Here is a 72089-nt window from a genome sequence, read left to right as displayed (position 1 = left end):
AAAATTACAACCAGGTCTATAAACCACCAAGCGACGACTACAAGCATTGGAGCGAGCCGAAGGCGCGCCGCCATCATCGCCCCTCCTTCACCGGAGCTGGTCAAACCTTGTTGTAGTAGACAGTCGGGAAGTCGTCGTGCTAAGGCTACAAAAGACCAGCGCACCAGAACAGCAACCATCGCCGATGAAGAGAGTTGTAGATCGGAAAAATCAAACTTGTAACCACACGGACAAAAACGAACAAAAACATGATCCAAATAGAACAGTCTAAAAACTTGCATTCTTCGAACAATGTTGGAAGGTTGTTGAGCAGTCTGAAAACACTCCAACACCAATCGCTGCGTACGGGCTTCAAACTTTGATTACTTCATTTCACGCTTGCACAAGGTCTAAAGAATCCACGAGCGCCCCAACTTCACCAACAACTAGAAGCATATGCACGTCTTGCCGCACCATTGAGGCTTTACTTTAGTTAACAAAAAGACCAATGGAGTGACTAATTTTTTTCCTAAATATCCTTAAGGTTCATGAACTGATTTTCAACAACATGCATAGTCACAAGGGTGCCATTAGCATATTGGATGATCGGATATTTCTAACATGGAAATTATCAATAGGAAGCCTAAGACACCCAGTATATCAAGCTTCATTAATAACAGGGCAAAGAAGGTCAACAACAAGCATAAATAGGAGTTAGGATAGGGGATCACCTTGTCAGTCCTCTCTTTTGCAGTGAGTGACTTTTCGAGGTGCTCCATTGAGCGGGAAAGAGGTGGAGGCAGATTGAAGAACTTTGTTTACCATCCAATCCATTTAGGGCCAAATCCTTTTGCCTCAAGCGGAACAAGAATAGTGCAATATTCCACTTTATCAAAAGCTTTCTCAAAGTCAAGTTTGAGAATGATGATGGGTTTCTTGGAGTGGTGGCACAAGTGGAGATACTAAAAAACCCGACCAAGATAATCATGGATGGTTTACCTTTTAATAAATCCATATTGGCTTTGGTGAGGATTGGGATGCTTGGTGAAGAACTTCAAAGGGAGGCTAACCGGATAGATAGGCCTATAGCCATTCATTGTTTTAGAGGGCTATATTTTTAGGTATTAAAGTGATGTAAGCAATGTTGATATTGTGGACGTTAGAGCTCACTTCAAATAAATCATTAGTCATTTTGTATAAGTCCACTTTTGTAATGCATCGACATCTCTTGAGAAATAACCTGTGAGATCCATCCAGCTCAGGAGTTCTGCTAGCAGCGAATTATTTGGCCACAAGTTCAATTTCATCGATGTTAAGGGGGGGGGTCACGGCGAGCAATATCATGGGGTTGGATTAAGTACTCAAGGTTCAAAATCATGGTAGGTTTAATGGAAGTACCAAATATGTTCTTATACTAGGCATGTGCATGTGTGTTGCCATGGGGGGCAAATATTTATTAACACAATAAGAAGACCCTATGGGAGAAATTTTGATGCCAAATAAATAGATGAAATAAAATTATGTTTCGGTTATATAAAGTGTACTTTTTGTCATTTGTTAAACTGGCAAAATAGGTATGTGCTCGTAATTGATCTGCTTTATTGGGTTCCAAAGATAAGATATTGACTGATATTTATTTGTGGGAATTTATTCCTATTTATTTAGTTACCAAAAAATCGATGAAGGATGGGAGGTTGGACAAAGGGGTGGGGGGGAAAGTGCAAGATGGAACCATGTGTGTTAGGACCGAGAGTATATCGACCAAAGGGGGTGAATGGGAGATTCAAATTTTCTTTCGAAATCTTTGAAACTTATCCCACACACAGCAGCGGAATAGAGTATCGAAGGAAATAAACTGGACCAGTCTTCTTCGTCAGAGGCATATTCATTTAAGAATGCATTGATAACAGTACGAGTTTGGGAAATCACATGTTTAATTGCAATGAGTGTAACACAACATGCGAACAGATGAAGTACAATGAGACACAACATGGTACACGCATAAGATAAATACAATGGAATGATTACACAAGAGAGTCCGAGGGACAAGATGATAACGAATGAATACAGGCGATGAGAAAGAAACATGATGAACACAGATACATAGCTTGATAACACTCAGAAAGAAATGATCAAATGAACTATCGGCACAAAGCACGAATATGAACTTGAAGGAAATGCAGTAGAGAAGTTTAACCAGTGGTGCTTGATGGCAACAGAGAGATTTGGTAACCAGTTCACCCTTCTACCAAAGGGCTATGTCTGGTTGGAGGGGTTGTGACTTAACACGGAAGATAAACTCTCTTCACCCTATTCTCCTTCAACGCACAGCTGATTAGACTCAGGTTGATTTCACTCGTGGTAGATCCTTATCGGCGATTGATACGTCCATTTTGTATCATGTTTTCTTACTGTTATTTATAAATTTTTTATCCATAATAATGCTTTTTGGAGTAATTCTAATGCCTTTTCTCTCATAATTTGCAAGGTGCACCCAAGAGGGAGAATTCTGGCTGCTGGAAATCTGGACCTGAAAAAGCTACGTCAGGCTACCTATTCTGCACAACTCCAAACAAGCTGAAACTTCACGGGGATTTTTTATGGAATAAATAAGAACTACTGGAACAAATAACTACCAGAGGGGGCACCAGGGGGGCACAAACCACCTGGGTGCGCCAGGCCCACCTGGCGCGCCCTGGGGGCTTGTGGCCTCCCCGGCCCACCTCCGGTGCCCATCTTCTGGTATATAGGTCATTTTGACCGAGAAAAAATAAGGAGAGGACTTTTAGGACGAAGCGTCGCCGCCTCGAGGCGGAACTTGGGCAGGAGCACTTTTGCCCTCCGGCGGATCGATTTCGCCGGGGGAACTTCCCTCCCGGAGGGGGAAATCATCGTCATCATAATCACCAACAACTCTCCCATCTTGGGGAGGGAAATATCCATCAACTCTTCCACAACACCATCTCATCTCAAACCCTAGTTCATCTCTTGTGTTCAGTCTTGTTACCGGAACTATAGATTGGTGCTTGTGGGTGACTAGTAGTGTTGATTACATCTTGTACTTGATTACCATATGGTTTATTTGGTGGAAGATTATATGTTCAGCTCCAAGATGCTATTTAATACACCTATGATCATGAGCATGCTTATCATTTGTGAGTAGTCACTTTTGTTCTTGAGGTCACGGGAGAAATCATGTTGCAAGTAATCATGTGAACCTGATATGTGTTCGATATTTTGATAGTATGTATGTTGTGATTCCCTTAGTGGTGTCATGTGAACGTCGACTACATGACACTTCACCATATTTGGGCCTAAGGGAATGCATTGTGGAGTAGCAATTAGATGGTGGGTTGCGAGAGTGACAGAAACTTAAACCCTAGTTTATGCGTTATTCCGTAAGGGACCGATTGGACCTCAAAGTTTAATGCTATGGTTAGAATTTATTCTTAATACTTTTATCGTAGTTGCGGATGCTTGCGGGAGGGTTAATCATAAGTAGGAGGTTTGTTCAAGTAAGAACAACACCTAAGCATCGGTCCACCCACATATCAAATTATCAAAGTAGCGAACACAAATCAAACCAACATGATGAAAGTGACTAGATGAAATTCCCGTGTACCCTCAAGAACGCTTTGCTTATCATAAGAGACTGTTTTGGCCAGTCCTTTGCCTCAAAAGGATTGGGCTACCTTGCTGCACTTTTGTTACTACTATTGTTACTTGCTCGTTACAAATTATCTTGCTATCAAACTACTCCGTTACTTACAATTTCAGCACTCGCAGACATTACCTTACTAAAAACTACTTGTCATTTCCTTCTGCTCCTCGTTGGGTTCGACACTCTTACTTATCTAAAAGAGCTACAATTGATCCCCTATACTTGCGGGTCATCGGAGATCTCCAAACCTTCGGTCGACCTTTGCGAACCACAATCACTCTTGGTTGCTGAAGATCTAGTTCAGTGAAGACAATGACTCGTCAACACTCGAAGCCGAAACCTATATGTCTGAAGGAAATATGCCCTAGAGGCGATAATAAAGTTTTTATTTATATTTCCTTATATCATGATAAATGTTTATTATTCATGCTAGAATTGTATTAACCAGAAACTTGATACATGTGTGGATACATAGACAAAACACAGTGTCCCTAGTAAGCCTCTACTAGACTAGCTCGTTAATCAAAGATGGTTAAGTTTCCTAACCATAGACATGAGTTGTCATTTGATGAACGGGATCACATCATTAGAGAATGATGTGATGGACAAGACCCATCCGTTAGCTTAGCATAATGATCGTTAAGTTTTATTGCTATTGCTTTCTTCATGACTTATACATATTCCTTTGACTATGAGATTATGCAACTCCAGGATACCGGAGGAATACCTTGTGTGCTATAAAACATCACAAAGTAACTGGGTGATTATAAAGATGCTTTACAAGTATCTCCGAAGGTGTTTGTTGGGTTGGCATAGATCGAGATTAGGATTTGTCACTCCGAGTATCAGAGAGGTATCTCTGGGCACTCTCGGTAATACACATCATAATAAGCCTTGCAAGCAATGTGACTAATGAGTTAGTTGCAGGATGATGCATTACGGAACGAGTAAAGAGACTTGCCGGTAATGAGATTGAACTAGGTATGAAGATACCGACGATCGAATCTTGGGCAAGTAACATACCGATGACAAAGGGAATGATGTATGTTGTCATTACGGTTAGACCGATAAAGATCTTCATAGAATATGTAGGAACCAATATGAGCATCTAGGTTCCTCTATTGGTTATTGACCGAAGAGGTGTCTCGGTCATGTCTACATAGTTCTCGAACCCGTAGGGTCCGCACGCTTAACGTTCGATGATGATTTGTATTATATGAGTTATGTGATTTGGTGACCGAATGTTGTTCGGAGTCCCGGATGAGATCACGGACATGACGAGAAGTTTTGAAATGGTTGAGAGGTAAAGATTGATATATTGGATGATAGTATCCAAACACCAGAAGTGTTTCAGATTGTATCGGGTACATATCGGAGTACCGGGGGGATTATCGGAACCCCCCGGGGGAAGATATGTGCCATATGGGCCATAGGAGGGAGGCAAGCTAGTCCACAAGGGGTGGCGCCCCCCCCCCCCAAGGGAGGAGTCTGAATTGGACTAGGGGAGGGGGCGACGCCCCCTTTCCTTCTCCCTCTCTCTCTCTCCTTCCCCCCTTTCCCCCTCCGATAAAAGGAAGGGGGGCGAATCCTACTAGGAGCCCAAGTAGGACTCCTCCTACTTGGGGCGCGCCTAGGGCCGGCCTCCTCCCCTCTCCCTCCTTTATATACAGGGGTGGGGGCGCCTATAACACACATCAATTGTTCCAAGCCGTGTGCGGCGCCCCCCTCCACAGTTTACACCTCCGGTCATATTCACATAGTGCTTAGGCGAAGCCCTGTGCGGATCACTTCACCATCACCGTCACCATGCCGTCGTGCCGACGGAACTCTCCCTCGACACTTTGCTGGATCAAGAGTTAGAGGGACATCATCGAGCTGAACGTGTGCAGAACTCGGAGGTGACGTACATTTGGTGCTTGATCGGTTGAATCGAGAAGACGTTCGACTACATCAACCGCGTTAAGCTAACGCTTCTGCTTTCGGTCTACGAGGGTACGTGGACACACTCTTCCCCTCTCGTTGCTATGCATATCCTAGATAGATCTTGCATGAGCGTAGGATTTTTTTTGAAACTGCACGCTATGTTTCCCAACACTGTCTAGAGAGTGCGCATCTCTCAAGAGTAATAGGTACAAGAACTCTTACTCAGAACTACTGTGATGCTAAACAACTGTCTAAGTTTGGGCTCTTGGTTTTTCTCTCGGTGGATCTTAAACTCAAATCACTCGGAGAGGGGTTGCTCAAATAAATCTTCTCAGAAGTCTCAAGCGGAGCAGCCAACGGTCAAGGTTGGAGCGGGGTGGCTATTTATAGCCGCAACCTTCCCTGATGGGAAAAGACCAAATTATACATCGGGTTCAGCCAATGGTTGAACAACACGAGTCCAATGGTCGGATTTGAGCACAACGGTAATGATGACCCACAAGTATATGGGATCAATTGTAGCTCTTTTCGATTAGTAAGAGTGTCGAACCCAACGAGGAGCGGAAGGAAATGACAAGTGGTTTTCAGCAAGGTAATGTCTGCAAGTGCTGAAATTGTAAGTAACAAAGTAGTTTGATAGCAAGATAATTTGTAACGAGCAAGTAAAGATAATGGTGGAAAAAGTGCAGCAAGGTAGCCCAATCCTTTTGAGGCAAAGGACAGGCCAAAACGGTCTCTTATGATAAGCAAAGCGTTCTTGAGGGTACACGGGAATTTCATCTAGTCACTTTCACCATGTTGGTTCTATTCGTGTTCGCTACTTTGATAATTTGATATGTGGGTGGACCGGTGCTTAGGTGTTGTTCTTACTTAAACAGACCTCCTACTTATGATTAACCCTCCCGCAAGCATCCGCAACTATGAGAAAAGTATTAAGAATAAATTCTAACCACAGCATTAAACTTTTGGATCCAATCGGTCCCTTACGGAATAGCGTATAAACTGGGGTTTAAGCTTCTGTCACTCTCGCAACCCATCATCTAATTGCTACTCCACAATGCATTCCCTTAGGCCCAAATATGGTGAAGTGTCATGTAGTTGACGTTCACATGACACCACTAAGGGAATCACAACATACATACTATCAAAATATTGAACACGTATCAAATTCACATGATTACTTGCAACATGATTTCTCCCGTGACCTCAAGAACAAAAGTAACTACTCACAAATGATAATCATGATCAAGATCAAAGGGGTATTAAATAGCATATTCGATCTGAACATATAATCTTCCACCAAATAAACCATATAGTAATCAACTACAAGATGTAATCAACACTACTAGTCACCCACAAGCACCAATCTATAGTTCCGGTAACAACATTGAACACAAGAGATGAACTAGGGTTTGAGATGAGATGGTGTTGTTGAAGATGTTGATGGAGATTTCCCTCCCCAAGATGGGAGAGTTGTTGGTGATGATGATGATGATGATTTCCCCCTCCGGGAGGGAAGTTCCCCCGGCGGAATCACTCCGCCGGAGGGCAAAAGTGCTCCTGCCCAAGTTCCGTCTTGAGACGGTGGCGCACCGTCCCGAAAGTCCTCTCCTAATTTTTTCTAGGTCAAAATGAATTATATACCAGAAGATGGGCACCGGAGGTGGGCCTGGGTGAGCACAACCCACCAGGACACACCTGGGATTCCTGGCGCACCCAGGTGGGTTGTGCCCACCTGGTGGGCCTCCTCTGGTACTTATTTGCTCCAATATTCATCATATATTTCATAAAAATTCTCCATGAAGTTTCAGCAAGTTTGGGGTTGTGCAGAATAGGTAGCCTGACATAGCTTTTCTAGGTCCAGATTTCCAGCTGCCGGAATTCTCCCTCTTTGTGTGTACCTTGTAAGTTATGAGAGAAAAGGCATTAGAGTTACTCCAAAAAGCATTATTATGCATAAAAACATCATAAATAATAGTAGGAAAACATGATGCAAAATGGACGTATCAACTCCCCCAAGCTTAGACCTCGCTTGTCCTCAAGCGAAAACCGAAATCGAAAAACATGTCCACATTCTTAGAGAGAGAGGTGTCGATAAAAACAAAATACGGACATAGAAGCATCATGTTGATTATTATAACAGAAACAAACTTAAACATAAGACTTTTATCATAGAACTTTTATAATAGACTTCTCATGAATAAGTGACAATTCATCACACTATTGAAGTATAAAGCAAAAACTCTATTAGGAACCAACAAACTATGTTCTCAGTCAACTTTGCAACTACAATTCATCATCTTTTTTAGGAAGGGTCACGTATCGGAGCCTTTAGGCAAGTCCACATACTCAACTAGCAAATGGTCTTCTATGATTGCTAACACTCACCGCGTACACATGAGCAAAACGTTTCAACCGGACACAAAAGATAGGGGCTTATAGTTTCGCCTCCCAACGTATTCACCTCAAGGGTGATGTCAACAATAATAACTCATGCTACCCATATTCAACTGGACATATGTGCCTAGATCTTTCCTCACCACATGATGCTTGCCAAATGAGAAAAATAAAAAGGAATAGAGAGAAAACTTTGACTCTTTGCATAAAAGTAAATACATAAAAGTAAAAGATAGGCCCTTCGCAGAGGGAAGCAGAGGTTGCCATGCGCCTATTTGTTTGTATGCTCAACCCCTTAGTGCAAAAGAGCGTCACGTTGTATTGCCCCTTAAGATGACAACCTTTATTATGCAGTCTGTCGCTTTTATTCTTTGCCATCCAAGTTTTTACAACGCTCAATTTTCTCTTGCACTAAATGATCTCACACTTTTAGAAGCAATTTTTATTGCCTTATTGCACCGATGACAACTTACTTGAAGGATCTTGCTCAATCCTTAGGTAGGTATGGTGGACACTTGAAAATAAGATTTGGGTTTAAGGGTTTTTGGATGCACAAGTACTATCTCTACTTAGTGCGGAATTTTTGGCTAGCAAAGATAGGGGGCAAGCACCACATGTTAAAGGATCTATGACAATACGACTTCTATGTGAACATGAACAAACATAAATCATTAGGTTGTCTTCCTTGTCCGACGTCAACAATTTTGGCATATAATATTTTGATGGGGGCTCACAATCACAAAAGATTTCTAGGATAGTATATTTATATGTGAATCTTCTCTTCCCTTATTAATTCTTTCATGAGTTGCATCATTGCCCAATGCTATGTTTGTCAATCTCTAATAAAATTTCCTACTTATACTTTTCCTTATGTGGTGTCATCACCTACCATAAGATTAGTATATGATCTATTTCATTTATTTTATTTGTTTCTCTCCTTTTATTTATTTCCTTTCCTTTTATTGCAACATGAAAGTAAAGAAAGCAAAAACTCAAACTAAACTTTATTATATATCTTGCACACGATTACAAGGATAGATCACTAAGCAAACTCTCGAAAATAAAGGATCGAACTAAACTTTTATTCATCTAAAGCAAAAGATCGAACTAAAATAAGTAAAGGCAAAAGATAGTGGGGATGATACGATACCGGGGCACCTCCCCCAAGCTTGGCGGAAGCCAAGGGGAGTGCCCATACCCGATACTCAATTTTCTTTTGGCGATGAAGAAGAAGGTGGTGGTGATGAAGAAGATATCTTGTCCTCGGGTTTCCATGGCAGAGGTCCACCATCATAAGAGGAGGAGTAAGTCTCACGGGTCCTGCAATCGGCAGCCAAACTCATACCTTTAAACCTCACCTCATATTCAAAGACTTGGTTTTGGAGATCGTAGATCTGGCTCTGGAGGAAGTTGATTTGCTCGTTGAGGGTGAAGATGATGTCCTTCATGGGTTGCCATCCACCTTGAGATCACGGGAAAGGTCTGTGATCATGAGGTGATTGGCATTGAGTCCACGCTCTACCAACCCCTTGCACCGGAGGACCTCCTGCTCCATAGCTTCAAGCCTGGCCTCCAAGGTTCCCGTCCCCTTGGGACCTGGTACATCGCGGAGGTGAAGCACCCCCTCATGCATCTGGATGACCTGAGGGTGTTGCACCACTTCCCGCAAATATGGGTTCATGAAGTTCTTGAAGAACTTGTCCTTGGAGGAGCTTGAAGAGGCCATGGTAGATGGGATCTGCCAGAAAACAACAAGGAAAAGAAAATAGAAGATTTCTCCGCGATATGGTGGTCAACAGGTTCGGGGGGTATATAAAGATTTTTTTTATCTTGGGAAACAAGCAAAATGTAGAAAAATGGAGTCCGGAAGGTACCCCAGGTGGGCACAACCCACCTGGGCGCGCCTGGCAAGCCAGGTGCGCCCTGGTGTCTTGTGCCCACTAGGGTACGCTTCCCGGAAGTTTCTTATCTTCCTAATTTTCTAAATATTCCAAAACCGACAAAAAATATTTTTGCGGATTTTTCGGAGTCCGTTTACTTACCGTATCACGTACCTCCTTATTTTCACGATTCTGGGTTGTGTTCCGGAAGGACTCTTTTATGTGTTATTCCGGTGCCATAGTTTGGACAATATTACTTTCAACATTAATTGGCGTACCTGAGATATAATGTTTTATTCGTTGCCCGTTAACAACCTCCGGGTTAGTACCTTCAACATTATTTATTTTGATGGCTCGAGACCGATAAACCTCCTCGATAACATAGGGTCCTTCCCATTTTGAGAGGAGTTTTCCTACAATGAATCTAAAACGAGAGTTGTACAAAAGAACATATTCTCCGACTTTAAACTCACACTTTTGGATTCTCTTATCATGCCATCTTTTAACTTTTTCTTTAAATAACTTGGCATTTTCATAAGCTTGGGTTCTCCATTCATCTAATGAGCTAATATCAAAACACCTCTTTTCACCGGCAAGTTTGAAATCATAGTTGAGTTCTTTGATTGCCCAATATGCTTTATGTTCTAACCCAAGAGGCAAATGACAAGCTTTTCCATAAACCATTTTATAAGGAGACATACCCATAGAATTTTTATATGATGTTCTATAAGCCCAAAGTGCATCATCTAATTTCTTAGACCAATTCTTCTGGGACCTATTGACAGTCTTTCGCAAAATTAATTTTATTTCTCTATTACTAAGTTCAACTTGACCACTAGTCTGAGGATGATAAGGTGATGCAATTATATGGTTAACATCATACTTGGCAAGCATTTTACGGAAAGCACCATGAATAAAGTGTGAACCGCCATCAGTCATTAAATATCTAGGGACTCCAAACCTTGGGAAAATAACTTCCTTAAGCATTTTAATAGAGGTGTTGTGATCAGCACTACTGGTTGGAATAGCTTCTACCCATTTAGTAACATAATCAACAGCAACCAAAATATGTGTATACCCATTATAGGAAGGAAAAGGTCTCGTGTAATCAAATCCCCAAACATCAAATGGTTTAATAGCAAGTGAATAATTCATAGGCATTTCTTGACGCTTACCTAAAAGAACATGTGGTGCCCCCATGTTTGGTTTTGGTAATTGACGACAATCTGTATGGACTAATGGTTGCCTTGAGTTATATTTGAAGGCTTTGTCCATAGGCTTTTCTTGGAGTACATGTGTTGGTTTCAAGGAGAGTTTGTGTTGACCAAGGTGCTATTAAGGAATTATCCAAAGATTGGTCATGTGAGAGTTGAGCTTATTGCAAGCATGTCTTGAAGAAGAAGATTGTGTGATCATTCATGTTTACCTTCAAGACATCATCCAAATGAAGAGAGTTGGAAAGATTCTAGGTTGATCAAGACTAAGTCAAGAGTGAATCAAGTTGATCAACTCACAAAGCGTAGAAGATGTACCGAGAGGGATCAAGTGATCCCATGGTATGGTAAACATTGTCCATTGTGCTTTGTGTACTAACCCATGGTCTATGTGAGAGTTCTATGTGGGGTTAGGTACGTGTTCATGGGCTTGCGTCAAGAGGAAGATATCACTCAACCCATGGAGAGGATGACATCAAGTGGTGATCGTCATCAAGATTGCCGTGTGCAAGTTCAAGTGGAGCATCACGAAGAGATCAAGTGCTTGAAGCTTGCCGTCCATTGTGGTGACAATGGACTTGTGAAGATGTGCCGAAGAGTGGCTCACCCATAGTGGACTATGGGGGAGTAATCATCTAGTCTTCATCGAGCCAACGCAATCAAGAAAGGTGGTCCAACTTGAGGGAGTCAAGATCGTCATCATCTAGCTCAAGTGGACCATGTGCAAGGCAAAGGTTTGCCCTTGATAGGTTTTCTATTTTTCCGGTCTCATGGTGATAGTTGGGAGACCGGGTTATAGGATCGATAGCCGTACTATCAAGGGGGGCTCTCAAGTGAGTAGCTTGATCGTATCGTTCGTTGAGAGCTCAAACCATTGCATCCTTGCATCATGTTTCTTGGTTCTTGTTTGGTTCTCTTTGTGAGTCTTAGAGCTTATGGTCATCTTGATGACAAGCTTGAGTTCATCGAAAACGGAGTTTGCATGCGTCTTCTATGATGTTTTCGATGTTGGAGGTTTTATCGGTCTTATCCGAGGAAGGGTTCTCACCATTTTCTTTTGGGCCTTTTATCATTTGCTTCTTATTGGTATTTCTATCAAGATTTTGTTAGCCCTTGTCGCTAGCTTTCCAACAAACTTGGTTTCATCGAATTCGGAGTCCGTTTGCAGAAGTTGTGTCAGTTTTGGTGTTCTGAAAAGGCTGCAGCGGTACTACCGCGGACAGGAGCGGATGTAATTTTTTACTACCGCTCTTGGGAGCGGTACTACCACTTGGAGCAGTACTACCGTGGCTACTTCCGTGGCTACTTCCTCTCGGGACCAAAAACTCGTCAGAAGTCCAGCGGTGGTAGGCACGGATGTAATTTTTTAGTACCGCTCGCAAGCAGTAGTACCGCTACCCTTAGCAGTAGTACCGCTACCCCTAGCGGTAGTACCGTGAGGTCAAGCGGTACTACCACTCTGACGGTTCTTCTGGCTTTTTTGCCTCCTCGTTGTTGTGTTTCAAAGGGCTACTACCGCTCCTTGGAGCGGTAGTACCACTCCTTGGAGCGGTAGTACCACTCGGTGCGGGCTGTGACCATAACGGTTGGATTTTTTCCCACCTATAAAAGGGGGTCTTCTTCCCCAATGAACCTTATCCTTTGAGCTTGTGTTCTTCCCCCATTGTTGACCTTCTTCGAGCTTGCTAACTCTCAATCCCTCCATGGATTCTTGCTAGTTTTTGAGGGAAAAGGAGAGGAGATCTAGATCCACATTTCCACCAATCACTTTCTCCTCTATGTGAGGGGAACCCCTTGGATCTAGATCTTGGAGTTTTTGGTGTTCTCCTTCTTGTTCTTCCTCTCATTTTCCTCCCTAGCATTAGTTGCTTCGGTGGGATTTGAGAGAGAAGGACTTGGGCACTCCGTGTGCCCTTGCCATTGCATTTGGTGCATCGGTTTGAGTTCTCCACAATGATACGTGGAAGTTACAAGTTGAGAAGCTTATTACTCTTGGGTGCTTGGTACCCTTGAGCTTGTTCCTCTTGGGTGCTTGGGCGCCCTAGACGGTTGGTGGTGTTCGGAGCTCAATCATTGTGGTGTAAAGCTCCGGGCAAGCGTCGGGGTCTCCAATTAGGTTGTGGAGATCGCCCCGAGCAATTTGACGGGTTCCGGTGACCGCCCCCAAGGGTTGCCAAAGTGTACGGGTTCGGTGACCGCCCCCAACGGTTGCCATTTGTACGGGTTCGATGACCGCCCTCAAGGGTCCCTTAGTGGAATCACGGCATCTTGCATTGTGCGAGGGCGCGAGGAGATTACGGTGGCCCTAGTGGCTTCTTGGGGAGCATTGTGCCTCCACACCACTCCAAACGGAGATTAGGATCCGCAAGGGTGTGAACTTCGGGATACATCGTCGTCTCCGCGTGCCTCGGTTATCTCTTACCCGAGCCCTTTACTTATGCACTTTACTTTGTGATAGCCATATTGTTTCTTGTCATATATCTTGCTATCACCTAAGTAGTTTTTCTTGCTTAGCATAAGTTGTTGGTGCACATAGGTGAGCCTAGTTGTTGTAGGTTTTGTGCTTGACAAATTAACCACTAGGTTTATTCCGCATTTGTTCAAGCCTCAACCGTAATTATTTTAAAGCGCCTATTCACCCCCCCTCTAGGCGACATCCACGATCTTACATTACCGATATTACCTATTCTCTGATATTCATCACAAGATAAGGCGAACTTACGGGCATCATTGAAGAGAGTAGGCCAATAAAATCCAAATTGCAATACCTTGTGAGCAGTTCTATCTCCAGCATGGTGCCCTCCATAAGCTTCGGAGTGACATTTCCATAGGATTTGTCCATGTTCATGCTCAGGTACACAGCGTCTAATAATACCATCTACTCCTTCTTTATAAAGATGTGGGTCATTGATACGTCCATTTTGCATCATGCTTTTATATTGATATTTATTGCATTATGGGCTGTTATTACACGTTATGTCACAATACTTATGCCTTTTCTCTCTTTTTTACAAGGTTTACATGAAGAGGGAGAATGCCGGCAACTGGAATTCTGGGCTGGAAAAGGAGCAAATATTAGAGACCTATTCTACACAACTCCAAAAGTCCTGAAACTTCACGGATGTTACTTTTGGAATTAATAAAAAATACTGGCGAAAGAATCCACCAGAGGGGGCCCACACCCTGGCCACGAGGGTGGGGGGCGCGCCCTACCCCCTGGGCGTGCCCCCTGCCTCGTGGGCCCCCTAGCAGGCCTCCGGTGCCCATCTTCTGCTATATGAAGTATTTTACCCTGAAAAAATCATAAGCAAGCTTTCGGGAAGAAACTCCGCCGCCACGAGGTGGAACCTTGGTGGAACCAATCTAGGGCTCCGGAGGAGTGTTCTGCCGGGGAAACTTCCCTCCGGGAGGGGGAAATCATCGCCATCGTCATCACCAACGACCCTCTCATAGGGAGGGGGTCAATCTCCATCAACATCTTCACCGGCACCATCTCCTCTAAAACCGCAGTTCATCTCTTGTATCCAATCTTTGTGCCAAAACCTCAGATTGGTACCTGTGGGTTGCTAGTAGTGTTGATTACTCCTTGTAGTTGATGCTAGTTGGTTTATTTGGTGGAAGATCATATGTTCAGATCCTTTATGCATATTACCCCTCTGATTATGAACATGAATATGATTTGTGAGTAGTTACGTTTGTTTCTGAGGACATGGGAGAAGTCTTGCTATAAGTAGTCATGTGAATTTGGTATTCGTTCGATATTTTGATGAGATGTATGTTGTCTTTCCTCTAGTGGTATTATGTGAACGTCGACTACATGACACTTCACCATTGTTTGGGCCTAGAGGAAGGCATTGGGAAGTAATAAGTAGATGATGGGTTGCTAGAGTGACAGAAGCTTAAACCCTAGTTTATGAGTTGCTTCGTAAGGGGCTGATTTGGATCCATATGTTTCATGCTATGGTTAGGTTTACCTTAATACTTCTTTTGTAGTTGCGGATGCTTGCAATAGGGGTTAATCATAAGTGGGATGCTTGTCCAAGAAAGGACAGCACCCAAGCACCGGTCACCCACATACCAAATTATCAAAGTAACGAACACGAATCATATGAGCGTGATGAAAACTAGCTTGACGATAATTCCCATGTGTCCTCGGGAGCCCTTTTCTCTATATAAGAGTTTGTCCAGGCTTGTCCTTTGCTACAAAAAGGATTGGGCCATCTTGCTGCACCTTATTTACTTTCATTACTTGTTGCCCGTTACAAATTACCTTATCACAAAACTATCTGTTACCGATAATTTCAGTGCTTGCAGAGAATACCTTATTGAAAACCGCTTGTCATTTCCTTCTGCTCCTCGTTGGGTTCGACACTCTTACTTATCGAAAGGACTAAGATAGATCCCCTATACTTGTGGGTCATCAGTCATCCCAAAAGTAATGTCTTAAATCATAAAATAATTTTTTTTCTTTTGTTGATATGTAAAGCTAGGTGGTAAATATTTAGCAACAATGTAATTAGCATAGTCAGCATCCAAGGAGTGTTATGAACAACGTTTATTGCAGCTAACTGCTCATCAGGAAAACTATCGTCAATAGGTAGTGGGTCATCAAGCACATTTTCAAGCCTAGACAAGTAATTAGCTACGGGGTTCTCAGCTCCTTTTCTATCAGTGATATGTAAATCAAATTCTTGTAGCAAGAGAACCCATCGAATAAGTCTAGGTTTAGCATCTTTCTTTTCCGTAAGATATTTAATAGCAGCCTGATCGGTGTGAACAATTACTTTTGAATCAACAATGTAGGATCTAAATTTATCACAAGCAAACACCACTGCAAAGAATTCTTTTTCAGTAGTAGCATAATTTCGTTGAGCACTATCTAGAGCTTTACTAGCATAATGAATAACATTCAGTTTCTTATCAACTCTTTGTCCTAGAACAGCACCAACAGCATAATCACTAGCATCACACATAATTTCAAAAGGCAAGTTCCAATCAGGTGGTTGAACAATAGGTGAAGAAATTAAGGCTTTCTTGAGTGTTTCGAAGGCTTCTAAACAATCATCATCAAAAACAAAAGGAACATCCTTTTGCAAAAGATTCGTAAGAGGCCTAGAAATTTTAGAGAAGTCTTTGATAAATCTCCTATAGAAACCAGTATGACCTAGGAAACTACGAATACCTTTGATATCTTTAGGACATGACATTTTCTCAATTGCATCAACCTTAGCTTTGTCCACTTCAATACCTCTTTAAGAAATCTTATGACCCAAGACAATGCCTTCATTAACCATAAAGTGGAACTTCTCCCAATTCAAGACAAGATTTGTTTGTTCACATCTCTGCAAAACAAGATCAAGATTGCTTAAACAATCATCAAAAGACTTCCCATAAATAGAGAAGTCATCCATGAAAACCTCAACAATCTTTTCACAAAAGTCAGAGAATATAGCAGCCATACATCTTTGAAAGGTAGCAGGTGCATTGCATAAACCAAAGGGCATGCGTCCATAAGCATAAGTTCCAAAGGGACAAGTAAAAGTGGTTTTTTCTTGATCAGGTTGGGAAACAGGTATTTGCGAAAAACCAGAATATCCATCAAGGAAGCAAAAATGTGTGTGCTTAGATAGTCTTTCTAGCATTTGATCAATAAAAGGTAGAGGGTAATGATCTTTTCTAGTTGCTTTGTTTAATTTTTGAAAATCAATTACCATTCTATAGCCTGTAACAATTCTTTGTGGAATAAGTTCATTCTTCTCATTAGGAACAATAGTAACACCTCCTTTCTTAGGGACACAATGAACAGGACTTACCCATCTACTATCAGCTATATGATAGATTATACCTACTTCCAGAAGTTTTAAGATTTCCGTTCTTACCACTTCCTTCATTTTTGGATTTAACCGACGTTGGTGATCAACAATGGGTTTAGCATCAGGTTCCATATTGATCTTGTGCTGACATAGAGTGGGACTAATGCCCTTTAAATTATCAAGAGTATATCCAATAGCAGCTTTGTGCTTCCTTAGAACTTTCAATAATCTTTCTTCTTCATGTTCTGAAAGGTTAGCACTAATAATAACAGTATATATCTTCTTTTCATTAAGATAAGCATATTTTAAAGTGTCTGGCAATTGTTTTAATTCAAACATAGGATCGCCTTTAGGTGGAGGAGGACCTCCTAGAGTTTAAATAGACAAATTGTGTTTAAGCAGAGGACGTTGTTCAAAGAAAATCTTATCTATTTAATTTCTTTCATGCCTATCTAAATCATTTTCATGGTCTAGCAAATATTGTCCTAAGGGATCAGTAGGTGGTACAACAATAGAAGCAAGACCAGTTATTTCATCCTCACTAGGCAATTGTATTCATGAAGCTTTCTATTAAACGTGGAAAAATTAAACTCATGAGACTCATTACCAAAGCTAACACCAACAATTTGTTTTCACAGTCTATTTTGGCATTAACGGTGTTCAAGAAAGGTCTACCAAAGATAATGGGACAAAAGTCATCTTGTGGGGAACCAAGAACAAGAAAATCAGTAGGGTATTTTATTTTCCCACACAAGACTTCAACATCTCTAACCATCCCAATTGGTGATATAGTGTCTCTATTAGCAAGTTTAATAGTAACATCTATGTCTTCTATCACTGCGGGTGCTATGTCATTCATAATTTCATGATATAAGGAATAAGGAATGGCACTCACACTAGTGATACGTCTCCAACGTATCTATAATTTTTGATTGTTCCATGCTGTTATATTATCAATCTTGGATGTTTTATAATCATTTAATAGTCATTTTATATCATTTTTGGTACTAACCTATTGACATAGTGCCAAGTGCCAGTTGTTGTTTTCTGCATGTTTTTTACATCATAGGAAATCAATACCAGACGGAGTCCAAATGCAACGAAACTTTACGGAGATATTTTTTGGACCAGAAGACACCCAATGGGCCAAGGCAGCGCCTAGGGGGTGCTCCGAGGCGAGCACAACCCACCAGGGCGTGCCAGGAGGCCCAGACGCACCCTGGTGAGTTGTGCCCACCTTGGGTGCCCCCCCGGACCGCCTCTTTGCTCTATAAATACCCCAATATTCTAGAAACCCTAGGGGATTCGACCAAAATCAATTCTAGCCGCCGCAGAGTCAGAACCACCAGATCCAATCTAGACACCATTACGGAGGGGTTCACCACTCCATTGGTGCCTCTCCGATGACGCGTGAGTAGTTCTTTGTAGACCTTCGGGTTCGTAGTTAGTAGCTAGATGGCTTCCTCTCTCTCGTTTGATTCTCAATACAATGGTCTCTTTTGGAGATCCATGATGTAACTCTTTTTGCGGTGTGTTTGTTGGGATTAGATGAACTTTGAGTTTATGATCAGATCTATCTTTTTATATCCATGAAAGTTATTTGAGTTTCTTTGATCTCTTATATGCATGATTGCTTATAGCCTCGTATTTCTTCTCCGATATTTGGGTTTTGTTTGGCCAACTTGATCTATTTATCTTGCAATGGGAAGAGGTGCTTTGTAGTGGGTTCGATCTTACGGTGCTTGATCCCAGTGACAGAAGGGAAACCGACACATATGTATCGTTGCTACTAAGGATAAAACGATGGGGTATATCTCTACATAGATAGATCTTGTCTACATCATGTCATTGTTCTTATTGCATTACTCCGTTTCTCCATGAACTTAATACACTAGATGCATGCTGGATAGCGGTCGATGTGTGGAGTAATAGTAGTAGATGCAGGCAGGAGTCGGTCTACAAATCTTGGACGTGATGCCTATATAATGATCATTGCGTGGATATCGCCATGAGTATTTGAAGTTCTATCAATTGTCCAACAGTAATTTGTTTCCCCACCGTTTGCTATTTTTCTCGAGAGAAGCCACTAGTGAAACCTACGGCCCCCGGGTCTCTTTCTCATATTATTTGCCTTTGGGATCTACTTTTCCTTTGCTTTTATTTTCAGATCTATTAAACCAAAAATACCTTGCTGCGTTTTCTTCTTATTTATTTTATTTGGCGTTCGATCTATCAAGCTGTTACAATTTATTCACGTCTGTCGTGCTAATTTCTGGCGCTATTACCCGAAAGGGATTGACAACCCCTTTAACACGTCGGGTTGCGAGCAGTTGTTATTTGTGTGCAGGTGTGATGACCCAGAACTATAGGGGATCAATTGTAGCCTCTTTCGATAAGTAAGAGTGTCGAACCCAACGAGGAGCTAAAGGTAGAACAAATATTCCCTCAAGTTCTATCGACCACTGATACAACTCTACGCACGCTTAATGTTCGCTTTACCTAGAACAAGTATGAAACTATTAGTACTTTGTAGGTGTTGTAGGCTAGGTGCAAGATAATAAAGAGCACATTAATAAAACTAGGGGCTGTTTAGATAAAGACACAACTAAGTTAGTTTTAGTAGAGAGATTTTTGTCACAAGAAAGTTATTTGTCCCTAGACAATCGATAACTAGACCAGTAATCATTATTGCAATTTTATTTGAGGGAGAGGCATAAGCTAACATACTTTCTCTTCTTGGATCATATGCACTTATGATTGGAAATCTAGCAAGCATCCGCAACTACTAAAGATCATTAAGGTAAAACCCAACCATAGCATTATAAGGCATCAAGTCCTCTTTACTCCCATATGCAAACAACCTACTTACTCGGGTCAGTGCTTGTGTCACTCACGCCACCCACCATAAGCAAATCATGAACATATTGCAAACCCTACAAAGGGATCCCTCACGCTTGCGCGACACGGAGAGCACCATAGGACAACACCAATAATAAAACGTGCAACTCAAACCAATCACGATCATCAATTAACCCATAGGACAAAACGAATCTACTCAAACATCATAGGATAGCCATACATCATTGGGAAATAATATATAGCGTTGAGCACCATGTTTAAGTAGAGATTACAGAGGGTAAAAGAGGGGTTATGCTGCTGCATAGAGGGGGGAAGAGTTGGTGATGATGGCGGTGAATTGTTGGTGTAGATCGGTGTCGCGATGATGGCCCCGACGGCGTTCCGGTGCCACCGGGAGAGAGCCCCCCTTTTTTTTCTTCTTCTGCCTTGACCTTCCCCTATATGAGAGAAGGGTTTCCCCTCTGGTCCATGGCCTCCATGGCGGCGAAGGGGCGAGAGCCCCTCCGAGATTGGATCTCTCTCTCTCTCTCTCTCTCTCTCTCTCTCTCTCTCTCTCTGTTTCCTTCTGTTTCTGCGCTCTCTGATTCTGCCCTTTCACCGTTTCTTAAATTTCCGGAGATCCGTAACTCCGATTGGGCTGAAATTGTGACACGATTTTTATCCGGATATTGGCTTTCTTGCGGTGAAAGAAGGGCACCAACCGCCTTACGGAGTGGCCACGAGGGCCCAGGGCGCGCCCCTCACCCTCTTGGGCCCCTCGGGCATCGTCTCGCTTTGATTCCACTTCCCAAAATTCACATATATTCCAAAATAATCTCCGTAAGTTTTTATCCCGTTTGGAATCCGTTTGATATGGATTTTTTGTGAAACAAAAAATGCAACAAACAGGAACTGACACTGGGCACTGGATCAATATGTTAGTCCCAAAAATAGTATAAAAAGTTGCCAAAAGTATGTAAAAGTTGTAGAATATTGGCATGGAACAATCAAAAATTATAGATACGATGGAGACGTATCAGCATCCCCAAGCTTAATTCCTGCTCGTCCTCGAGTAGGTAAATGATAAAAAAGATAATTTTTCATGTGGAATGCTACCTAGCATAATCTTGATCATGTAATCTAATCATGGCATGAATATTAAGACACGAGTGATTCAAAGCAACAGTCTATCATTTGACATAAAAAATAATAATACTTCAAGCATGCTAATAAAGCAATCATGTCTTTTCAAAATAACATGGCTAAAGAGAGTTATCCCTTCAAAATCATATAGTCTGGCTATGCTCCATCTTCACCACACAAAATATTCAAATCACGCACAACCCCGATGGCAAGCCAAGCAATTGTTTCGTACTTTTGATGTTCTCAAACCTTTTCAACTTTCACGCAATACATGAGCATGAGCCATGGATATAGAACTATAGGAGGAATAGAATATGATGGTGGAGGTTGAGTGGAGAAGACAAAAAGGAAGAAAGTCTCACATCGACGCGACTAATCAACGGGCTATGGAGATGCCCATCAATTGATGTCAATGCGAGGAGTAGGGATTGCCATGCAACAGATGCACTAAGAGCTATAAGTGTATGAAAGCTCAAACTGAAAACTAAGTGGGTGTGCATCCAACTTGCTTGCTCATGAAGACCTAGGGCATTTGAGGAAGCCCATCATTAGAATATACAAGCCAAGTTCTATAATGAAAATTCCCACTAGTATATGAAAGTGATAACGCAAGAGACTCTCTATATGAAGAACATGGTGCTACTCTGAAGCACAAGTGTGGTAAAAGGATAGTAACATTGTTCCTTCTCTCTTTTCTCTTATTTTTTTATTTTTTCTCTTTTTTTCTTTTTTCTTTTTTTTTGTAGGCTTCTTTGGCCTCTCTCTCTTTTTTTGGGGGGGGGGGCTTCTTTGGCCACTTTTATTTTGATAACCTCACATGGGACAATGTTGTAATAATGATCATCACACTTTTTATTTACTTACAACTCAATATTACAACTCGATACTAGAACAAAGATATGACTCTATATGAATGCCTTCGGCGGTGTACCGGGATGTGCAATGATCTAGCGTAGCAATGAAATCAAAAAATGGACAAGCCATGAAAACATCATGCTAGCTATCTTACGATCATGCAAAGCAATATGACAATAAATGCTCAAGTCATGTATATGAAGATGATGGAAGTTGCATGGCAATATATCTCGGAATGGCTATGGAAATGCCATAATAGGTAGGTATGGTGGCTGTTTTGAGTAAGATATAAGGAGGCTTATGTGTGATAGAGCGTATCATGGGGTTTGGATGCACCGGCGAAGTTTGCACCAATTCTCGAGGTGAGAAAGGGCAACGCACGGTACCGAAGAGGCTAGCAATGATGGAAGGGTGAGAGTGCGTATAATCCATGGACTCAACATTAGTCATAAAGAACTCACATAATTATTGCAAAAGTCTATTAGCTATCGAAACAAAGTACTACGCGCATGCTCCTAGGGGGATAGTTTGGTAGGAAAAGACCATCGCTCGTCCCCGACCGACACTCATAAGGAAGACAATCAATAAATAAATCATGCTCCGACTTCATTACATAATGGTTCACCATACGTGCATGCTACGGGAATCACAAACTTCAAAACAAGTATTTCTACAATCCACAATTATCCACTAGCATGACTCTAATATCACCATCTTTATATTGCAAAACTATTGCAAGGAATCAAACATATCATATTCAGTGATCTACAAGTTTTATGTAGGATTTTATGACTAACCATGTGAATGACCAATTCCTGTCAACTCTCTAAAAAGATATAAGTGAAGCAAGAGAGTTTAATTCTTTCTACAAAAGATATGCCCACGCTCTAACAAATATAATTGAAGCAAAGAGCATTCTACAAATGGCGGTTTTCTATGTGTAGGGAAACAGGCAATCCAAACTTCAAAAGATATAAGTGAAGCACATGAAGCATTCTATAAAGCCATACTCAAAAGATATAAGTGAAGTGCAAAGAGCATTCTATAAATCAACCAAGGACTATCTCATACCAGGATGGTGCATCAAAGAGAAGTGAAAACTAAATGCAAAAGATGCTCCAAGATTTGCACATATCACATGAACGAAACGAAACCGAAAACATACCGATACTTGTTGAAGAAAGATGGGATGCCTTCCGGGGCATCCCCAAGCTTAGACGCTTGAGTCTCCTTGAATATTTACTTGGGGTGCCTTGGGCATCCCCAGGCTTTAGCTCTTGCCTCTCCTCCTTCTCATCATATCGAGACCTCCTCGATCCTTGATCACTTCATCCACACAAAACTCAACAGAAAGTTCGGTAAGATCCGTTAGTATAATAAAGCAAATCACTACTCTAAGTACTGTTACAAAACAATTAATATTTTGTTTTTGCATTGTAGCTACTGTAATATAACTTTTCCATGGCTTAATCCACTGATAGAAATCGATAGTTTCATCAAAACAAGCAAACAATGCATCAAAAACAGAATATGTCTTAAACATGACAGTCTGTAGTAATTTGAACATTCACCATACTTCTGGTACTCCAAAAATTCTGAACAAATGAGGAAAAAATAAACAATTTGTATAGAAAGACAGTGCAAAAAGCTTCAGAACCGTTTGACCTTCCAATAAAAAATGTAAAATCGCGTGCACCGCACAAACCAACAAGCAATGTAAACATCCTAAAGGCAAATCTTGGCACATTATTTTTATGATACAATGGAATTGTACAAGGGGATAATTATTTTTGTTGAAAAGTTCCTGTAATCAAGATTCACAAATTTTCCGTGAGCATGAACAAAGTTCAAGGAGTCCCTCACTTCAACAATGCTTGTCTCTCTCACTTTCACTTTCCTTTTTGAAAAGTTTTAGGTTCCCCTCTTTATTTTTTTGTTTTTAAACTCTATAAAAGCACTCAACAGAAATAAATGACTCTCTAAAACTTCTGGGTTGTCTCCCTGGCAGCGCTTTCTTTAAATCCATTAAGCTAGGCATAAGGTGCTCAAGTAATGAATCCACCCGGATCCCAAGGTATATCAAAGCCAATTTGAATTAGCAATGATTTGGCATTTAGTAGTGAGCATAAAGCAACATATATCAAGCAATGCCAAAGTCTAACTCTCTTCCTATGCATCGGCATGTCATACAAGAACAATTCATGCACGTCAAGTAAAGGCCAATGCATAGCATAAGAAGTTTCTTGCAATTTTATCGTGTTGGAAACATAGAGAGGCGGAGATGTAGTTCCTCTCTCATAATAATTGCAAGTAGGAGCAGCAAGCACATGCATATTATATTCATGAAAATTATCATGTGCAATGGTAAAAGGCCACCCATCAATATAATCCTTAATAAGTGCAAACTTCTCCGATATAGTGTAGTTTGGAGAATTCAAAAAGATAACAGGACTATCATGTGTGGGTGCAATAGCAACAATTTCATGTTTAACATAAGGAACAATAGCAAGTTCATCTCCATAAGCATAATTCATATTGGCATCTTGGCCACAAGAATAGCAAGCATCAAGTTCATCAAAAAGGGATATTTCAAATGAATCAACGAGATCATAGCAATTATCATGGCATTCATCCTTCGGTAGGAACGAAGGGAAATTAAATAATGTATGAGTTGTAGAGTTACTCTCATTAGAAGGTGGGCATGGGTAGCTAATCTGATCTTCCTCCTTTTGTTCTTCACACTCCTCATCATCTTTTTCATCCAATGAGCTCACAGTTTCATCAATTTCTTCTTCCATAGACTCCTGCAAAATATTAGTCTCTTCTCGGATAGCGGAGAATTTCTCAATAAATTCATCAATATCATAATTGTATTTATAATTCTCATAGCAATATTTAAGGATAGCTAAATTTTCAGGTCTATAAACTGAATCATCAAAATCTTCAAACTCTTTAAACAAAGATTCAATTTCACAAGCACCCTTAAAAGCAACAAATTCTTCTATTCGTTCAACATCATAGTAATCATATATACCATTAGCATAAGAAGCTAAGGTTTCATTATCATTAAATTTGCATGAAAAGGGAAAGTGGGGAGCCTTCATCCTAGAGCAACAAGTATAATCATATCTCAAGCATAGTTGCCGAGCATACCAATACAACATATGAATTTGATCCCATAATAGTTTCCCTTTTTGAGTCAAGCGATAATCTCTAAAGTATTCACGTTGATCCAACGTGTCTCCCATTATACAATTGAATGGGGATTTCTCAGCATTATTAAAGTAGTGCATAATATCTTTCACATAATGAGCATCGAGGGTTTTAGGAGGTTCCCCATCTCCATGAGTAGCAAGTAAACCTAATTTTTTGGTATTTCGTGTTCCATATCCATAACTAAAGATAGAGAACAACTTAGAACAGCAAATAAACTCCACTTAGTGATAAAGCAAACAAGCACACACGAGAATATTCACCCCACGCTATCTCTCCCCGGCAACGGCGCCAGAAAAAGGTCTTGATAACCCACAAATATAGGGGATCAATTGTAGCCTCTTTCGATAAGTAAGAGTGTCGAACCCAACGAGGAGCTAAAGGTAGAACAAATATTCCCTCAAGTTCTATCGACCATCGATACAACTCTACGCACGCTTAACGTTCGCTTTACCTAGAACAAGTATGAAACTAGAAGTACTTTGTAGGTGTTGTAGGCTAGGTGCAAGATAATAAAGAGCACGTAAATAAAAACTAGGGGCTGTTTAGATAAAGACACAACTAAGTTAGTTTTAGTAGAGAGCTTTTTGTCACAAGAAAGTTATTTGTCCCTAGACAATTGATAACTAGACCGGTAATCATTATTGCAATTTATTTGAGGGAGAGGCATAAGCTAACATACTTTCTCTTCTTGGATCATATGCACTTATGATTGGAACTCTAGCAAGCATCCTCAACTACTAAAGATCATTAAGGTAAAACCCAACCATAGCATTATAAGGCATCAAGTCCTCTTTACTCCCATACGCAAACAACCTACTTACTCGGGTCTGTGCTTCTGTTACTCACGCCACCCACCATAAGCAAATCATGAACATATTGCAAACCCTACAGCGGGGATCCCTCACGCTTGCGCGTCACGGAGAGCACCATAGGACAACACCAATAATAAAACATGCAACTCAAACCAATCACGATCGTCAATTAACCCATAGGACAAAACAGATCTACTCAAACATCATAGGATAGCCATACATCATTGGGAAATAATATATAGCGTTGAGCACCATGTTTAAGTAGAGATTACAGCGGGTAAAAGAGGGGTTACGCTGCTGCATAGAGGGGGAAGAGTTGGTGATGACGATGGTGAAGTTGTTGGTGTAGAGCGTTGTCGCGATGATGGCCCCGGCGGCGTTCCGGCGCCACCGGGAGAGAGGGGGACAGAGCCCCTCTTTCTTCTTCTTCTTCCTTGACTTTCCCCCCTAGATGGGAGAAGGGTTTACCCTCTGGTCCATGGCCTCCATGGCGGCGGAGGGGCGAGAGCCCCTCCGATATTGGATCTCTCTCTCTGTTTCCTTCTGTTTCTGCGCTCTCTGATTCTGCCCTTTCACCGTTTCTTAAATTCCTGGAGATCCGTAACTCCGATTGGGCTGAAATTTTGACACAATTTTTATCCAGATATTGGCTTTCTTGTAGCGGAAGAAGGGCACCAACCACCTTACGGAGTGGCCACGAGGGCCTAGGGAGCGCCCCTCACCCTCGTGGTCCCCTCGGGCATCGTCTCGCGTTGATTCCACTTCCCAAAATTCACATATATTTCAGAAAAAATCTTCGTAAGTTTTTATCCTGTTTGGACTCCGTTTGATATGGATTTTCTACGAAACAAAAAAAATGCAACAAATAGGAACTGGCACTGGGCACTGGATCAATATGTTAGTCCCAAAAATAGTATAAAAAGTTGCCAAAAGTATGTAAAAGTTGTAGAATATTGGCATGGAACAATAAAAAATTATAGATACGACGGAGACGTATCAAGGTGCTGGTTACGTTGTGTTGCTTGGTTCTCCTACTGGTTTGATAACCTTGGTCTCATAACTAAGGGAAATACCTACCGCCGATGTGCTGCATCATCCCTTCCTCTTTGGGGAAATACCGACGTAGCTTCAAGCTGCATCAAAAGGAATTTCTGGTGCCGTTGCCGGGGAGGATCTTCAACATATACCAGGTTCCTAATCACAAATCTCATCTCCTCGCAATTTACATTATTTGCCATTTGCCTCTCATTTTCCTCTCCCCCACTTCACAAAAATTTGCCGTTTTTATTCGCCCTCTTTTTCGTTCGCCGTTTTCTCATCGGATCTATCCTTTGCTTGCAATCATGATTTCGGTATGGCACCAATAGATTATGGCCTTACTCCTAAGATTGGACGTAGGGACAATCTGGATGCTAAAAATTTTATCTTGGGTCAAGGGAATGTTATGGGAAAAGAACGTATCCAAGAATTTTTCAATTGTGTTGGAAATTTAAGTCTTGATGATGCTCCTATACTTAAGACTACTAGATCTTATGCGGATCCTATTTCAGCGCTAGTTCTGAAACTTGAAAGCAAATTTATCCGTACTCATCCTACTTTGCAAAGATTGTTTTTTGAGCTCCCTGTTATAAAGAATCCTAAGGCTAAAAAGTTGGCCACTCTCGTTCTTATGAATGAGTTTGACTACATAATACGGGAAGCTAGGGAAATCTTTGATTTTTATGGTATGAATCGTGAAAAAACCATGATAGATGAAATCCTTTACAATAGTGATTATGCGCTAAGGCATTTGCTTGGGGATAATAAAATCTTTGATGAGAATCTTAAAAAAGAAGTCCCCGTTTTAGATATAATCCAACAAGTTTTCAATAATGTTAATCAACATCACTCTTGGATTGTTGCGGGAAATCAAAGGGGTTATGATAAAAACCAACTTAGGAATGCTAAGGTTTCTATGGATAATATGTTTTATGTTGTGTTTACAAAACCCCATGATGAAAACACCTCTAAGGAAACTAAGAACAAAGATGATAAAACTTAGATCCTTGCTTTATGCCTAGCTAAGGGCGTAAAACTAAAGCGCTTGTTGGGAGGCAACCCAATGAATAAAATTTATTTTTGCTTTTTTGCTTTCTGTTCTTGAGTGTTTGCACAATTATGCTACTGTTATGATTGTGTTTTTTGTGTTTTAATTAGTGTTTGTGCCAAGTAAAGCCTTTAGGATCTTCTTGGGTGATAGTTGTTTGATCTTGCTGAAAAACAGAAACTTTTGCGCTCACGAAAATAATTCTCATTTTTTACCAGAGCGTGATAAAATGACAATTCTTTTTGAAGAGGATTAATATACAAATTTCTCAGGTCGTCCTAATTTTTCAGAATTTTTGGAGTTTCATAAGTATTCGAAATATCCAGATTGCTACAGACTGTTCTGTTTTTGACAGATTCTGTTTTCTTTGCGTTGTGTGCTTGTTTTGATGGCTCTATGGTTTTCTTTGATGAGTTTTTGCCATAGAAAAGTTGGAATACAGCAGATATAATGCGGGAACAAAATATGAATTGGTTTGCTATAGTACTTATAGTAGTAATTTGCTTTCTTATACTAACAGATCTCACGAAGGTTTTCTTGAGTTTTGTGTGATTGAAGTTTTCAAGTTTTGGGTTATCTTACGATGGATGAAGGAATAAGGAGTAAGAAGAGCCTAAGCTTGGGGATGCCCCGGCATCCCAAGATATTATCCAAAAGAGAGCAAGCAACTAAGCTTGGGGATGCCCCCGAGTGGCATCCCCTCTTTCTTCTAACGACATCGGTATTTTACTCGAACCTATATTTTTATTCGTCACATACTATGTGTTTTGCTTGGAGCGTCTTGTATGATAAGAGTCTTTGCTTGTTTTATTTTGTGTTTTAAGTCTTGATTCCTTGCTGGACACACCTATTTGAGAGAGCCAAAATTATGTCATGACTTGTTAGAATTGCTCTCTATGCTTCACTTAAATTTTTATGAGCTATGGACTTGCTCTAGTGCTTCACTTATATCTTTCTGAGCACGGTGTGCTTTAGTACTTTTGAAGAAATGCTCTCTTGCTTCACTTAGATTTATTTGAGAGTTAGTAAAATTTTCAAGAAATTCTCTCTTGCTTCACTTAAATTAATTTGAGAGAAAGAAAAATTATGCTCATGATCTTGACTTATATTTGTTTGAGCTTATCAAAAGCAACATATGAAAATTAATTCCAAAGTGATAGATATCCAAGAAGGATATAATAAAAACTTTCATGAAGATCATTGGACAAAATAAACTTGATTCTTAGTAATAGTTTTGAGATATGGTGATGTGATATGTGAGTCATCTTGATGAGTAATTATGCTTTAGTAAGAATATTGGTGTTAAGGTTTGTGATTCCCTATGCAAGCACGAAAGTCAATAATTATGCAATGAAATTATATCCTAATTGTGGTGCATTATTCGGTGTTAATTATGCTTAATGCTCGCTAAGATTATTCATTTCTTGGTTGGTCGCTTCTCAATCTTTTGCTAGCCTTCATTTTGCACTAAGTATGATCACTACTTGTGCATCCAAAATCCTTTTAACCAGTTTTGCCACATGAGTCCACTATACCTACCTATATGCGGTATTCTTTTGCCGTTCTAAGCAAATTTGTATGTGCCATCTCTAATTTTCAAAATAAACTTCTCTTTTGTGTGTTCGTACCGCTCGCGGAGCGGTGAGGAGTGGCTAATATTTTGCATGCTAGATGTGTTATTCTCACGATGAGTGTTTATTCACTTGTCATTGCACGAGAGTAAGGCAAAGGTATTAGGGATGCACAGTCCCAAAATAAAAAATGAATTTAGTTTATGTTGTCAAATAATAAATTCCTTGGAAAGTGTTGGTATGGAAGGCAACCGTGGGTACGGCTAGCCATGGAAAGTGAAAGTAGGGTTGAAAAAGGAATAAACTTTATTTTCTGTTTGGGAACTGCCTATGATATATCTAGCATGGAAAGTGTTGGGAACTCTAAGTCATTTTCGTTGGTGGGAAAGGCACACCTCCCAAAATGTTTTTATCTCTAAGTTTTTTCGCTTTGAGCTTTGGCACCTCTACAAGTCCCTACTTCCCTCTGCGAAGGGCCCTTTCTTTTACTTTATGCAATTTTTTTGGATTTGAGTCTCCATCTTCTCTTATAAAAGCACCAACTAGGAGGCAATATGATCGTACTTGAGTATTGGGTGTAGCTAATATGTGAGTGTGTTTCATGAATGGATCAATGATTGAGCATGATGGGCTAGGGATAGCTTATTTTAGCGTTGATATTTTGAAAGACATGGTTGCTTGTTGATATGCTTGAGTATTTAAGTTATCATGTCAAAACTAGACTATTGCTTTGAACAATATAAAAGTCCAAATGTCCATGCCATAAAGAAAAGAATATGATAGGACATGTTTTTTTACCTGAATATGATATGACATGTTAGGCAACATTCCACATAAAAAATTCTGTTTTTATCACTTACCCACTCGAGGACGAGCATGAGTTAAGCTTGAGGATGCTGATATGTCTCCAACGTATCTATAATTTTTGATTGTTCCATGCTGTTATATTATCAATCTTGGATGTTTTATAATCATTTTATATCATTTTTTGGTACTAACCTATTGACATAGTGCCAAGTGTCAGTTGTTGTTTTCTGCATGTTTTTTACATCGCAGGAAATCAATACCAAACGGAGTCCAAATGCAACGAAACTTTTGCGGAGATTGTTTTGGACCAGAAGACACCCAATGGGCCAAGGCAGCGCCTGCGGGGTGCTCCGAGGGGAGCACAACCCACCAGGGCGCGCTAGGAGACCCAGGCACGCCCTGGTGGGTTGTGCCCACCCCGGGTGCCCCCCGGACCGCCTCTTTGCTCTATAAATACCCCAATATTCCAGAAACCCTAGGGGAGTCGACAAAAATCAATCCTAGCCGCCGTAGAGTCCGGAACCACCAGATCCAATCTAGACACCATCACGGAGGGGGTTCACCACTTCCATTGGTGCCTCTCCGATGATGCGTGAGTAGTTCTTTGTAGACCTTCGGGTCCGTAGTTAGTAGCTAGATGGCTTCATCTCTCTCATTTGATTCTCAATAGAATGGTCTATTGGAGATCCATATGATGTAACTCTTTTTGCGGTGTGTTTGTTGGGATCGGATGAACTTTGAGTTTATGATCAGATCTATCTTTTTTATATCCATGAAAGTTATTTGAGTTTCTTTGATCTCTTATATGCATGATTGCTTATAGCCTCGTATTTCTTCTCTGATATTTGGGTTTTGTTTGGCCAACTTGATCTATTTATCTTGCAATGGGAAGAGGTGCCTTGTAGTGGGTTCGTTATTACGGTGCTTGATCCCAGTGACAGAAGGGGAACCGACACGTATGTATCGTTGCTACTAAGGATAAAACGATGAGGTCTATCTCTACATAGATTGATCTTGTCTACATCATGTCATCGTTCTTATTGCATTACTCCGTTTCTTCATGAACTTAATACACTAGATGCATGCTGGATAATGGTCGATGTGTGGAGTAATAGTAGTAGATGCAAGCAGGAGTCGGTCTACTAATCTTGGACGTGATGCCTATATAATGATCATTGCCTGGATATCTTCATGAGTATTTGAAGTTCTATCAATTGCCCAACAGTAATTTGTTTACCCACCGTTTGCTATTTTTCTCGAGAGAAGCCACCAGTGAAACCTACGGCCCCTGGGTCTTTTTCTCATATTATTTCCTTTGCGATCTACTTTTCCTTTGCTGTTATTTCAGATCTATTAAACCAAAAATACAAAAATACCTTGCTGCGTTTTATTCTTATTTATTTTATTTGGCGTTCGATCTATCAATCTATTACAATTTATTCACGTCCGTCGTGCCAATTTCTGGCGCCGTTACCCGAAAGGGATTGACAACCCCTTTAACACATCGGGTTGTGAGTAGTTGTTATTTGTGTGCAGGTGATGTTTACATTGTGTTGCTTGGTTCTCTTACTGGTTCGATAACCTTGGTCTCATAACTGAGGGAAATACCTACCGCCGTTGTGCTGCATCATCCCTTCCTCTTTGGGGAAATACCGACGCAGCTTCAAGCCACATCAACTAGCACATATGTCACATAAACCATGATAACAGTGATCTCCTATTTTAACTGAGACAACGGGCATGCCAACAACTGGTCTATGTTTATCCTTTTTATCAGGTTTGGCAATTCTAGCAGCTTCTTCACAGAAGTAAATAACTTGCCCATCTACATTTTCTTCCAAGAGATCCTTAACCATAGCAATAATGGGTTCTACTTTGATTTGTCCACCAGGTTTAGGTGTTCTAATGTAACTTTTGTTGACCACGGTTGAAACTTTAGCATGTTCCTTTATCTTAATAGGGAAAGGTGGTTTCTCAATATAAGTAGTAGGAACAACTGGATCCACATATAAAGTATAGTTTCTTCTTTAGCTAGTACCGGTTCTTTTATAGGTGGGTGATATTTAAGCCACTTATCTTTAGGGAGATCAGCATGAGTAGCAAAGGATTCACAAAAGGAGGCTACTATCTCAGATCCAAGTCCATATTTAGTGCTAAACTTTTGAAAACCATCGGTATGTTGGGGAACGTAGTAATTCAAAAAAATTCCTACGATCACGCAAGATCTATCTAGGAGATGATAGCAACGAGAGGGGAGAGTGTGTCCACGTACCCTCGTAGACCGAAAGCGGAAGCGTGATGTTAACGCGGTTGATGTAGCCAAACGTCTTCAAGATCCAACCGATCCAAGTACCAAATGTACGACACCTCCGTGTTCAGCACACGTTCAGCTCGATGACGTCCCTCGAGCTCTTGATCCAGTAGAGGGTCGAGGGAGAGTTCGGTCAACACGACGGCGTGGCGGCTATTGGTGATGTGATCCGTGTAGGGCTTCGCCTAAGCACTACGACAATATGACCGAGGTGGTAAACTGTGGAGGGAGGCACCGCACACGGGTAAGAAACAACTGTTGTGTCTTTGGGGTGCCCCCTTGCCCACGTATATAAAAGAGGGAGGGAGGAGGAGGCCGGCCCAAGGGGGCGCGCCAAGAGGGGGGAGTCCTACTAGGACTCTGTTCCTAGTAGGATTCGCCCCCCTTCCTTCCAACAGAGAGGGGGAAAGGGGAAGGGAGAGAGAGGGAGAAGGAAAGAGGGGGGCGCCCCTCCCCTTGTTCAATTCGGATTGGGCAAGAGGGGGGCGCCTCCTCCCGTGGCCTGCCTCCTCTCCTCCACTATGGCCCATTAGGCCCATTAACTTTCCCGGGGGGTTCCGATAGCCTCCCGGTACTCCGATAAATCCCCGAACCTTATCGAAACCATTCCGATATCCGTATATAACCTTCCAATATATCAATCTTTACCTCTCGACCATTTCGAGACTCCACATCATGTTCGTGATCTCATCCAGGACTCCGAACAACCTTCGGTCTCCAAAACACATAACTCACAATACAAATCATCATCGAACTATGTAGACATGACCGAGTCACATCTCCGGTCAATAACCAATAGAGGAACCTGGATGCTCATATTGGCTCCTACATATTCTACGAAAATCTTTATCGGTCAAACCGCATAACAACATATGCTATTCCCTTTGTCATCGGTATGTTACTTGCCCGAGATTCGATCGTCGGTATCCTCATACCTAGTTCAATCTCATTACCGGCATGTCTCTTTACTCGTTTCGTAATGCATCATCCTGCAACTAACTCATTAGTCACATTGCTTGCAAGGCTTATAGTGATGTGCATTACCGAGAGGGCCCAGAGATACCTCTCCGATACACGGAGTGACAAATCCTAATCTCGATCTATGCCAACTCAACAAACACCATTGGAGACACCTGTAGAGCATCTTTATAATCACCCAGTTACGTTGTGACGTTTGATAGCACACAAAGTGTTCCTCCGGTATTCGGGAGTTGCATAATCTCATAGTCAGAGGAATATCTATAAGTCATGAAGAAAGCAATAGCAATAAAACTAAACGATCATTATGTTGGGGAATGTAGTAATTTCAAAAAAATTCCTACGCACACGCAAGATCATGGTGATGCATAGCAACGAGAGGGGAGAGTGTTGTCCACGTACCCTCGTAGACCGAAAGCGGAAGCGTTAGCACAACGCGGTTGATGTAGTCGTACGTCTTCACGATCCAACCGATCCAAGTACCGAACGTACGGCACCTCCATGTTTAGCACACGTTCAGCTCGATGACGTCCCGCGAACTCTGATCCAGAGAGCTTCACGGGTGAGTTCTGTCAGCACGACGGTGTGATGACGGTGATGATGTTGCTACCGACGCAGGGCTTCGCCTAAGCACCGCTACGATATGACCGAGGTGGAATATGGTGGAGGGGGGCACCGCACACGGCTGGGAGAGATCAATATATCAACTTGTGTGTCTAGAGGTGCCCCTGCCCCCGTATATAAAGGATCAAGGGGGGAGAGGCGGCCGGCCAAGGAGGGCGCGCCAAGGGGGGAGTCCTACTCCCATCGGGAGTAGGACTCCTCCTTTCCTTGTTGGAGTAGGAGAAGGGAAGGAAGGGAGAGAGGAGGAGAAGGAAAAAGGGGGGCGCCCCCTGCCCCCTCCTTGTCCAATTCAGACTAGAGGGGGAGGGGGCGCGCGGCTGCCCTGGCCGCCCCTCCTCTTCTCCCACTAAGGCCCATGAGGCCCAATTAACTCCCCGGCGAATTCCCGTAACTCTCCGGTACTCCGAAAAATACCCGAATCACTCGGAACCTTTCCGAAGTCCGAATATAGTCGTCCAATATATCGATCTTCATGTCCCGACCATTTTGAGACTCCTCATCATGTCCCCGATCTCATCCGGGACTCCAAACTACCTTTGGTACATCAAAACACATAAACTCATATTACCGATCGTCACCGAACGTTAAGCGTGCGGACCCTACGGGTTCGAGAACTATGTAGACATGACCGAGACTCGTCTCCGCTCAATAACCAATAGTGGAACCTGGATGCTCATATTGGCTCCTACATATTCTACGAAGATCTTTATCGGTCAAACCGCATAACAACATACGTTGTTCCCTTTGTCATCGGTATGCTACTTGCCCGAGATTCGATCGTCGGTATCTCAATACCTAGTTCAATCTCGTTACCGGCAAGTCTCTTTACTCGTTCCGTAATGCATCATCCCGCAACTAACTCATTAGTTACATTGCTTGCAAGGCTTATAGTGATGTGCATTATCGAGAGGGCCCAGAGATACCTCTCCGACAATCGGAGTGACAAATCCTAATCTCGATCTATGCCAACTCAACAAGTACCATCGGAGACACCTGTAGAGCACCTTTATAATCACCCAGTTACGTTGTGACGTTTGGTAGCACATAAAGTGTTCCTCCGGTATTCGGGAGTTGCACAATCTCATAGTCATAGGAACATGTATAAGTCATGAAGAAAGCAATAGCAATATACTAAACGATCAAATGCTAAGCTAACGGAATGGGTCAAGTCAATCACATCATTCTCTAATGATGTGATCCTGTTCATCAAATGACAACACATCTCTATGGTTAGGAAACTTAACCATCTTTGATTAACGAGCTAGTCAAGTAGAGGCATACTAGGGACACTCTGTTTTGTCTATGTATTCACACATGTACTAAGTTTCCGGTTAATACAATTCTAGCATGAATAATAAACAATTATCATGATATAAGGAAATAGAAATAACAACTTTATTATTCCTCTAGGGCATATTTCCTTCAGTCTCCCACTTGCATTAGAGTCAATAATCTAGATTACATAGTAATGATTCTAACACCCATGGAGTCTTGGTGCTGATCATGTTTTGCTCGTGGAAGAGGCTTAGTCAACGGGTCTGCAACATTCAGATCCGTATGTATTTTTCAAATCTCTATTTCTCCCTCCTTGACTTGATCGCGGGTGGAATTGAAGCATCTCTTGATGCATTTGGTTCTCTTGTGAAATCTGGATTCCTTCGCCAAGGCTATTGCTCAAGTATTGTCACAAAAGATTTTCATTGGACTTGATGCACTAGGTATTACACCTATATCGGATATGAACTCCTTCATTTGCTGCTTCCGAAGCAGTTATGTACTCCGCTTCACACGTAGATCCCGCCATGATGCTCTGCTTTGAACTGCACCAACTTACAGCTCCATCATTCAATATAAATACGTATCCGGTTTGTGACTTAGAGTCATCCGGATCAGTGTCAAAGCTTGCATTGATGTAACCATTTACGACAAGCTCTTTGTCACCTCCATAAATGAGAAACATATCCTTAGTCCTTTTCAGGTATTTCAGGTGTTCTTGACCATTGTCCAGTGATCCACTCCTGGATTACTTTGGTACCTCCCTGCTAAACTTATAGCAAGGCACACATCAGGTCTGGTACACATCATTGCATACATGATAGAACCTATGGCTGAGGCATAGGGAATGACCTTCATTTTCTCTCTATCTTCTGTAGTGGTCGGGCATTGAGTCTGATTCAACTTCACACCTTGTAACACAAGCAAGAACCCTTTCTTTGACTGATCCATTTTGAACTTCTTCAAAACTTTATCAAGGCATGTGCTTTGTGAAAGTCCAATTAAGCGTCTTGATCTTGATGCCCAATATATAAGCAGCTTCACCGAGGTCTTTCATTGAAAAATTCTTATTCAAGTATCCTTTTATGCTATCCAGAAATTCTATATCATTTCCAATCAACAATATGTCATCCACATATAATATTAGAAATGCTACAGAGCTCCCACTCACTTTCTTGTAAATACAGGCTTCTCCAAAAGTCTGTATAAAACCATATGCTTTGATCACACTATCAAAGCGTATATTCCAACTCCGAGAGCCTTGCACCAGTCCAGAAATGGATCGCTGGAGCTTGCACACTTTGTTAGCACCTTTAGGATCGACAAAACCTTCTTGTTGCATCATATACAACTCTTCTTTAAGATATCCATTAAGGAATGTAGTTTTGACATCTATTTGCAAAATTTCACAATCATAAAATGCGGCAATTGCTAACATAATTCGGACAGACTTAAGCATCGCTACGGGTGAGAAGGTCTCATCGTAGTCAACTCCTTGAACTTGTCGAAAAACTTTCGCAACAAGTCGAGCTTTGTAGACAGTAACATTACCGTCAACGTCAGTCTTCTTCTTGAAGCTCCATTTATTCTCTATGGCTTGCCGATCATCGGGCACGTCAACCAAAGTCCATACTTTGTTCTCATATTGGATCCTATCTCAGATTTCATGGCCTCAAGCCATTTCACGGAATCTGGGCTCATCATCGTTTCCTCATAGTTCGTAGATTCATCATGGTCAAGTAACATGACCTCCAGAACAGCAATACCGTACCACTCTGGTGCGGATCGTACTCTGGTTGACCTACGAGGTTCGGTAGTAACTTGATCTGAAGTTTCATGATCATCATCATTAGCTTCCTCACTAATTGGTGTTGGAATCACTGGAACTGATTTCTGTGATGTGCTACTTTCCAATTCCGGAGAAAGTACAATTACCTCATCAAGTTCTACTTTCCTCCCACTCACTTCTTTCGAGAGAAACTTCTTCTCTAGAAAGGATCCATTCTTAGCAATGAATATCTTGTCTTCGGATCTGTGATAGAAGGTGTAACCAACAGTCTCCTTTGGGTATCCTATGAAGACCCATTTCTCCGATTTGGGTTCGACCTTATCAGGTTGAAGCTTTTTCACATAAGCATCGCAGCCCCAAACTTTAAGAAACGACAGCTTAGGTTTCTTGCCAAACCACAGTTCATATGGTGTCGTCTCAACGGATTTAGATGGTGCCCTATTTAAAGTGAATGCAGCCGTCTCTAAAGCATAACCCCAAAACAATAGCGGTAAATCGGTAAGAGACATCATAGATCGCACCATATCTAATAAAGTACGATTACGACGTTCGGACACACCATTACGCTGTGGTGTTCCAGGTAGCGTGAGTTGCGAAACTATTCCACATTGTTTCAAATGAAGACCAAACTCATAACTCAAATATTCACCTCCACGATCAGATCGTAGAAACTTTATTTTCTTGTTATGGTGATTTTCCACTTCACTCTGAAAGTTCTTTGAACTTTTCAAATGTTTCAAACTTATGTTTCATTAAGTAGATATACCCATATCTGCTCAAATCATCTGTGAAGGTCAGAAAATAACGATACCCGCCGCGAGCCTCAACACTCATTGGACCGCATACATCAGTATGTGTTATTTCCAATAAGTCAGTTGCTCGCTCCATTGTTCCGGAGAACGGAGTCTTAGTCATCTTGCCCATGAGGCATGGTTCACAAGCATCAAGTGATTCCAAAAGCCCATCAGCATGGAGTTTCTTCATGCGCTCTACACCAATATGACCTAAACGGCAGTGCCACAAATAAGTTGCACTACCATTATTAATTTTGCATCTTTTGGTTTCAATATTATGAATATGTCTATCACTACAATCGAGATTCAACAAAAATAGACTACTCTTCAAGGGTGCATGACCATAAAAGATATTACTCGTATAAATAGAACAACCATTATTCTCTGATTTAAATGAATAACCATCTCGCATCAAACAAGATCCAGATATAATGTTCATGCTCTACGCTGGCACCAAATAACAATTATTCAGGTCTAAAACTGATCCCAACGGTATATGTAGAGGTAGCATGCCGACGGCGATCACATCAACCTTGAAACCATTTCCCACGCGCATCGTCACCTCGTCCTTAGCCAATCTTCGTTTAATCCGTAGCCCCTGTTTCAAGTTGCAAATAGGAGCAACAGAACCAGTATCAAATACCCAGGTGCTACTACGAGCTTTAGTAAGGTACACATCAATAACATGTATATCAAATATACCTTTCACTTTGCCATCCTTCTTAATTTCTACCTCTGCAGCCTTCAGCATCGCGAAGAGGTCGGTAATTGTCTTTTCCATCCCTTGCATATTATAGTTCATCACGAAGCCATTATAGCTTGGTGGCAGTGATTGAAGAACTCTGTCAATGACACTATCATCAGGAAGATTAACTCCCAGTTGAGTCAAGTGGTTGTGGTACCCAGACATTCTGAGTATGTGTTCACTGGCAGAACTATTCTACTCCATTCTACAGCTATAGAACTTGTTGGAGACTTCATATCTCTCAACTCGGGCATTTGCTTGAAATATTAACTTCAACTCCTGGAACATCTCATATCCTCCATGACATTCAAAACGTCTTTGAAGTCCCGATTCTAAGCCGTAAAGCACGGCACACTTAACTATCGAGTAGTCATCGGCTTTGCTCTGCCAGACGTTCATAACGTCCGGAGTTGTTCCTGCAGCGGGTCTTGCACCTAGCAGTGCTTCCAGGACGTAATTCTTCTGTGTAGCAATGAGGATAATCCTCAAGTTATGGACCCAGTTTGTGTTGTTGCTACCATCATCTTTCAACTTAGCTTTCTCTAGGAATGCATTAAAATTCAAGGGAACGGTAGCACGGGCCATTGATCAACAACAACATAGATATGCAAGAACTATCAGGTACTAAGATCATGATAAATTAAAGTTCAATTAATCATATTACTAAAGAACTCCCACTTAGATAGACATCCCTCTAGTCATGTAAATGATCACGTGATCCATATCAACTAAACCATGTCCGATCATCACGTGAGATGGAGTAGTTTTCAATGGTGAACATCACTATGTTGATCATATCTACTATATGGTTCACGTTCGACCTTTCGGTCTCAGTGCTCCGAGGCCATATCTGCATATGCTAGGCTCGTCAAGTTTAACCCGAGTATTCTGCACGTGCAAAACTGGCTTGCACCCGTTGTATGTGAACGTAGAGCTTATCACACCCGATCATCATGTGGTGTCTCGGCACGACGAACTGTAGCAACGGTGCATACTCAGGGAGACCCTTATACCTTGAAATTTAGTGAGGTATCTACTTATAATGCTACCTCCGTACTAAGCAAAATAAGATGCATAAAAGATAAACATCACATGCAATCAAAATATGTAACATGATATGGCCATCATCATCTTGTGCCTTTGATCTCCATCTCCAAAACACTGTCATGATCTCCATTGTCACCGGCTTGACACCTTGATATCCATCGTAGCATCATTGTCGTCTCGCCAACTATTGCTTCTAAGACTATCGCTACCGCTTAGTGATAAAGTAAAGCAATTACATGGCAATTGCATTTCATACAATAAAGCGACAACCATAAGGCTCCTGCCAGTTGCCGATAACTTTTACAAAACATGATCATATCATAAAACAATTTATATCTCATCACGTCTTGACCATATCACATCACAACATGCCCTGCAAAAACAAGTTAGACGTCCTCTACTTCGTTGTTGCAAGTTTTACATGGCTGCTACGGGATTCTAGCAAGAACTGTTCTTACCTACGCATCAAGACCACAACGATTTTTCGTCAAGTGTGCTGTTTTAACCTTCAACAAGGACCGTCCATAGTCAAACTCGATTCAACTAAAGTTGGAGAAACACACTCCCGCTAGACACCTGTGTGCGAAGCACGTCGGTAGAACCAGTCTCATGAACGCGGTCATGCAATGTCGGTCCGGGCCGCTTCATCCAACGATACCGCCGAATCAAAGTAAGACGTTGGTGGTAAGAAGTATGACTATTATCGCCCACAACTCTTTGTGTTCTACTCGTGCATATCATCTATGCATAGACCTGGCTCGGATGCCACTGTTGGGGAACATAGTAATTCAAAAAAATTCCTTCGATCACGCAAGATATATCTAGGAGATGTATAGCAACGAGAGGGGAGAGTGTGTCCACGTACCCTCATAGACCGAAAGCGGAAGCATTGTGTTAACGCGGTTGATGTAGTCAAACATCTTCACGATCCAACCGATCCAAGTGCCGAACGTACAGCACCGTCGTGTTTAGCACACGTTCAGCTCGATGACGTCCCTCGAGCTCTTGATCCAGTAGAGGGTCAAGGGAGAGTTCTGTCAGCACGACGGCATGGCGACGGTGTTGGTGATGTGATCCGTGCAGGGCTTCGCCTAAGCACTATGACAATATGACCGAGGTGGTATACTATGGAGGGGGGTGTCGGTGTCAAAACCGGCGGATCTCGGGTAGGGGGTCCCGAACTGTGCGTCTAAGGTCGATGGTAACAGGAGACAGGGGACACGATGTTTACCCAGGTTTAGGCCCTCTCTATGGAGGTAATACCCTACTTCCTGCTTGATTGATCTTGATGAATATGAGTATTACAAGAGTTGATCTACCATGAGATCGTAATGGCTAAAACCCTAGAAGTCTAGCCTGTATGGTTATGATTGTGCCCATGGACTAAACCTTCTCCGGTTTATATAGACACCAGAGAATACTAGGGTTGTACAAAGTCGGTTACAGAGAAAGGAATCTTCATATCCGGACGCCAAGGAGAGTCCCATCCGGACACGGGTGAGAGTCTTCGGTCTTGTATCTTCACAGCCCATCAGTCCGGCCCATGTCCAATAGTCCGGACGCCCGAGGTCCCCTTAGTCCAGGACTCCCTCAGGGGGCACCTGATACGTCTCCAGCGTATCTATAATGTACTAAGTATTCATGCTATTATATTATCTATTTTGGATGTTTATGGGCTTTATTAAACACTTTTATATGATTTTCGGGACAAACCTATTAACCTAGAGCCTAGTGCCAGTTTCTGTTTTTTTTCTTGTTTTTTGAGTTTTGCAGAAAAGGAAAACCAAACGGAGTCCAATTGACGTGCCAATTTTTGATGATTTTTTCTGCACCAAAAGAAGCCCGGAGTAAAAGAGTTGGGCCAGGAGAGTCCCGGGCTGCCCATGAGGGTGGGGGCGCGCCCACCCCCCCTAGGCGTGGGCCCCTGCCTTGTGGACAACCTGGAGACCCCCTTGACGTGAGACCTATACCAAAAAATCCTATAAATACTAAAACCTCCAGAAAATAACCTAGACCAGGAGTTCCGCCGCTGCAAGCCTCTGTAGCCACCGAAAACCAATCGGGACCCTGTTTCGGCACCCTGCCGGAGGGGGGATCCCTCACCGGTGGCCATCTTCATCATCCCGGCGCTCTCCATGACGAGGAGGGAGTAGTTCACCCTCGGGGCTAAGGGTATGTACCAGTAGCTATGTGTTTGATCTCTCTCTCTCTCTCTATCTCTCGTGTTCTTGAGGTGGTACGATCTTGATGTATCGCAAGCTTTGCTATTATAGTTGGATCTTATGATGTTCTCCCCCTCTACTCTCTTGTAATGGATTGAGTTTTCCCTTTGAAGTTATCTTATCGGATTGAGTCTTTAAGGATTTGAGAACACTTGATGTATGTCTTGCATGTGCTTATCTGTGGTGACAATGGGATATTCACGTGATCTACTTGATGTATGTTTTGGTGATCAACTAGCGGGTTCCGTGACCTCGTGAACTTATGCATAGGGGTTGGCACACGTTTTCGTCTTGACTCTCCGGTAGAAACTCGGGGGCACTCTTTGAAGTACTTTGTGTTGGTTTGAATAGATGAATCTGAGATTGTGTGATGAATATAGTATAATCATACCCACGGATACTTGAGGTGACATTGGAGTATCTAGGTGACATTAGGGTTTTGGTTGATTTGTGTCTTAAGGTGTTATTCTAGTACGAACTCTATGATAGATCGAACGGAAAGAATAGCTTCGTGTTATTTTACTACGGACTCATGAATACATCGATCAGAAAGGATAACTTCGAGATGGTTTCGTACCCTACAATAATCTCTTCGTTTGTTCTCCGCTATTAGTGACTTTGGAGTGACTCTTTGTTGCATGTTGAGGGATAGTTATATGATCCAATTATGTTATTATTGTTGAGAGAACTTGCACTAGTGAAAGTATGAACCCTAGGCCTTGTTTCCTAGCATTGCAATACTATTTGTGCTCACTTTTATCATTAGTTCCCTTGCTGTTTTTATATTTTCAGATTACAAAAAACTATATCTACCATCCATATTGCACTTGTATCACCATCTCTTCGCTGAACTAGTGCACCTATACAATTTACCATTGTATTGGGTGTGTTGGGGACACAAGAGACTCTTTGTTATTTGGTTGCAGAGTTGTTTGAGAGAGACCATCTTCATCCAACACCTCCCACGGATTGATAAACCTTAGGTCATCCACTTGAGGGAAATTTGCTACTATCCTACAAACCTCTACACTTGGAGGCCCAACAACGTCTACAAGAAGAAGGTTGTGTAGTAGACATCAAGCTCTTTTCTGGCGCCGTTGCCGGGGAGGTTAGTGCTTGAAGGTATATCTTTAGATCTTGCAATCGAATCTTTTAGTTTCTTGTTTTATCACTAGTTTAGCTTATAAAATAAAACTACAAAAAAGGGAATTAAGGTTGCCTCATATGCTTCATCATTTTAATATCTTTCATGAAAATAAGGATTCCGATAATTGTGCTCAATTGCTAGAGGAAGAATGCATTAGAATGTTTGGCACTAAATATTTGAATGATGAGCATGATTGCAAAGTTGTTAGTATGAATTCTGTGAATATCCATGATGCTAATGATATGCAAAGCCACAAGCTTGGGGAAGCTATGTTTGATGAAGATGATATTTTTTGTCCCCCAAGTTTTGATGAGCAAATTTATTATGATGAAAGCATGCCTCCTATTTATGATGATTATTGCGATGACACATCTGCTATAAGGAATAAAGATAACCATGAAACTTGTCATCATGATTTTAATTTTCAATTGGATTATGCTTCACATGATAGTTATTTTGTTGAGTTTGCTCCCACTACTATTGATGAGAAGAATTTTGCTTATGTGGAGAGTAATAAAATTTCTATGCTTGTAGATCATGAAAAGAATGCTTTATGTGATGGTTATATTGTTGAATTCATTCATAATGCTACTGAAAATTATTATGAGGGAGGAATACATGCTTGTAGGAATTGCAATAATATCAAATTTCCTCTCTATGTGCTTAAAGTTTTGAAGTTATCCTTGTCTTGCCTTCCTATGCTAGTTGATTATTGTTCCCATAAGTTGTTTGCTCACAAAATCCCTATGCATAGGAAGTGGGTTAGACTTGAATTTGCTAGTCATATTCTTCATGATGCTCTCTTTATGTTTCAATTCTTATGTCTTATGTGAGCATCATTGAAATCATCATGCCTAGCTAGCGGCGTTAAACGTTAGCGCTTGTTGGGAGGCAACCCAATTTTATTTTTGTTCTTTGCTTTTTGCTCCTGTTTAGTAATAAATAATCTATCTAACCTCTGGTTAGATGTGGTTTTATGTTTAATTAGTGTTTGTGCCAAGTAGAACCTTTGGGAAGACTTGGGTGAAGTCTTTATGATCATGCTGTAAAAAACAGAAACTTTAGCGCTCACGAGATTAGCTTCCATTTTTTACTGGAGAGTGCTTTTAGGTTGATTCTTTTTGCAGATGATTAATATATAAATTCCTCAGGTCCACCAATTTATTTTAGAATTTTTGAAGTTCCAGAAGTATACGTTTGATACAGATTACTACAGACTGTTCTGTTTTTGATAGATTCTGTTTTCTATGTGTTGTTTGCTTATTTTCATGAATCTCTGAGTAGTATCGGAGGGTATGAACCATAGAGAAGTTGGAATACAGTAGATATTACACCAATATAAATAAATAATGAGTTCACAACAGTACCTAAGTGGTGGTTTTATTTTCTTATACTAACGGAGCTTACAAGTTTTCTGTTAAGTTTTGTGTTGTGAAATTTTCAAGTTTTGGGTAAAGATTCGATGGACTATGGAATAAGGAGTGGAAAGAGCCTAAGATTGGGAATTCCCAAGGAACCCCAAGGTAATATTCAAGGACAACCAAGAGCCTAAGCTTGGGGATGCCCCGGATGGCATCCCCTCTTTCGTCTTCGTTCATCGGTAACTTTACTTGGAGCTATATTTTTATTCACCACATGATATGTGTTTTGCTTGGAGCATCAATTTATTTTGTTAGAATTTGCTTGCTGTTATTTAGAACAATTTTTTGCATCTTTTATTTCAATAAAAGTGGCATTGATAGCCTTTACTATACCTATTTTACAAGTCTTCATGTTGCTGTTTGAAAACAGAAAGTTTACCGTTGTTGCAAAAATTCCCTAGAAAAGTCAGAATGTGATAAAATGTTTAAACCTTTTGTATAATAAGCTCTGATAATTACTACAGTGCGAATTTTCTTTCATAATTTTTGGATCTAGGGAAGCATGGATCTTGCTGCATTCTTTACAGACTGTCCTGTTTAGGCAGATTGATGTTATGTTTGCATTGTTTGCATATGTTTGCTTGTTTAATGATTCTATTTGAGGATAGGAGTATTAAATTTGCAGAGGCATTTAGTATGCAATGTTGAATAATAATTTTAGTGATTTGCTACAGTAGAGTATGATAAGGTTTTTGCATTGGTTTATACTAACTTATCTCACGAGTCCTTGTTGAGTTTTGTGTGGATGAAGCTCTTGAGATTTAGGGAGACCGTGATATGAGAGGAATTAAGGAGACACAAAAGTTCAAGATTGGGGATGCCCAAGGCATCCCAAGATAATATTTCAAGAAGTCTCAAGCGTCTAAGCTTGGGGATGCCCCGGTTGGCATCCCACCTTTCTTCTTCAACAACTATCGGTTAGTATCGGTTCATCCTAAGTTTTTGCTTCTTCACATGATGTTTGCTATTCTTAGATGTCATTTTATTTTGTTTTGCTTGCTTTTGAATAAAGTATCAAGATCTGAAATTCTTAAAATGGGAGAGAGTCTTCACATAGCTACATAATCATTTAACTACTCATTAATCTTCACTTATATCTTTTTGGAGTAGTTTGTCATTTACTCGTGTGCTTCACTTATATCCTATGAGTAAATGGTTGAATGAATTGAATATCATAAATCTGAAATTATATATGTTTCATATGCTTATCCCATGGGGAGTAATGACTTTACATATAAGAAGTAGAGGTGGTAAATTTATTGAAGGTTAACAAACATTGTATTGGTCACTTGAACAATTCATGAAAGAATATTGAAGGAAGAGAGATTTCACATATAATACACTATCTTGGACATCTTTTGTAATTGTGAGCACTCATTAAAATATGACATGCTAAAAGGTTGATGTTGGACAAGGAAGACAACGTAATGGGTTATGTTTTCTTATATCTGAAATAAAGTATATTGTCATGGATCGCCCAACACGTTGAGCTTGCCTTTCCCCCTCATGCTAGCCAAATTCTTTGCACCAAGTAGAGATACTACTTGTGCTTCCAAACATCCCTTAAACCAGTATTGCCATGAGAGTCCACCATACCTACCTATGGATTGAGTAAGATCCTTCAAGTAAGTTGTCATCGGTGCATGCAATAAAAATTGCTCTCTAAATATGTATGATCTTTTAGTGTGGAGAAAATAAGCTTTATACGATCTTGTGATATGGAAGCAATAAAAGCGACGGACTGCATAATAAAGGTCCCTATCACAAGTGGCAATATAAAGTGACGTTCCCTCGCATTAAGATTTTGTGCATCCAACTATAAAAGCGCATGGCAACCTCTGCTTCCCTCTGCGAAGGGCCTATCTTTTATTCTTGTCTTTTACCTTATGCAAGAGTCATGGTGATCTTCACCTTTCCTTTTTACATTTTATCCTTTGGCAAGCACATTGTGTTGGAAAGATTCTGATATATATATCCAATTGGATGTAAGGCATCATGAGCTATTATTGTTGACATTACCCTTGAGGTAAAAGGTTGGGAGGCGAATCTATAAGCCCCTATCTTTCTCTGTGTCTGATTAAAACTTTGAACCCATAAATATCGCGTGAGTGTTAGCAATTGTGAAAGACTAAATGATAGTTGAGTATGTGGAGTTTGCTAAATCAAATCTCTGACATAGACTCTTCCTGAAAATAAGATGAATTGTAATTGTTTGATGACTAATAACACGGTTTGTTAGTTTTCAAGAAAGTTTATGATCTATACTTTAACATGTGAATAGTTTGTTACTTGATCATGAGAAGCTTTATGAGATGAGCTACTGTTATGATATATAATGATGCTAGAAAAGGTGATTGAAATTATCATTGATCAAACTTGTGCACCTGCTAGCATTCCCACTTCATAAATTATTTCTTTTATCATTTACCTACTTGAGGACAAGTAGGAATTAAGCTTGGGGATGCTGATACGTCTCCAACGTATCTATAATTTATGAAGTATTCATGCTATTATATTATCTGTTTTCGATGTTTATGGGCTTTATTAAGCACTTATATATGATTTTTGGGACTAACCTATTAACCCAGAGCCCAGTGCCAGTTTCTGTTTTTTCCTTGTTTTCAGTGTTTGCAGAAAAGGAAAATCAAACGGAGTCCAATTGACGTGCCAATTTTTGATGATTTTTTCTGGACCAAAAGAAGCCCCCAGAGTAAAAGAGTTGGGCCAGGAGAGTCCCGGGCTGCCCACGAGGGTGGGGGGCGCGCCCACCCCCTAGGCATGGGCCCCTGCCTCGTGGACAACCCGGAGACCCCCTTGACGTGAGACCTATGCCAAAAAATCCTATAAATACTGAAACCTCCAGAAAATAACCTAGATCGGGAGTTCCGCCGCCGCAAGCCTCTATAGCCACCGAAAACCAATCGGGACCCTGTTCCGGCACCCTGCCGGAGGGGGGATCCCTCACCGGTGGCCATCTTCATCATCCCGGCGCTCTCCATGACGAGGAGGGAGTAGTTCACCCTCGGGGCTGAGGGTATGTACTAGTAGCTATGTGTTTGATCTCTCTCTCTCTCTCGTGTTCTTGAGGTGGTACGATCTTGATGTATCACGAGCTTTGCTATTATAGTTGGATCTTATGATGTTCTCCCCCTCTACTCTCTTGTAATGGATTGAATTTTCCCTTTGAAGTTATCTTATCGGATTGAGTCTTTAAGGATTTGAGAACACTTGATGTATGTCTTGCATGTGCTTATCTGTGGTGGCAATGGGATATTCACGTGATCTACTTGATGTATGTTTTGGTGATCAACTAGCGGGTTCTGTGACCTCGTGAACTTATGCATAGGGGTTGGCACACGTTTTCATCTTGACTCTCCGGTAGAAACTTGGGGGCACTCTTTGAAGTACTTTGTGTTGGTTTGAATAGATGAATCTGAGATTGTGTGATGCATATCGTATAATTATACCCACGGATACTTGAGGTGACATTGGAGTATCTAGGTGACATTAGGGTTTTGGTTGATTTGTGTCTTAAGGTGTTATTCTAGTACGAACTCTATGATAGATCGAACGGAAAGAATAGCTTTGTGTTATTTTACTATGGACTCATGAAAAGATCGATCAGAAAGGATAACTTTGAGTGGGTTTCGTACCCTACAATAATCTCTTCGTTTGTTCTCCGCTATTAGTGACTTTGGAGTGACTCTTTGTTGCATGTTGAGGGATAGTTATATGATCCAATTATGTTATTATTGTTGAGAGAACTTGCACTAGTGAAAGTATGAACCCTAGGCCTTGTTTCCTAGCATTGCAATACCATTTGTGCTCACTTTTATCATTAGTTCCCTTGCTGTTTTTATATTTTCAGATTACAAAAACCTATATATACCATCCATATTGCACTTGTATCACCATCTCTTCGCTGAACTAGTGCACCTATACAATTTACCATTGTATTGGGTGTGTTGGGGACACAAGAGACTCTTTGTTATTTGGTTGCAGGGTTGTTTGAGAGAGACCATCTTTATGCTACACCTCCCATGGATTGATAAACCTTAGGTCATCCACTTGAGGGAAATTTGCTACTGTCCTACAAACGTCTGCACTTGGAGGCCCAACAACGTCTACAAGAAGAAGGTTGTGTAGTAGACATCACCACCGCACACGGCTAAGAAACAACTGTTGTTTCTTTGGGGTGCCCCCTTGCCCACGTATATAAAGGAGGGAGGGAGGAGGAGGCCGGCCCAAGGGGCTTGGAACTGGACCAACTGACAGCTCCACCATTCAGTATAAATACGTATCCGGTTTGTGACTTAGAGTCATCCGGATCAGTGTCAAAGCTAGCATCGAGGTAACCATTTACGACGAGCTCTTTGTCACCTCCATAAACGAGAAGCATATCCTTAGTCCTTTTCAGGTACTTCAGGATGTTCTTGACCGCTGTCCTATGATCCACTCCTGGATTACTTTGGTACCTCCCTGCTAGACTTATAGTAAGGCACACATCAGGTTTGGTACACAGCATAGCATACATGATAGAACCTATGGCTGAGGCATAGGGAATGACTTCCATTTTCTCTCTATCTTCTGCAGTGGTCGGGCATAGAGTCCGACTCAACTTCGCACCTTGTAACACAGGCAAGAACCCTTTTCTTTGACTGATCCATTTTGAACTTCTTCAAAACTTTATCAAGGTATGTGCTTTGTGAATGTCCAATTAAGCGTCTTGATCTATCTCTATATATCTTGATGCCCAATATATAAGCAGCTTCACCGAGGTCTTTCACTGAAAAATTCTTATTCAAGTATCCTTTTATGCTATCCAGAAATTCTATATCATTTCCAATCAACAATATGTCATCCACATATAATATTAGAAATGCTACAGAGCTCCCACTCACTTTCTTGTAAATACAACCTTCTCCAAAAGCATGTATAAAACCATATGCTTTGATCACCTCATCAAAGCGTATATTCCAACTCTGAGATGCTTGCACCAGTCCATAAATGGATCGCTAGAGCTTGCACACTTTGTTAGCACCTTTAGGATCGACAAAACCTTCTGGTTGCATCATATACAATTCTTCTTTAAGAAATCCATTAAGGAATGCAGTTTTGACGTCCATTTGCCAGATTTCATAATCATAAAATGCAGCAATAGCTAACATGATTCGGACAGACTTAAGCATCGCTATGGGTGAGGGAGGGAGTCCTGGATTAGGGGGTCCTCGGGTGTCCGGGCTATTGATACGGGCCGGACTGATGGGCCGCGAAGATACAAGAAGGAGACTTTACCCCGTGTCCGGGTAGCACTCCCCTATGCGTGGATGGCAAGATTGGTGTCCAGATATGTTATTTCCTTCCCTTACAAACTGACTCTGTACCACCCTAGGTCCCTCTAGTGTGTATATAAACCGGAGGGTTTAGTCCATAGAGGCTATCAGAATTCTCATAGGCTAGACAGCTAGGGTTTAGCCATTACGATCTCGAGGTAGATCAACTCTTGTAACCCCTATACTCATCAAATACAATCAAGGAGGACGTAGGGATTTACCTCCATTAAGAGGGCCTGAACCTGGGTAAACATTGTGTCCCACTTGTCCCTTGTTACCCTCGATCTTCAGACGCATAGTTCGGGATCCCCTACCCGAGATCGGCCGGTTTTCACACCGGCATTGGTGCTTTCATTGAGAGTTCCACTATGTCGTCAACAGAAGGATCGATGGCTCATCTTGTCATCAGCGATGATGCTGTTTCCGGGAAGGCCTTTCTCCCTGGTCAACTTTTCGTGTTTGGCGGCTTCGCTCATGCCAATTCAACTGGTCACCTTGAACAAATTGACAGCTACGCCCCTGGTCACCAGATCAGATTTGGAAGCCTGAATTACATCGCTGATATCCGAGGAGATTTGACCTACGAAGGGTTCTCGGCCTCGGCCGCCGCTCCTCATCTACATGAAGGAAGCCCCGCGGATTCTCCATCAAACTCCGTTCAAGGATCAACTCTCGTTCCTGCCCTGGCCTTAGATCCAGAGCGGACCACTCTGTCCGTAAATGGGAGGTTAAGCCCCGCCAGATTCTCTCCTGTTATGGAGCTCCCTACCAGAGACCCAGAGGTGACCACGTCAACAAGCCTGGAGTCAAACAGGACTCTCTCTGTCATCAGGAAACCGGACTCATCTCTGGAGGCCAACTCCGAACTCTCGAGTTCTGCATCTATGGAGCACGGTCAGGTGGCACCAAGCCTAGCTCCGCAGATCCTCAGTCACCCGTCCAATTTTTGCTTCTAAATAAGGCTCTGGACTTAATGCGATCTCTCACCATCACGGAAGCGTAACTTCCGAACTACGCCCAACCCGAACTAGGGGCTGAGAGCGGGGAATTTTGCGTCCCACCCACTACCCACTTAATAGCCACTATCGAGGACCTAACCGACGTGCTGGACTACGCCTCCAAAGACATCGACGGTATGGACGACGATGCCGGAGCCGAACAAGGCCAAAACCCGCCCATCACCGGGCGTTACCACTTCTACTTACGACTTGTACATGGTGGATACACCCGAAAAGAAGGACGACGATGGCACTCAAGATCCGATTAAGTACAAGCCCGTCGAGGCGCCACCTAAGCATCGACATTAGTGGCGCCGCTCACGATCTCGTCATGAAAAAGGATAGCAATACTGGCACCTAAGATAACAACACTCCGGATCATGCAGAAGACCCCGAAGACCCCGTCGAGCCCGCGTCCGAGCAGGATGAATGGGAGGAGGGAAAAGTTAACCCCGACAAACTCGTTGATCATGAGGATTCGGGAGATAGTAATTATCTACCGGCCTCCAAGGAGGACGTTAGCCTCGGCAACGAAGATTTCATCGTGCCAGAGGAACCCCTCGAACAAGAATGCTTCAAGCGACAACTTATCGCCACTACAAGGAGCCTGAAAAAGAAACAACAACAGCTTCAAGCCGAACAGGATACGCTCAACGACAGATGGACCAAGGTCCTGGCTGCCGGAGAATACGGTCTTGAGCGCCCAACAAAGAGCTACCCAAAACGCAGGCTACTACCACAATTTGCCGACGAGGCCCTTGAGCCAAATCCGTCAAGATACCATCATGCTGATGAACCAAACCAACCACCACGTGGACGGGACAAAACGGCTCACTATGCCGAATACCAGCCCGCGCCACCCCGCCGTAGAGGCAAAGAGGCATCGGCTCCGGGTTACACAAATGACTTACGTCAGGACCTGGACAATAGAGCCGGCCATACCAGATCAATCTACGGATCAAGGGGACATGCTCCAACACGAGATGACGGCCATCAAGCCTGGCGCGACAATCATAACCAAGTTCGGGCCGAGAACCGAATACAGACATCATCCAAACTCCGTCGTAATGTGGCCCGATATAGAGGCTCCGCACACCCCATGTGCTTTACCGATGAGGTAATGCAACACCAATTTCTAGAAGGGTTTAAACCCGTAAATATCGAGGCATATGATGGAACTACAGATCCCGCTGTATGGATTGAAATTTTCTTCTCCACATTCATATGGCTCGTGGCGATGATCTCCACGCCATTAAATACCTTCCCCTAAAGCTAAAAGGACCAGCACGGCACTGGCTGAATAGCCTCCTAGAGAACTCCTTTGGTAGTTGGGAGGACTTGGAGGATGCTTTTCGAGATAACTTTCAAGGCACATATGTCCGGCCACCGGACATTGACGACCTCAGTCATATAGTCCAGCATCCCGGAGAGTCAGCCCGCAAACTCTGGACTCGGTCCATCCAACTTGGACAAAATACTAGATAGGACTTGCCAGATTCATGGCACCCCTGACAAGCCTGCCAACCACTCCAACAGAAACTGCTGGGTTTTTAAATAGGCCAGTAAATTAAATACCAAACACAAGGGGAAAGGACCTCAAAGCGAGGACGATGATGAGCCCCATCCTCCGAACACAGGGGGGCAGAAGAAGTTTCCCCCCGAGGTGAAAATAGTGAACATGATATATGTGACACATATCCCAAAGAGGGAGGGCAAAGCACGCACTAAGGGACATCTATGCCGTAGAGCATGTCACCCCAAAATCCAACCCATGGTCGGCTTGCCCGATCACCTTCGATCGCAGGGACCACCCAACCAATATTTGTCATGGTGGTTCGGCGGCCCTGGTACTCGATCCCATCATCGATGGATACCATCTCACTAGAGTCCTTATGGACGGCGGCAGCAGTCTGAACCTAATCTATCAGGACACTGTCCGTAAGATAGGCATTGACCCGTTAAGAATTAATCCTAGCAATACAACTTTTAAAGGAGTAATACCCGACGTGGAGGCCCGTTGTACGGGCTCCTTAACATTGGAGGTAGTCTCCGATTCTCTGGAAAACTTCTGAAGCGAAGACTTGATCTTCGATATCGTCCCTTTCCGCAGTGGTTATCACGCGTTGCTCGGACGGACTACCTTCACATCGCTTCAATGCAGTCCCACATTATACCTACCTAAAGCTCAAAATGCCCGGACCGCGCGGCATCATCACAGTTAATGCAAATACGGAGCGCTCCTCCATACTGAGGAGCACACCGTGGCCCTAGCAGCTGAGGTACAGAACGGCCGCATCAAGCCGAACAACTCGTCGGCCATTAAAGCCCCTGACACTGCCAAGCGAGTCCGGTCCACATTACAGCATAACAGCTCAGCACATCCGGAGATTGATTAGCAGTTCAGTCTCCGCCGATCGCCCCATAAGGTTGCGGCATATGTACCATGCATGCACAATTACGCACTTAAAATACCTTGGGCAACGTCAGAGGCATACTGCGGAAAAAGGTCTATAGTACGGCTTGACCCTATTTGGACCTAACACTTCTTTCTCTCTTCCTTTTTTTCTCTTTCATTACAGGTTCATTAAAACCTACCTACTTTACAGCTGCATAGGGGCTCCCTTCCGAGCTCCCACTTCTTATAGACGACCACCAACTTCTCCTTTCAAGGGATTTCTAGCCAAGGAGAAACGGCGCAGACGTGCAACAGGGCAACATTAGGATCTTTAAGCCGCTACTTTTTCCAACAGCCCTGTGTAAAACTTTCCCTTGTGCAAACTCTCGGCATGTAAAATAGCCTTACTACTCATGGCATTATCTGTAATAACACGTCTCGACGTATTATACAGGATATACAGGAAACAACTGATTACCACTTTTGTTTGGTACTGATTTCTTTTGTCATATGTATCCCTTCCTCACTTCAGATTGCCACACGTGCCTTAATCCGGCCTTAAACACCAGGGGCTCTATTCGGCTCCGCATGTTCTCAAGTCCGAACACCTATAGGGTACTCTTCGGCGTCACGAATATTGCACTATATGCATCGGCTCCGAATCATGTCTTTGGTCTATAGTTGGGTTGCATGGTTCCTATGCTTACCACCTTACGTTCCGCTCGTTCGGCTAAGGTCGTAAAGGGAGAACTACTGCGATTGTGTGTAACATCCCAATTTTCAATTTGGATGTTATACATAGGTCATCATATGCATACCATATTTTATTTGCATTTTGGTTGTGATCCTAGAAATCTTAAGCAACTCAAGGACCCAAGGAGAGAGTTGGAGGTTTCATTCATTTTTCATATTTGAATTTATTTTCAAATTTGAAGAAAGGATCAATTTGATTTTTAGATATTTTTCTCTCTAATTATTTCCAATAATAAAATAAATGTGAGAAGATAAAATGACTTCTTCAAAAGAGAGGAATATTGGAGAAGAAATTCTAAAACTCAAATTAATATTTTATTTGCTATTTTATTTGAATTAGAAAAATATGCATTTTTGAAAGCATTTTAGGCCAGAAAAATGTTCACTTTGTCCTAAATATTAGGTTTGGACAGTGAAAAATATTTTTGGTATTTTTAGAATTTATTTTATAATTTATTAGGATTTTTTATTTTGGGCGAAATTTATTTTAAAAAAAAATCTTCGTCGCCCGACTGGGCCGAAGGCCCAGCCGAGACAGGCCGGCCCAGCAGCCGCGCCGCCTCCTTCCCCCGCTCGGGAGGAGTCCCGCTGCCGCCATCGCTCGAGGAGTCCGAGCCGGACTCCTGTTTCGCCCCCCCTCGCCCAAGCCACACCGCCTCACCCCCCCTTTAAGGAGCCCCCCGGCCCCTCTCCTCATCACCGCCGCAGTCATCTCCAGCCGAGCCGCCGCCGCCGCCGATCGCCGCCGCTGCAGCCGCCCCGCCTCGCGCCGCCTCGTCGTTCACCGGAGCCACCGCCCCGTCATTCCGCCGGAGCTGTCGCGCCGCTCGCCGTTGACCGCCGCTGTTTAACCGGTATAAAACCGTCCCGGTTCGCCGGTTCTTTTTCGGTTCTTCGGTTTTAGATCGGTTTTTTAGGGTTCGCTAATTAGTGAACGTTCTCTGTTTAGTTCGTTTTAACGAACGGATTCGTTCGTTTACTTCTGTTAGCGGATGTTCGTTTGTTAGATTTTTCTTTTTCCGTTTATTTTCGGCCAGGGACCTATCCGCGAATACTTTTATCATAGATTAGTCCCTGACCTTTAAACGCTCGCAACTTTTTGCTCGTTTCTCCAAATCCAGTGAATCCAACGCCAAATCTTGTTCTTGTTCCCCTCTTTTCAGATAACCAACTTGAACATGATTTTGACAAATTAAAATTTGGTTTCAAGCAGATTTGAATTCGAACTTCTTTTGATCGTAGTTTGAGTTTCGTAGCTCCGTTTCGATTGATTCTTTTTGCAAATCGAGGCTCTTCAGTTGAACTTTCAGTTTGGATCTTTTCCGTTGAGTTTTACCCTTGCATCTTATGCTTGAGTGCTTATGTATGCTATTGTTTGTTTAAGGTAGAGTTTTCGGAGTGCAAAGCGTGCTACTACGAGTCACTAGGGTTTTCAGATCGTCAGCAAGGCAAGTAACACTTTGATCATACCCCTTTTATTACCCAGTTTTTATGCATTAGTTTCAACCCTCAACACTGCATGGTTAGGATGTGATTAACATGTGGGTATTGGGAAGTAGTTGATGAGGTAGAACCTATTATCTTATATTCAAACCTTGGGAGTTACTACGTTATGCTTATACTCCTATGCTATGCTCGTAGACGTGGTTTGGTTTGAGTGATTCATGACAGATGTGAGTATTATTATGAATTAAGGGAGAACTTAAGGTGCCTACTTAAATACACATCTGGGTGGATTGTTCGTGGGCACCTGGGGAATTCAAGTGCTGTCCAAGGAGATCCCGGGGAACCCGTGTGATCATCCTATGGTTTGCCACCCAGGCTCAAAGGGATCATTATGTTATTCATGCTAGAAACTTCCGTGTGCAGCCGCAAGCCATTATGGGCTCTGGCATAGTTGAGTATGTTGTGTGACCTCTTTCAGTGGTAAACTAGCAGATGTAGGGGATGTAGGTGGTACGGTTTACCCGTCGAAAGAGTTAATGCTTCTGAAAGACTGTGTCTCGGTCATCCGTTTCTCAAACATCATGTAGTGCGACAAATTCAACGGAGGAGATTGAGTCTTGTGGGGAAAAGTGTGCAAACCTCTCCAGAGTGTACAAACTAATCATGGTTAGCCGTGTCCCCGGTTATGGACATCTTGAGTATCTGGTGCTTGAATTACTATGTTGATCTCATCACTTTACTTAATTAATTTGTTGGGTTATTGATTATTAATTTGGGATTGAGACGGGGTTACCATTCTCAATGTTTTCAACACACTTTGTAGTTAAATAAAATATATTCCTTTGCTATAGGAAAAAACTAGCTTTACGCAAAAATGATAACCATAGAGCCTCCACCAGCCATATATGCATATAGTTATAGCTGTTTCATGTTCTTTGCTCTATAGTGTTATTTTGCCAGCATATTCCATGTGCTGACCTACACAGGCTGCAATGTATTATGTTGCTGAGTTTTCAGACGAAGAGTAAGGTGCGCTAGGTCGTTTTCATGCACTCAGCTATGCCGTTGGAGTTGATGGACTCATTTACCTTCGAAACTTCCGCTGTTATCTTATTTAGATGGCCTTAAGCCATATTATTGTAATAAGTTCTCTTTCGAGACATTCGATGTAATAAGTGTGTCATCGAAACTCTGTTATAAATCCTCGAGTACTATGTGTCAGCATTACCGATCCAGGGATGACACTTATACACAGAGATTTGACCATCTGAGGTCGGATCGCTACAAGATGGTATCAGAGCACACGCTGACTGTAGGACGCGACCACTAAGAAAAACCATAGGACCCTCTTCTCTACTCATTTCTGACTCTTCTCCATTTTCTACTCTATAGATGGCGGACCCAAGGAACAGGTTTGCTCAACCGGATGAAGACACACCTTTTGGACGACACTTGAAGGAAGCCACTAGATACCTAAACATCGGAATACCAAGTTTAACCGGGACCTACACCGCCACTTTACCGGAAGAGGAGCGCTGGATGATTCAAATTCATGTTCCAGTAAGGACCTTCACACCAGTTACTGAGCCCATAGAGTTTTCCTTTGATGCACCAACCTGGAGTCTAGGAAAGAGCATGGCAGCCCACATTGCCATGGGACACATCAGCGAGGTATACCACAAGGATCTTAAGGACACCATCTACCAGATATTTGGACGCCGAGATGAGCAATGAGCCTACATCCAGGAGTTAAACCAACACATTCGTCGTCAGGAGAACCAGATGTGCACCAGCATGATAGACATGAAGAAGGTGATGACCAGGAACATGGAGCCAGAATAGGAACTCAAGTCGACAAGCAATGGATATGAAGAGGAAATTGCAGTGTTACTGGAGAAGAATGAAGACCTGAAGAAGAAGCTGGGAATATTCATGGGAGATCCCAAACCAGAGGAAGACAACCACCCCGAAGACTACATCATCATCGACGACACCGACTCCGTCCCCGATAGAGATGATGATTATGAAGACGAAGCTAGAGCAGATATCATGGAGTCTTCCTCCGATCAAAATTTCTAGTCGACCACCAAATTATCAGTAGTATTTCCCCCATGTATATAGTAATAGTCCGAGTATTTTGTAACGGTAGTTAGACCGATTGTATGCCCTTGTTTGAATTGAGTGGTGTGATATGAATTTGTTTGTCTCATGTGCATATGGGTAGTGAATTCTCTTTATACCTCACTCTATTCTATTCTCACCCCTCTAAACCTTTCAGATGCCTCCGAGACGTGACCCTGGATTTGTCTTCCCACCAGAGCTCACTCAGTTGATCCAACAGCAGAATGCCTTGATGCAGTTGCTAGTCCAGAACCAAGGGAACAACAACAACAACAACCTACCGCCACCACCTCCAGTTGACAACTTAGCCCGTTTTCTGAGGTTGAATCCGCCGGTGTTTTCCAGTAGCACCAAACCGATTGTTGCTGATGACTGGCTCCGTAGGATTGGAAGGGAGCTGACCACCGCAGGTTGCACAGAACTGGATGGACCCGCAGCCTCATGGTGGGAGAATTACACCACCACTTTCCCCATAGCCAATGTCACTTAGGATCAGTTCCAGCAGGCATTCCGCACTGCACATGTCTCAACTGGAGCAATGAGTATGAAGAAGCGTGAGTTTCACAACTTACGCCAGGGAAATCGTACTGTGGGGCAGTACATGGATGAGTTCAGCAAATTAGCCCACTATGCCCCGGATGATGTGGCCACAGATGCCGCAAAGTAGGAGAGGTTTATGGAAGGGTTGAATGACGAGCTGAGTATGCAGTTGATGGTGGCAACATTTGCTAACTACCAGGAGTTGGTAGACAGGGCTCTTATGATTGAAGGCAAGCAGCAACAGATAGAGAGCCGCAAAAGGAAGTATGGACAGGGGAAGTATAATTCTGGAGCTCAGCAGAAGCCTCGCTTTACCCCTAACTCAGGAGGTTACACCCATAACCATGGAGGCCACACTCATAATGGAGGAAGCTCACATAACCACAGTGGCCCCAAGAATGGAAATGGGAATGGAGCAAGTGGCAGCCAGAACCTTTCCAACCCAGCAACACCCGCTAAGAAGGATCTGAGTCATATCACCTATTACAAGTGCGGGAAGACTGGACACTACGCCAATGATTGTTCTGAGTTGAAGAATGACAATGTAAATGGAAGCTCTGTAAAGAAGCCCAATCCCTTCACCAGAGGTCAGGTGAACCACATCAACGTGGAGGAAGTTGAAGATCAGCCTGATGCATTGATTGGTAAGTTTTTGATTAAGTCATTTACCGCTCTCGTTCTTTTGACACCGGTGCATCACATTCATACATATCAAGGGGATTTGTGGACAAGTTTCAGTTGCCAACCTTAGCCCTTAGGTCACCCATGTTAATAAGCTCTCCAGGAGCAGAGTATATGGCCAGCCGATGGTGTGATCGGTTACCATTAACCATTGGTAGCCATGTTTTCCCCTCAGACCTAATAATTTTGGAGTCACAACGATTGGATATAATACTAGGCATGGATTGGCTATAAAAGTATGGAGGAAACATCGACTGTGCTAGTAAGTCAATTTTACTCACCACCCCAGAGGGAAAAAGGATCAAGTATGTATCTAGGCATGCGCCAAGGAGGACCAGAGTAAATTCCCTCTCAGGAGTTGTTCAGGAAGAAGTGCCTGTTGTGAAGGATTACCCGGATGTATTTCCAGAGGAACTACCAGGCAAGCCGCCAGATCGAGACATAGAGTTTTTAATAGAGCTGTTTCCAGGCACCGGACCAATATCAAAGAGGCCATACCGGATGCCCGCAAATGACCTGGAGGAAATTAAGAAGCAGATCAAGGAGTTACTGGAGAAAGGTTATATACGACCAAGTTCATCACCGTGAGGAGCCCCAGTGCTCTTAGTTAAGAAGAAGGATGGATCTTTGAGAATGGTTGTTGATTATTGGGCATTGAATGAAGTGACGATCAAGAACAAGTACCCACTACCGATGATCAATGATTTGTTTGACCAGCTGCAAGGGAGTAGTTCACCATCAGGGCTGAGGGTATGTACCAGTAGCTATGTGTTTGATCTCTCTCTCGTGTTCTTGATTCGGCACGATCTTGATGTATAGCGAGCTTTGCTATTATAGTTGGATCTTATGATGTTTCTCCCCCTCTACTCTTTTGTAATGGATTGAGTTTTCCCTTTGAAGTTATCTTATCGGATTGAGTCTTTAAGGATTTGAGAACACTTGATGTATGTCTTGCATGTGCTTATCTGTGGTGACAATGGGATATTGATACGTCTCCAACGTATCTACAATTTTTGATGTATTCATGCCATGTTTCTAATATTTTTACATGATTTCGATATGATTTGGTTAGAACTAACCCGGACTGACGCTGTTTTCAGCAGAACTACCGTGGTGTTGTTTTTTTGCAGAAATAAAAGTTCTCGGAATGCGCTGAAAATCAACAGAGATTTTTTCTGGAAAATATAAAAAATACTGGAATGAAGAGTTACCGGACGGGAGTCACGTGGGCCCCATGAGGGTGGAGGGCGCGCCCCCTGCCTCGTGGACTCCCTGTGGGCCCCCCTAACTTGTTCTCGATGCCAACCTCTCCTATAGATACAGAAACCCCCAGAACATAACCTAGATCGGGAGTTCCGCCGCCGCAAGCCTCTGTAGCCACCAAAAACCAATCGGGACCCTGTTCCGGCACCCTGCCGGAAGGGGAATCCCTCACCGGTGGCCATCTTCATCATCCCGACGCTCTCCATGACGAGGAGGGAGTAGTTCACCCTCGGGGCTGAGGGTATGTACCAGTAGCTATGTGTTTGATCTCTCTCTCTCTCTCATGTTCTTGATTTGGGACGATCTTGATGTATCGCGAGCTTTGTTATTATAGTTGGATCTTATGATGTCTTCCCCCCCTCTACTCTCTTGTAATGGATCGAGTTTTCCCTTTGAAGTTATCTTATCGGATTGAGTCTTAAGGATTTGAGAACACTTGATGTATGTCTTGCATGTGCTTATCTGTGGTGACAATGGGATATTGATACGTCTCCAACGTATCTACAATTTTTGATGTATTCATGCCATGTTTATAATTTTTTACATGATTTTGGTATGATTTGGTTAGAACTAACACGGACTGACACTGTTTTCAGCAGAACTACCGTGGTGTTGTTTTTGTGCAGAAATAAAAAATTCATGGAATGCGCTGAAAATCAATGGAGGTTTTTTCTAAACTATAAAAAATACTGGAACGAAGAGTTACCGGAGGGGAGTCCCATGGGCCCCACAAGGGTGGAGGGCGCGCCCACCCCCTGGGGCGCGCCCCCTGCCTCATGGACTCCCTGTGGGGCCCCTTAACTTGTTCTCGACGCCAACCTCTCCTATAAATACAGAAACCCCCAGAACATAACCTAGATCGGGAGTTCCGCCGCCGTAAGCCTCTGTAGCCACCAAAAACCAATCGGGACCCTATTCCGACACCCTGCCAGAGGGGGAATCCCTCACCGGTGGCCATCTTCATCATCCCGGCGCTCTCCATGACGAGAAGGGAGTAGTTCGCCCTCGGGGCTGAGGGTATGTACCAGTAGCTATGTGTTTGATCTCTCTCTCTCTCTCGTGTTCTTGATTTGGGACGATCTTGATGTATCGCGAGCTTTGCTATTATAGTTGGATCTTATGATGTTTCCCCGCCCCTCTACTCTCTTGTAATGGATTGAGTTTTCCCTTTGAAGTTATCTTATCGGATTGAGTCTTTAAGGATTTGAGAACACTTGATGTATGTCTTGCATGTGTTTATCTGTGGCGACAATGGGATATTCACGTGATCTACTTGATGTATGTTTTGGTGATGAACTTGCGGGTTCAGTGACCTTGTGAACTTATGCATAGGGGTTGGCACACGTTTTCGTCTTGACTCTCCGGTAGAAACTTTGGGGCACTCTTTGAAGTCCTTTGTGTTTGCTGAATATATGAATCTGAGATTGTGTGATGAATATCATATAATCATACCCGCGGATACTTGTGGTGACATTGGAGTATCTAGGTGACATTAGGGTTTTGGTTGATTTGTGTCTTAAGGTGTTATTCTAGTACGAACTCTAGGATAGATCAAACGGAAAGAATAGCTTCGTGTTATTTTACTACAGACTCTTGAATAGAACGATCAGAAAGGATAACTTTGAGGTGGTTTCGTACCCTACAATAATCCCTTCATTTGTTCTCCGCTATTAGTGACTTTGGAGTGACTCTTTGTTGCATGTTGAGGGATAGTTATATGATCCAATTATGTTATTATTGTTGAGAGAACTTGCACTAGTGAAAGTATGAACCCTAGGCCTTGTTTCAACGCATTGCAATACTGTTTGTGCTCACTTTTATCATTAGTTACCTTGCTGTTTTTATATTTTTCAGATTACAAAAACCCATATCTACCATCCATATTGCACTTGTATCACCATCTCTTCGCCGAACTAGTGCACCGATACAATTTACCATTGTATTGGATGTGTTGGGGACACAAGAGACTCTTTTTTATTTGGTTGCAGGGTTGTTTGAGAGAGACCATCTTCATCCTACGCCTCCCACGGATTGATAAACCTTAGGTCATCCACTTGAGGGAAATTTGCTACTGTCCTACAAACATCTGCACTTGGAGGCCCAACAACGTCTACAAGAAGAAGGTTGAGTAGTAGACATCAAGCTCTTTTCTGGCGCCATTGCCGGGGAGGTGAGTGCTTGAAGGTATATCTTTAGATCTTGCAATCGAATCTTTTAGTTTCTTGTTTTATCACTAGTTTATTTTATAAAAGAAAACTACAAAAAAAATTGGAATTGAGGGTGCCTCATATGCTTCATCTTTTTAATAACTTTCGTGAAAATGATGGAAAGGAAAATTGTGCCCAAGTGCTAGAAGAAGAATGCATTAAAATGTTTGGCACTAAATCTTTGAATGATGAGCATGATTTCAATGTTGTTAGTACGAACTCTTTGAATATCCATAGTACTAATGATGATTGCACTAGTCATGATGAAAATGTCTCTTATAAGCATGTCAATTTTTGTGGAGTGCATAGAGTTTGCAAGTACACACCAAATAGGGAAGATAGATTTTGCAAGAGGCATAAGTATTTAGAAACTAAATGGTTGCAGGGAAGGCTAGATGTTTGTGCTGAAAATTTAAATTTTCTTAGCCATCCTTGTGAACTTTGCAATGAACGTGGTCATTTAAATATCCAATGCAAATTGTTTCATGATCGAATCGTGTCCAAAAATTGTGATGACTTGATTTCCCTTGCGCATCATAATGAACTTAGTTTGCTTGTGGGTTATGAAGAAATGAAACGTATAACTAAGGATATTCCAGAATTTGCCCTTGAGACAGTTCTTGATTTTGATCTAGTGGAAATTTATATGTATTGTGCGGTGAATTGCATTGAAAATCCTTATATTGTCAATTACATAAAGACAAGAAAACAAATAGAAGATGAAGAGAATACTAATGAAAGGGAAGAGACTTCCCAATATCATCCTATTATTTCTTATGATGAATCAGGTAACGAGGAGGAGCCTTCTATTCAACCAATCTCATTAATAAGGAGCTCCAAAAAGAGGATTAAACCCACACATGATGCGAAGAAGAAAAAGAAAAGTCGGAGACGCAAAGGTAAAAAGGTATCCCTCCCAAATGATGTAGCTCCTATTACTCATTGTGATGATGATAATTGATATACTATTGGTGTTCTCCATACTATTAATGATGAGAGTGATTATGCTTATGATATGAAATTAGTAATGATTCCACTATCTTGGAAGAGGTTCAATTGACTATGATGAGAACAAAGTTGCTACTTATGATGATTATTGTGATGATACTTATGTTATAAAAAGTAGTGATGATTATATTTACAAAACTTGTCATGATTATGATTACCCTTTTTCTGAACATTACTCTTTTAATGTGGAAACAACTTATAGTATTCGAGTTTCTTATGATACTCCCACTATTCCGAATGAGAAGAATTTTGCTTATGTGGAGAGTAGTAAAAATTTTATGCTTGTAGATCATGAAAAGAATGCTTTATGTGATGGTTATATTGTTGAATTCATTCATGATGCTACTAAAAATTATTATGAGGGAGGAATATATGCTTGTAGTAATTGCAATAATATCAAGTTTCCTCTCTATGTGCTTAAAATCTTGAAGTTATGCTTGTTTTGTCTTCCTATGCTAGTTGATTCTTGTTACCATAAATTGTTTGCTCACAAAATCCCTATGCATAGGAAGTGGGTTAGACTTAAATGTGCTAGTCATATTCTTCATGATGCTCTCTTTATGTTTCAGTTCTTATCTTTTATGTGAGCATCATTGAAATCATCATGCCTAGCTAGGGGCGTTAAACGTTAGCGCTTGTTGGGAGGCAACCCAATTTTATTTTTGTTCTTTGCTTTTTGCTACTGTTTAGTAATAAATAATTCATCTAGCTTCTGTTTAGATGTGGTTTTATGTTTTAATTAGTGTTTGTGACAAGTAGAACCTTTGGGAAGACTTGGGTGAAGTCTTTGCGATCTTGCTGTAAAAAAACAGAAACTTTTGCGCTCACGAGATTAGCTGCCATTTTTTACTGGGAGTGCTTTTAGGTTGATTCTTTTTGCAGATGATTAATAGACAAATTCCTCAGGTCCACCAAATATTTCAGAATTTTTGTAGTTACAAAAGTATTCGAATGATACAGATTACTACAGACCGTTCTGTTTTTGACAGATTCTGTTTTCTATGTGTTCTTTGCTTATTTTGATGAATCTATGAGTAGTATCGGAGGGTATGAACCATAGAGAAGTTGGAATACAGTAGATATTACACCAATATGAATTTAGAATGAGTTCACAATAGTACCTAAGTGGTGATTTATTTTCTTATACTTACGGAGCTTACGAGTTTTCTGTTGAGTTTTGTGTTGTGAGGTTTTCAAGTTTTTGGGTAAAGATTTGATGGATTTTGGAACAAGTAGTGGAAAGAGCCTAAGCTTGGGGATGCCCACGGCACCCCAAGGTAAAATTCAAGGACAACCAAAAGCCTAAGCTTGGGGATGCCTCGGAAGGCATCCCCTCTTTCGTCTTTGTCTATCGGTAACTTTACTTGAGGCTATATTTTTATTCACCACATGAGATGTGTTTTGCTTGGAGCGTCTTGTATGATTTGAGTCTTTTCTTTTTAGTTTACCACAATCATCCTGGCTGAACACACCTTTTGGGAGAGACACACATGAATCGGAATTTATTAGAATACTCTATGTGCTTCACTTATATTATTTTGAGAGTCTTTTAGAACAGCATGGTAATTTGCTTTGGCTATAAAATTAGTCCTAATATGATAGGCATCCAAGATGGGTATAATAAAAACTTTCATATAGAGTGCATTAAATACTATGATAAGTTTGATACTTGATAGTTGGTTTGAGATATAAAGGTGGAAATGTTAGAGTCATGCTAGTTGGGTAATTGTGGAATTGAGAAATACTTGTGTTGAGGATTGCAAGTCCCATAGCATGCACGTATGCTAAATGTTGTGTGACAAATTTGAAGCATGGGGTGTTCTTTGATTGCTTTCCTTATGAGTGGCGGTCGGGGACGAGCGATGGTCTTTTCCTACCAATCTATCCCGCTAGGAGCATGCGCGTAGTGCTTAGTTTTGATGACTTGTAAATTTTCCCAATAAGTATGTGAGTTCTTTATGACTAATGTTGAGTCCATGGATTATACGCACTCTCACCCTTCCATCATTGCTAGCCTCTTCGATATCGTGCATTGCCCTTTCTCACCTCGAGAGTTGGTGCAAACTTCGCCGGTGCATCCAAACCCCGTGATATGATACGCTCTATCACACATAAGCCTCCTTATATCTTCCTCAAAACAGCCACCATACCTACCTATTATGGCATTTCCATAGCCATTCCGAGATATATTGCCATGCAACTTTCCACCGTTTCGTTTATTATGACACACTTCATCATTGCCATATTGCCTTGCATGATCATGTAGTTGACATCGTATTTGTGGCAAGGCCACCATGCATAATGTTTCATACATGTCACTCTTGATTCATTGCCCATCCTGGTACACCGCCGGAGGCACTCATATAGAGTCATATTTTGTTCTAGTATCGAGTTGTAATCCTTGAGTTGTAAATAAATAGAAGTGTGATGATCATCATTATTAGAGCATTGTCCCGTGTGAGGAAAAAAATAGAAAGGCCAAATAAAAAAAGAGAAAGGCCAAAAAAAGAAGGCCCAAAAAAAGAGAGAAGGGACAATGCTACTATCCTTTTTCCACACTTGTGCTTCAAAGTAGCACCATGATCTTTATGATAGAGAGTCTCTTATTTTGTCACTTTCATATACTAGTGGGAATTTTTCATTATAGAACTTGGCTTGTATATTCCAATGATGGGCTTCCTCAAAATGCCCTAGGTCTTCATGAGCAAGCAAGTTGGATGCACATCCACTTAGTTTCTTTTCATGAGCTTTCATATATTTATAGCTCTAGTGCATCCGTTGCATGGCAATCCCTACTCCTCGCATTGACATCAATTGATGGGCATCTCCATAGCCCGTTGATTAGCCATGTCAATGTGAGATTTTTGTTCTTTTTTGTCTTCTCACATAACCTCCATCATCATATGCTATTCCACCCATAGTGCTATGTCCATGGCTTGCGCTCATATATTGCGTGAAAGTTGAAAGAGTCTGGAAAGGCTAAGTATGAAACAATTGCTTGGCTTGTCATCGGGGTTGTGCATGATGGGAGCATTTTGTGTGACGAAAATGAAGCATGGCCAAACTATATGATTTTGTAGGGATAAGCTTTCTTTGGCTATGTTATTTTGATAAGACGTAATTGCTTGGTTAGCATGCTTGAAGTATTACCATTTTTATGTCAATATTAAACCTTTGCCTAGAATCTTTTGGATCTAAACATTCATGCCACAATAAAGAGAATTACATTGAAAATTATGTTAGGTAGCATTCCACATCAAAAATTCAGTTTTTATCATTTACCTACTCGAGGACGAGCAGGAATTAAGCTTGGGGATGCTTGATACGTCTCCAACGTATCTATAATTTTTTATTGTTCCATGCTATTATATTATCCTTCTAGGATGTTTTATATGCATTTATATGCTATTTTATATGATTTTTTGGGACTAAACTATTAACCAAGAGCCCAGTGCCAGTTTCTGTTTTTCCTTGTTTTTGAGCATCGCAGAAAAGGAATACCAAACGGAGTCCAATTGGCCTGAAATTTCACGAAGATCGTTTTTGGACCAGAATAAGCCCACGGAGTACCGGAGATGGGCCAGGAGAGTCCTGAAGCCACCATGAGGTGGGGGGCGCGCCCTACCCCCCTGGGCGCACCCTCCTATCTCGTGGTCGCCTCGTGGACCCCCTGACTTGTTCCCGACGCCAACACCTCTTATATATACCTAAACTTCCAGAACATAACCTAGATCGGGAGTTCCGCCACCGCAAGCCTCTATAGCCACCAAAAACCAATCGGGACCCTGTTCCGGCACCCTGCCGGAGGGGGGATCCCTCACCGGTGGCTATCTTCATCATCACGGCGCTCTCCATGACGAGGAGGGAGTAGTTCACCCTTGAGGCTAAGAGTATGTACCATTTAGCTATGTGTTTGATCTCCCTCTCTCTCTCTCTCGTGTTCTTGATTCGGCACGATCTTGATGCATCGCGAGCTTTGCTATTATAGTTGGATCTTATGATGTTTCTCCCCCTCTACTCTTTTGTAATGGATTGAGTTTTCCTTTTGAAGTTATCTTATCGGATTGAGTCTTTAAGGATTTGAGAACACCTTGTGTATGTCTTGCATGTGCTTATCTGTGGTGACAATGGGATATTCACGTGATCTACTTGATGTATGTTTTGGTGATCAACTTGCCGGTTCAGTGACCTTGTGAACTTGTGCATAGGGGTTGGAACACATTTTCGTCTTGACTCTCCAGTAGAAAATTTGGGGCACTCTTTGAAGTTCTTTGTGTTGGTTGAATAGACGAATCTGAGATTGTGTGATGCATATCGTATAATCATACCCGCGGATACTTGTGGTGACATTAGAGTATCTAGGTGACATTAGGGTTTTGGTTGATTTGTGTCTTAAGGTGTTATTCCAGTACGAACTCTAGGATAGATCGAACGGAAAGAATAGCTTCGTGTTATTTTACTACGGACTCTTGAATAGATCGATGAGAAAGGATAACTTTGAGGTGGTTTTGTACCCTACAATAATCTCTTCGTTTGTTCTCCGCTATTAGTGACTTTGGAGTGACTCTTTGTTGCATGTTGAGGGATAGTTATATGATCCAATTATGTTATTATTGTTGAGAGGACTTGCACTGGTGAAAGTATGAACCCTAGGCCTTGTTTCAATGCATTGCAATACCGTTTGTGCTCACTTTTATCATTAGTTACCTTGCTGTTTTTATATTTTCAGATTACAAAAACCTATATCTACCATCCATATTGCACTTGTATCACCATCTCTTCGCCGAACTAGTGCACCTATACAATTTACCATTGTATTGGGTGTGTTGGGGACACAAGAGACTCTTTGTTATTTGGTTGCGGGGGTTGTTTGAGAGAGACCATCTTCATCCTACGCCTCCCACAGATTGATAAACCTTAGGTCATCCACTTGAGGGAAATTTGCTACTGTCCTACAAACTCTGCACTTGGAGGCCCAACAACGTCTACAAGAATAAGGTTGTGTAGTAGGCATCATTACCAGAGAAAGGTTATATCCAACCAAGTTCATCACCGTGGGGAGCCCCAATGCTCTTAGTTGAGAAGAAGGATGGATCTTTGAGAATGGTTGTTGATTATCGGGCATTGAATGAAGTGACGATCAAGAACAAGTACCCACTACCGATGATCAAGGATTTGTTTGACCAGCTACAAGGAGCTAAAGTATTCTCCAAAATCGATCTTCGATCAGGATACCACCAGTTGAAGATCCGAGAACAGGATATACCTAGGACAACTTTTACGACAAGGTATGGGTTGTACGAGTACACGGTCATGTCTTTTGGATTGACTAATGCCCCTGCCTATTTTATGAGTATGATGAATAAGGTGTTCATGGAGTTCCTGGATAAGTTTGTTGTGGTGTTCATTGATGACATTTTGGTATACTTGAAGAATGAAGAGGAACACAAGGAACATCTGCGTTTAGTTCTCGTCAAGCTCAGGGAACATCAGTTATATGCCAATTTCAGCAAATGTGAGTTTTGGTTGAAAGAAGTTGGATTTCTTGGACATGTTATATCAGGAGAAGGTATAGCAGTAGGCCCTACCAAGGTTCAGTCTGTCACTGAGTGGTTGGCACCCACCTCAGTAGGAGAGATCCACAGTTTTTTGGGACTCGTAGGATATTATATGAGGTTCATTGAGAATTTTTCCAAGATTGTGAAACCCATGACAGAGTTGTTGAAGAAGGACACCAAGTTCAAATGGACCGAAGATTGTGAAGCCAGTTTTCAGGAGTTGAAGAAACGTTTGGTTGCAGCCCCAGTGCTAATTCTTCCATATATACGCAAGGATTTCCAAGTGTATTGCGACGCTTCTTGCCTAGGACTTGGAGGTGTCCTCATGCAAGATGGAAGAGTTGTTTCATATGCCTCACATCAACTTCGACCTCATGAGTTGAATTATGCCACGCATGATTTGGAGTTAGCAGCCGTAGTGCATGCGCTCAAGACCTGGAGACATTTTCTGATTGGAAACCGTTGTGATGTATACACGGATCATAAGAGTTTGAAGTATATCTTCACGCAGAAGGAGCTGAATCTCAGGCAGAGGAGATGGTTAGAGCTCATAAAGGATTATGATATGAAGCTGCATTATCATCTAGGAAAGGCCAATGTTGTAGCAGACGCTTTGAGCCACAAGAGTTATGTCAATACCCTCGTAAGCGGAGGATTACCGCAGGAGTTGGTTGACGATCTCAAGGAACTTCGTTTGGAGATAGTTCCAAGAGGTTTTGTTGCAGCAATGGAGGTTCAGTCTACATTATTGGAAAAGATTCAAGAAGCTCAGAAAGAGGATAAGGAAATTGGTGAGATAAAGGAGAAGATGAGCAAAAGGAAAAGCCAAGGGTTTTCGTGAGGATGAGCACGAAACTTTATGGTTTGAGGATCGTGTATATGTGCCCAATAATGCGGAGATCAGGAAGTTAATACTTCAGGAGGCTCATGACTCACCATACTCGATTCACCCCGGAAACACCAAGATATATTTGGATTTGAAGGAACGTTTCTGGTGGACCAGTATGAAGAAGGATATTGCCGAGTATGTAGCAGTATGTGATGTATGTCAGAGAGTGAAAGCAGAACATCAGAAGCCAGCCGGATTATTACAGCCTATGCCGATACCCGATTGGAAGTGGGATAAACTTGGCATGGATTTCATCACCGGATTACCCAGGACCCGATCGGGATATGATTCTATCTGGGTAGTAGTTGATCGCTTGACCAAAGTGGTTCACTTTATCCCCATGAAAATCACTTACACGAGCGCGAAGTTGGCCAAGATATATATGACCAGGATCGTATGTCTGCATGGAGTTCCGAGGACCATCATATCAGATAGAGGGACACGGTTTACCTCGAAGTTTTGGAATCAGCTGCACGAGACTTTCGGTACTAGGCTAGAGTTCAATATAGCCTTTCATCCGTAGACCGATGGACAGACCGAGAGAGTCAATTAGATTCTGGAGGACATGTTGAGAGGTTGTGCGCTAGATTATGGGTCTAGCTGGGATGAAATTTGCCTTACGCAGAGTTCTCATACAACAACAGCTATCATGCTAGTTTGAAGATGGCCCCTTTCGAAGCCTTGTATGGAAGAAGGTGCGGGACAGTGTTAATGTGGGATGAAGTTGGAGACCGCCAGTTGTTTGGACCAGATTTGATCAAAGAATCCGAAGAGAAGTTTAAGTTGATTCGTGATAGACTGAAGGTAGCTCAGTCTAGGCAGAAGAGTTATGCCAATACTAAACGCAAGGAGGTATTCTATGAGACTGGAGACAGAGCATATCTCCGTGTGTCACCACTGCGAGGAGTTAAACGATTCGGAGTTAAGGGAAAGTTAGCCCCGAGATTTGTAGGACCATACCGAGTTCTGGAACGTATGGGAGAGGTGGCCTATAAGTTGGAATTACCCGAAGGATTGTCAGGAGTTCACGATGTGTTTCACGTTTCCCAGTTGAAGAAGTGCCATGCTGAGATGGTCGATAAGATGGTCGATATTCCTTTGAGAGATACAGTGCCCCTGGAAGCAATACAGTTGGAGAGTGACCTAACCTACGAGGAGAAACCCGTAAAGATTCTTGAGTTTGCCAGCCGAGTTACCTGCAGCAAGGTTATCAAGTTTTGCAAAGTTCAGTGGAGCCACCATACCGAGTATGGAGCCACCTGGGAACGAGAAGAAGACCTACGGAAAGACCACCCACACCTATTTTCTAGCCAACCCGAATCTCGAGGGCGAGATTCATCTTAAGGGGGTAGGTTTGTAACATCCCAATTTTCAATTTGGATGTTATACATAGGTCATCATATGCATATCATATTTTATTTACATTTTGGTTGTGATCCTAGAAATCTTAAGCAACTCCAGGACCCAGAGAGAGAGTTGGAGGTTTCATTCATTTTTCATATTTGAATTTATTTTCAAATTTGAAGAAAGGATCAATTTGATTTTTAAATATTTTTCTCTCCAATTATTTCCAATAATAAAATAAATGAGAGAAGATAAAATGCCTTCTTCAAAAGAGAAGAATATTGGGGAAGAAATTTTAAAAATCAAATTTATATTTTATTTATATTTTATTTGCTATTTTATTTGAATTAGAAAAATATGCATTTTAGGAAATTGCATTTTAGGCCAGAAAAATGTTCACTTTATCCTAAATATTAGGTTTGGAAAGTGAAAATTATTTCTGGTATTTTTTGATTTTTTTATATTTTATTAGGATTTTTTCTTTTGCGCGAAATTTATTTAAAAAAAATCTTCGTCACCCGACTGGGCCGAAGGCCCAGCCGAGCCAGGCCGGCCCAGCAGCCGCGCCGCCTCCTTCCCTCGCTCGAGAGGAGTCCCGCCGCCGCCATCGCTCGGGGAGTCTGAGCCGGACTCCCGTTTCGCCGCCCCCTCGCCCAAGCCACACCGCCTCGCCCCCCGACCCCTCTCCTCATCACCGCCGCCGCCGCCGCAGCCTCCAGCCGAGCCACCGTCGCCGCTATTGCGCCGCCGCCGTGCCGCCCTTCGCCGCCGCGCCGCCGCCCGCGCCGCCCCGCCTCGCCGTTCGCCGGAGCCGCCGCCCCGCCGTTCCGCCGGAGCCGTCGCACCGCTCGTCGTTGACCGTCGCCATTTAACCGGTATAAAACCGTCCCGGTTCGCCGGTTCTTTTTCGTTTTTTTCGGTTCTTCGGTTTTAGATCGGGTTGGTTCGCTAATTAGCGAACGTTCTCTGTTTAGTTCACTTTAACGAACGATTCGTTCGTTTAGT

The sequence above is a fragment of the Triticum aestivum genome, chromosome 6D (genome assembly GCF_018294505.1).
Source record: "Triticum aestivum cultivar Chinese Spring chromosome 6D, IWGSC CS RefSeq v2.1, whole genome shotgun sequence".
NCBI lineage: Eukaryota > Viridiplantae > Streptophyta > Magnoliopsida > Poales > Poaceae > Triticum > Triticum aestivum.
The sequence above is the reverse complement of the archived record's forward strand: the minus strand, read 5'-3'. Positions refer to the sequence as shown.